Genomic DNA, 71,491 nt, shown 5'->3' with positions numbered 1-71,491 from the left:
GTGATTAGAATACTTTCCACCTCTGTTCAATAATGTCAATAATTACATTTTGGTCATAAATAGACTTACAAATCATGTCACACACTAACAGTTTGTTCATTATGTTACTCCTACTTCATACTTATTTCATACAATCCTAAAAAAGAAAGTTTTTGTAAGCTAAAATCGTCCAATAATTGGACATTAATTTACTGTATTACAGTCATCCATCTCAGAAATCATCGACTATCGGTCTGACGACGGATAAGCTTCTGAGCTATATTTCTGGGGTTCATCTACATAACTGCCATTGTTTACAGTACGATTAACAACTTGAGGTGTTAGAGTTGAGAGATGATGTGTCTGACCGTTTGTTACACAATTTTGCAAGCAAATGTTGAACCAATAAAAAGCGTAAACATTGTCAGACGATAGCCAGTGGGTTCCGCCTCGTTTGCTCAAAGATCTGTTTGCCTGCATTTAACAAAGCCTGCTGGAACATGATTGATCATACTCCTACAAACAGAATACAGAACTCTTCCAATTCCAAAATCTTATTCCATTGCTGACAGTTTGTAGAGATTAGGTCGTGATTGATAATTGTTTTGATGATTTTTATTAGTTAGAGTTATTCTATTTAGAAATTGGGAAATTAGTGGTTCGATAAGGGAGCATAGGAGCCCAAGAATATCATTTTTGAGGCCAATAATTCTAAATTAAAAACCGTGATATTGTCCGTTGTGTTTACATGCATGTTTGTGTAATAATGTAAACAGCATTTTAGACAAATCTAAATCTTAATCTTTTATTAATTTAGAGTATTTTAATATTGTTTCACCTTCTCATATCAATGTCTGAATATTCTTCATAATTTAAAGTGCATTGCTCTTTGAAAGGGTGTACTTGCATTAGTATGCTATTATATTCATCATTAGGTCAGTCGCAAAAATGGTCTCTAAATGACAATAATATTGCTTTTGTAATTATTTCTGCAACAATAAATCATTCAGCAAAAGTAGTTATTGTGACAGGCCTAGTTCATAACGAACAAATAATTTAACGATTCAAAACCCCTACAGAAGTACCCGGTTAAGCATCACTGATTTGGTGTAGATGTGTGGTTTTTGTAGAATACGCACATCACCGCTCCGATACAAATCTATGTAAGCATAGGACATTGTTTCAATTCATGTTAGATCAGTTTGTCTTGTAGATCCATCAGGGATGCAAAATTAAATCAATGTAGGTAAACACAGAGTTGGAGCTTGTGTGATCCACTTCTTTAGATGAGTGTGTGTGCCCAGCTTTACCTGTGCCTTTGAGATTTGAACCCTCTCGTTGAACAGCGTCCACATTACACTCTGGTAGCAGGGCGGCGTTGTCAGGGAGCCGTTGTAGCGGTAGTAGCGTCCCAGATCCTTCGGGAGCAGAGACTGGATGTCAAAGGCTGGAATGAACACCTTCTGATCTGCCAGTGGGTGGAAGGATGTGGAAATTAGTATGTGAGGTCTCATACATACAATATAAATTATAGGCAGCTATGTTTGACAACAAAATGTGTAAATAATTTACAATGTGATTCATTTGTCATAAAAAGGGAAAATGGAAACTGCAAAAGTAGTGAGAGAAAATGCAAAGTAATCAAGTAGACGTACCAGCATGTCTGATGCGGCTCAGGTAGTTGAGGATGTTGTTAAATGCTGGGTTGGTCTCCTCACCCGTCTGCGAAACCAAAACTCAGGCTTCAATGTTTATTGCTTTGTTCAAAATACAATTAATGCTACTGTTAATTGCAATTGTTTGTATTACCACAATGAGAATTCCTAAAACAGCCAAGCCGTCACTCTGCGTCATTGCTGTGGACATGTTGGGGTAGAGCTCAGAGTTGTAGTGCACCACATGGAGCTGGAGAGAGGAGGAACACTGTTAGTTTGTCCATTCACACTCGAGAGAAAGAGAGAGACGTCCTAGTTTATCCTACTGACAGCTGAGGGTTAAAAGAAGAGTGAGGGGGAGGAACTGGGAGAGGGAGAGCTGCGTGCAAACTCAGTTGTCCTTCTGAGAGAATGACCGAAGAAGAATAAAGAGTGACGAGGAGACTGATGTGAATGAGAAAGAGCTTAATTGTCTCATTATATAATAAGACCACTCATGCAAGACATGGTGCATTTAAAAAAAAAATAAATGTTTGCCCTCTCTTTTGTTATGTTTGTGATATATTCTTTTCTCCACCAACTCATGATTTCTGACTTTTTAATCTGTTTAAATTCTCTCATGCTGGGCGCCCCAGTAGCTCACCTGTAGAGCTGGGGCCCATAAGACTCCTTACCGAAGTGGCCTGGGCTCTCTTCCCCTTTCCTGTTGCTTCAGCTGCACTCCCAAATAAAAGCCCAAAAGATCCTTCATGCCTTCAACCTGTTTAAACAGTTCATGTTTGTTTAGTTTTTGTTGGGTTCATTGGTCCTGTTTTTGTGGCTTATTTTCTGTTAGGTTTAGGTTAGTGGTGGTTTAGGATAGTTGGGGGAGCCCAGATCCTAAAGGACCCATCGGGGATTGCCTGGATGTCTTCAGCCCATCAGTCGTCCGGGATGGGTTGACTCATTTATCTTATTTATCAATATATTGAGTGTTATTTTCTGCAGCTCTTGATAATGTTGGACCTCTTGAGAAAACGTTTGAAGTTGTCAATGTGTTATTTTGGCATCTAGTTTTGGAGCGTGCTTGTAGCCAGTTGTACTGTGTGTTGCATGTATTTATTGTTTTGCCGAACTTTGTGGGAAAGTTTTTTTTTCCGGAATTTGTGAGTCAAGAGTTTTGAGGTGGTTTGCAGCATTTTGGGCTGTGGCTGCATTGTGTTGGCCACCTGAACATGTGGTTTAAAATCAGTTTGTTGACTATCCGACCAAGGAGGGGTTTCATGGACTAAAGATATTCTGCTATTAATTGCAGAAAGTCAGTAAAACGATGATCATACTTCAGGAATACTATCAAATTTGATTTTGAAGCAAAATTATTAAAACAACAGTTACATTCACGTGTGCAAAATTAAACTTTTGCTTTACAACAGCAACCTGTGGGGACCAGTCTGGGACCAGTTTGAATGGAGTTTTCTAATGCATATGCATCCGTCGCATGGATAATGTTCTGACTAAAGCTTTACGGTCAATTTTACTCTAAATGGGACCATAATTTACTAAATGAACATCATGTTGTATTGAAAAAGATGGGAAACTAGCAACTAGCAAACTAGCAACACAAGACCATAAACTCGTGTTTACGATGTTTGCTGAGGCAATAATTCACGTGAGTAGGATGATTTTTTCCCCCCCTGATGGCATTAAGAATGCAGGTTTGAGGCACTACACTGGTAGATGTGTGTGTCCCGTAGAAATGTATTCATACACTTTTAAATCTGCAGTAATCCATGTTAATCTGCTGTGTTTGTATAATTGTATAGGCTCAGTTACATCACTATGTTCTTAATATTGAAAGTTAATTATGTAAACACACAATTGGCATCCTGGTATATCCTAATTATTTTACCTGCACTAATGTCACTTTATTAGCAGCGAACTTTTTCATGCTCTTGTTTGTAACAATTAACAGAAATTAGTTTGCTCTTTGGATTTTTAACATTGTAAATCAGAGTCAAAGCTTTATAAACAGACTCTATTTTGCCTTTGATGGTGTGGTAAATCAGTTTGTGTTTCTTTCTACCATTTAAATAATATCAGAATAGTCATAATCCTAATAATAAATAACATTTATTTTTACAATCAACACTTGAAATGACGAAGAGACTTGCAAATGACACGGTAGTATAAAATGTAAACCATACTTTGGGTTTTAATTTTTACCTCTTTACATTAAGATCATTTACACTCACGGTTCATAGTTTTTTTTTATCATAAAAATTACTAATATGACACTATTTGACCTCCACCGCCCCCTTACTCTGGTCATAACTGGATTGTTACACAGTGAGCCGTGTTTAAACGTACCTCTGCATCTGCACTCAGTCCGTTGATGGTGTGTTCACTGCCCCCGTGACTCGGGCCGCCGCTGCCCCAGTGGAGGTGCATTTGCACCGCTGTGAAGAGCCAGGGCAGCCCCCCTATTCCCATCCAATCAGGTAGCTCAATGACCGCTGGTGGAGAGAGGAGCAAAGCAAGAGCTGATGCTCTAATTCAACTGACGGGGAAAGACAGCTGAACAAGAAAATACTAGATACTAGACTACATTTTTATCTTAAAAATTCATTTAAAAAAATCTTAACATTTGAAGCATCTCCTGAATTTAAAAGTAAAAGATTTGCTGCCAGGTTACAATTGAGGATGGTGCAATATAAACAGATCAAGCATGAGGTTGCTTGGATACCGAGGAGTGGGTCATGTTCGGAGCTGGCTGCCATAGTTACCTGTGTGTCCGTTGTTGTACATCGAGAAGGGCTTGTTGCCGTGCTGGCTGTAGCCCAGTGGGGTCAGGGGGATCAAACTGGGGTCATATTTAGTCAAGGTGGTAACCACATCGACAGGGGACTGAGAGGTGCCACCACAGTCGGGGAAATACTGCGACCACTCGGACTGACCCACCAAGCCTTTGACAAGAGAAAAGACGGAAAACAATGATGTCACCAAATCACACAGCCGACTGGCTTCCAGTCCCCCAGTGAAAAGTCTCCATTGATCGGTCTCTAATTATATCAGACAATTAATCAGGTACAAAAGCCTCATGGTGCTAAATTGGATGAAACGTATAGTAAGAAAATAAACCAAAACTAGATTTTTTTTAATTGGATCTCTGACTCCACAAAGCTTTTTTTCATGTTTGGGCCATTTGGGTTATACAAGATCAACAATGCTCTATTTGCTATTTATAGTTTGACATCCTTTCACTGGAGCTGCATTGAAAACAAGAACAAAAAATAAAAATTCATTAAATTCCACATTGGTTACAATTGTTCTGCCAACATGGAGCCAGTGTTTTCTTCAGTGATGCATTTTGCCAGTCTTCATTGGTATAAATAACAACACATGATGGGGTGTGTGTATCCATAACCACAAATATCCTCGTCTCAATAATCATTTCTGACCACAGCTGAAATCTCTTGTTGAACTATAATGAACGCTGCTCTGGATCAGACTATCAAGACTAAAATGTAAATCAATTAAAATGCAGGTGACGTGCAGCTCCATTAGAACAAAGACACTCACACCCACATGAAGCAGTAGCAGGTGATCGAGGCACCTCATTAAATAACCGGGTCAACTGATAACCACAACTTAATCAATATGACTCGGGCCTTATATTACCTTTTCCAAACCTGGTCCTTCACTATTATCCAGATGCCCTGACATCTTTAGTGTAATTGCAGTTAAATTACAGAAATAAATGAGCCTCTTAAGATATAGATCCTAAAGGTATCACAAATAACACAAACATAATAGATTTTTTAAAAATACTAAATTGATTTAATATTGCATTAAATAATATGAATCATGTTTACCTAGCCTGGCATTGAGATCAGAAAATACTAATTATTTTCTTTAATAAATAAGATTTTTCTTTAATTAAGTGTCTCTTTCCTGTATTGAAAACAGATGGAATTAGTATATCCCATAGCCAGATATTAAAGATGTACAATTGACTATTGACTTATTAGAATGTATACCTTGTAATGGCAGGCAACCCCCAAAAAGTATTGAATCACAGGGAATGAAATGTAAACAACTGATTGGCGACAAATCCAACTTCAGATTTTTACAAAAACCTGATAAATAATACAATTATAATAATATATTTTTTGAAACTTCCTCTCAGAAAGATTACGACCTACATTTTTGTATTTTTTTACATCATTATAGAGATTGAATGTTTACAGGTCGGTTATTGTAAGAATCTACAGCTAATGTACGCATGTGTATACTGTATTGATGTCATAAAATATATTTCAAATTTAACAATTAATTGGAATGTGAAACATAAAGAATAATTGAATTATAGAAAGGACAGCTAAATATTGAGAAAGTAATCGAGGGAGAGGAGAGTGATTCAGGCTCTGGTTCACTGAGTAAAAAAGGAATATTGTCTCCCCAATTGCATAATAATAGAAAGTTGGAAAAAAGGGTGAGAGAAAAAGAGAGTGACATGTGAATCAAAGAATCTGAATTTCAATTGCAAGGAGAGGAATGCTTTAGAAAATCAAACCAGGAATGTGCCAGTAGTTAAAAAAGAAAATACAGTATGAATTATATATTTTCAATTGCTGATTTTGCAAATGTTAAAGTTGTTAATAACAAGCGTGTGTGTTTATGTAAAAGGGATTAAGAAAAAAGTAAAGCCCAATCAACCCCACAATGCATATGAGCACTGTACCATGTTTGTAATACAATTATCTCTCTCTCTCTCTCTCTCTCTCTCTCTCTCTCTCTCTCTCTCTCTCTCTCTCTCTCTCTCTCTCTCTCTCTCTCTTGCACACACACACACAATGTGGAGGGGACTTTACATTCGTGATGTAAACACATACCGATTCTCCTCTCCCACTGCTTTCCCAGTGCCTGCATCCCCCTTGCACCTCTAATCTGTTTTCTGCCCCCTACCCTTCTACCCTCCACAGCAAAGCCCCTCACCATGACCCAACATCAAAAGTGAGTCCCAAGGCACCGCCGCTGGTCGCCATGGAGGTCTCCATGGTAACCGTAGGGTGAAAATTCTGACCCTCTCCGAGCATGCCATCCCCGTCCAGAATACAGGTCGGATCAAAGACACACACACATCCATTTACTCACTTGGATCATGGTGAGAAAATGATGAAGAGTGAGACCGACTCTCTCTCGTTTACTTTATAAAAAGGTCCGTTTCTCGTGGAGAATAAAACGTGTAATACTGCGCTTTCGTGTGACAAAATGTTGTGCATAACAACAATGACTTTCCACTTCAGCTAACAGCTCAGCAGCAGCCACATCATGCAATGCTGCGTCGCACAACATGCCTCTCTTTCTCTCTCACACACACACACACAACCTCACTAATTCATATGGAATGTGGATGGATCTCTGTGACTGTAATTTGAAGAAAAAAATGACAATAAAGACAAATAAAACACATTTGAACCCAAGACACATGTCACTAAACATACTGGCTAATCTAAAATTCCACCACAAATGTCTAAACAATGCACTTGCCTCCATGTATTAAAGCATAAATGGCCTATGTATAGGTACCAGTTTGCTCCAGTCACGGCCTCTTTGGGTTGCTGTGTGTTCTGTATGTACTGTACACCGGCGCTGCTCTCCTGAATACATGCAGATTGGTGGTCTGTGTGCCCCATTCATTCCCACAATGTCATTGTCCACGGCATAGGCAGCCAGTGTGCGTCCACAACACAATCAACACATACGTTATTGTGCGCTGCAACAATACAGGGCACGATTTGGTATGCTTTTGCTTCATCCCGTCCCATCGCCCTCTCTCTGTACAGCACCCTCATCCTCCTGCACCTGCCTCCCTCCGCCTATCTCTCTCTATCTGCCTTTTTCTTGCTTTCTTCCTCTCTATCTCCCTCCACCCCTTCATCATCTCTGCGTGACTGCTGTGCTCATGCCAGCTTGTTGAACTGTTACTAATACACACAGAGAGAGAAGAAGAGGGAAACGGAGAGAGAGCGGTTGGGAGATATGAGGGTAAAATCTTCCACAACGTACAGAAGCTTTAATGAATGTTTTAGAGATACAGGTTTAACATGTGAAAAGTCTGAAATACGAGTAGTTTCATTCTGATAGTTGCACTTATTTTCAGTAAACTTTAAGATGTCTTTGTTATTAGTAGACAAGATTACTCCAAATGAATACTTGATTTCTGGATTTTGCTCCTGGTCTATAAAGCTCTTAATAATAAAGCCCCAGATCACACACTATATCTGACATGTCAAATGTATCCAGATTATCATCCACCCTCTTTGTATGTTGTGTTTTAATCAGACTCTGCTACAGATTGATTTTGCATGAGATTATATGCGTTACAAATAAACTTGAACTCACCAGCGTAGGTCCAGGTAACTTCTTCTGAAAAAATCAAAGTAGAAAACTTCTAAAACTCTCATGTTTAGCCTCTTCCTTTAGTTCACAATGGTTCTAGATTTAATTTTCATTCAAAACTGACCATGTCAAATGTATTAAATCTGTGATTGATTAAATATTATATACTTAACATACCTCTATCATATGTTGTGTTTTCCTCACTTCTTATCAGTTATTATTAATATCATTAAAGTGCAAATTTAAACAAGTGCTCAAATACTACTGAACTCCAATTGTTATTTCTGGCAAAACAATCTCACATGATGCTGATTATTTTGTTGATAAAGACCTTACCAGGAGCAGGGGCAGTTGTCCACTGGAAAAACTGAAGCATGAGAAGGATAAAAAGACCCAAACAGTCCATGTTAGCCTTCCTTGCCCATACACAGCAATGAATAAAAGTGAACATAGAGATGAGGAGCGAGGGAGAGAGAAAGAGAGAGGGAGAAGGAGAGAGAAAGGGAAGGGGTGGGGGGCGACTGGGTCCAGCGATCCCACCTGCCACAGCTCTGTTTAGCAGCCAGAGTGTGGATGCTACATGCTGGCTCCACTCTGGTAAGCAGGGCACCAGAACAGGTCTCAGCAAGAGAGAGATGGAGGGAAGGTATGAAGAGAAGAGAGAGAAAGAGTGAGGGCACAGATGGAGAGAAATCAGGGACGCAAAGAGGGACCAGTGGGTGAGAAGTAATTCAGTGTTACATAGTTGCTGGATAAAGGAGGTTGAGACGACGGAGAGAGGGACAGAATGGAGCGCTGGGAAGATATGAAGCCATATATGACTCAAAGAAATGCACCGATCACATGGGAGAAATGTGTGAATCTGAGAAGAGGCGTCTGAATGCTAAACGTTTTTAAAAGGGTTTCTGAGTTCTTAGGTGAGAGAAAGTTGTTTCAGTTTGACAGTTTATCTAATCTGACCTCAATTTTCTCAATTTATGTTCTTTTTTTTTAATTGAAGACTTGACAGAGAAGAGAGGATGAGGATGTATTACATTGTGGTTCCCATACATCGCTGGATACAAAGCAATAAACATATGTGAGCAATCCGTTTTTGGCTCATGCACACTCTTGTACTTCAGCCTGTGTGGCTGAATTTGTGTACATGACTTTTCTATGGAAGGACATATTTTATATACTGTATATATTATATTTTTATTTTCATAATATTTTGTACAGTGCTATAATTTAATTGTATAGAATATTAATTCTAGATGACAATGAACTTGCATACCTTGTAGAGGTCTAAAGAAGTACAACTATATAGTATTTTTCTGAAAGTAAGTAGATTTGTTGGGCAAAATGCCATTTTAAGCCAATTACTTTATAATGATGTATGTATGTATGTGTAGGTACGTGTACTCGTTGCTTTTTTCATATATGTATTACGTTAATTGTAAATGAACAAGCCTGGTGGAAGGTTGGTAGGTTTAATGACTTCAACTCAGATAGAGATTTGTTTTCATCAAGATGGCAGCTTCATAGTACTCTCACATATAGTTATAGATAATAAAAAATGATGTAAAAATGTAAACAAGATTTTGATTTTGATCTTGGTTTGATATATTTTTTTACATAAAACATTTTGTAAATAATAAAATTAGCAACGACTGAATAGATTATTATATTAGCAACATCTGTGCCGATGACGAGTCAACATGTCTAATGTGAAAAAGGTTTGGGTTTTTTTCATCTTACATTCTCTGTTAGGATTGCATACACTTGCAACATTCCGTGTAGGAACATTTTTTATGCAGTTTATGTACAAATACTGGCAGTGAGTTCAGTTTTAAAATGCTATGTTTCGGATTTTCAGTATGTCTCTATTAAAAAGATAATATACACTGAACATAATACAGGACGCTTTGTTCAGGTTTGAACAGCAGAGGGAGCCCGCGACACGTGACACGTTTTAGGCTGATTCCTTATACAGACAATCCACCCTAAAACTGAATTTACATTGTTTCATTCCTTCCTATAACGTTGTAAAACCATGTTAAACCCCTGGTACTGCTCCACATACAACAAATACTGGAACAACGGTTGTAATTATGATTGGAAATGGTGGCATTAAAAAATATAAACCTGTGATCCCAATCAATTGTGAAAAATAAATATATGAAGGCAATGTGGTCATATTTTTATTTGAAATGTTTATTTTTTATATTTATGATACTTAACTTTTGTATTCTTCTTTTTTCTTTTTCTCTTACTATGTTTTGTTCTGCACCAAAATGCCATATGAAAACCTACTCAAACTGATTCTGATTCAAATTGTGTTTTTAAGGTGGATTCTCCCTTTAATATCTCAAAGGAAATCCAGCAGAGAGTCTTTTGATCTCGATTACATCACATTCAGGAGTCATGGACACATTTAAAACATTAAAATAAAACTGCAAACGGTTGCATCACTTACTGCATTGAGCATGGCAATTCTGGAAGATGGATGGATGGACTTTGACTTATTTCATTGTCTTTATTTTATTGTCTAAATTCTAATTAGTGGCCTAGTCTGCTGAATTAAGTAAGCCTATTAAATAGCTATTGATTAGCCTATGAACACTAGTTGCTGTTGAACTCTTGTATTATTCTATTCTTGGGATGACTAGAACTTCTCACATGATCTCAAATCACTGTCACTATAAATGCAGTTTTATTTATTCTCCATTTCCTCACACTGTGCACCGACCAACGTAAGCACTTTAGCCAAATTATGCAACAACAGTCACCTTTGCCAGCCTCCCATTGGTCGCGCAGCGTTCCAGTGCAGGGCGTGGCTAGAGCATTTTCACATACACCATTGGCTGCGTCTTCACAGTGGGGGGTGTCATCTGATTTCATTCACAAATCTTGCTGCGGAGCGTCTCTCTGACATGTGAAGCTCTCTCTCTGTTTATACTGATGAACACATGCCCCGGTTCCGCAACTGTGAACGGGCGGAAAAGGCTGCAGCTTTGGCAGAAGAAGGAATGTGAATAGTTTAGAAAAGACGTTGATGCTTGTAGTGGTTTACGCTCAAATTATAACCTAATACAAACATGACATTATTTATGATAACAAAATGAGTCTAATGCTTTAAATTTGAAAAACAATAATTTCATAGTAGTCTACTGTTCCTGCTTGTAACAGTAGTAAATAGAAGCTGTGGGCTACTATCCAGACACCGCGGTGTATACAACCATACAGCCACTGTACATACCTAGCTGTATACTTAGTCACTGTATACTTCAATTGCACTGTATATACTTGTATACACTGCTTATGCACTGCATATACGTTGCATTTCTGCACCTTCATTATTGTTTAATTTTCTTAAATGTAATACACTCTGCTGTTTTGTTGTATATATTGAGTATTTTTCATACCTAACATTGTTGTGTCTTCTATGTAACTTTGCTAAATTTCCCCTTGGGGATGAATAAAGTATCTATCTATCTATCTATCTATCTATCTATCTATCTATCTATCTATCTATCTATCTATCTATCTATCTAAACAGTAAACATGGACAATATTATTCATCTTGTTTCATTATATGCTGGTATTGATAACATTTCTGTAATTTAGTTGAAGAATTAGAAGACAGAGAGACAAATGCAGTGCAGAGAGGACACAGCAATGTGTCACTGTTTCCCTGTTGAAACATGATATGCTGCTTGGCCTCTGCGACCAGTTTACGATTTAGTCTCTCTTTAGGCCTCTGTCTTCCCAGGGGCGGATCACATTTCTGTTGTGGTGTCTTGCTCTGACCACACCTGCTTGTGCGTTTGGCCTTACAGGAACTCCTCCGTGCTTTCACTGCGTGAATGCTAGCATTCTTTCACAATGAGTAAGACTTCAAGCTTGCTGCACGTCCCCTGGGTTAAGTTATAGATCATTCATCTATACACCTGAATCCAATCCCCTTCATTCAGTCTTGTCCTGAGATAAACCATATGGATAATTTACACGCTCTACATGTCACGTAAGGACACAGCCTCAGCAGTAAACAAATATACTGTAACTTAATCTGCAAGATATCTGGATTTATTCCAGATGTACATACATTACCGTCTTGAGTAAGCCAACTGAAGCAGGCTGTGTTTTCCATTTTGGTGACCAGTTTGGCACATTGCTCTTTGACCCACTTCATTGACAAAAGCACCATCCATGGGCTTAGGCTTCACGTGTTCACTCTTATTGCATTCTCAAGCATGTCAATACAAGGGGCTGATAATGAGAAGAGGATTGAGACACAAAACACAGAAACCAGGTGGGGGGATGGGACGGAAGGGAGATGGAAGGATGGAAATGATGGGGGTAGTTTTCAACACCCATGAACTCTGAGTAGGTTCAGTGAGTTCACGTGCTGCATAGGAATGCTGTGGGGGTTGGAGAGCCTTTTCTATCGACCTGGTCCCAGTAACGTATACACAAACAGAAACCTCTCCCTTGGTTTACTATTACTAAAGGTTAACCTTTATTGTGTTTGACAAAAAGAGGGGCTGGTGTGCTCACCTGGTGTTGAGGTAAGTGACGGTACATAGTTACAAGGCTCAAAGACCGCCAATGTCAATCAAACAAGGACACAGCTTGTTGTGTGTACGTGCGTGTGGGTTGAGGGGCGGGTTTAGTGGGTTCATGTGTATGTTGTATGTATGGTGGGGGATGGGAAGCCCCTTCATCCCTGACTCTAACATGCAAGGCGCTTAGAGGCATCCACCACTCCTCATGCTTTAAACTGGTATTTCCCGTCTAAAAATACCAGTAAAAGCCAGCATAATAGCTGACCTGCAATTAAGGCCTTATGAGGAGTGAAAAAAACAATATGATTATGGGACAGAATGTTTGTGTGTGTGTGTGTGTGTGTGTGTGTGTGTGTGTGTGTGTGTGTGTGTGTGTGTCTTTGGTCTGTTAATGTATGGTGGTGGTATACCACACTGCATGTTTCAAGTGAGGTTCACTGAGTTCACTCTAGTAACCTTAAGTGGAAGGATAAGCTGCTACGTGGCCATAAATCATGGACCAGTAAACATGCTTGCTGCATGATGGTCACTATACATTTTCCTGTTTTAGTGATCTTACTTTACCAATAGAGCCACAGTGACCCACATTGGAATACAAATATTAATTTTCAAACAAAATAAAATATATCTTTTATAATTTTTCTCACCGTTTAGCCCTTTTTTTCTTTACTTTTCCAGTTGTGAAACCTGTACAATGACATCACTTGTTGTAAGAGGATCATTCAGTGATGTTTGTGTCACAAAGCCTGGGAGTCAGTTTAACATACATACAAAATACAGCAAATTCACATCTGTTAATACAAATAAATATATAAAAATATAAAATGTGACAATAATAGATTTTGAATCTTCGTTATATTTGCCAAAATATCCCAAATAGGGTTCAAGAATTATGTTGTCATAATCGGTCGACCTATTCCAGGCAATGTTATGTATCCCCCGCCTATGTGACCGCCTGCTCTTGAAAATGTCACATCTTATAAGTATTTTCTCCTATAGGATCTTCATTGGTATAGGCTTATTGATGACTGGCCTATATATATTATACCGTTACTGTGTGATTACACATTTATTATAGTTGTTTTGATATTAATTTTCTACTTGTACCTTGTTTGTTAATTTGCACTATCCACTATAATGTTGTAATCCTGAGGTAATAAAGGATTCTTTCATGTTATCTTATCTGACCTCTACTGACCGTCTTTGAGCATTTGGAAAAGCACTATATAAATTTAAAAAATGATATCACTGAGGAGGGATGTATTAGCATTACTTAAATAGTAAAGTTGAATTGTTACATTGAATCAAATGGGGGTTATGGATGTTGGAGATTGAGTCTATTCACTGTAATTGACGTTAGAGTGCTCTATTTCCCATATGGTGTCAATGGCATGTCTGTGTGGTGAAGCCGGACTCTCCCTCTTGCATTGACACAAAGGCAATTCCTCGTTAAGTCTGTTTTTCAGTATAAGAACACTACAGATGAGATGAGATTTGAGTGACTCCTATGATTATAGGTCCGGCAGGCTCGACGGAGAGGAGAGACGTCATCTCTGCTTCCTTATTGTCGATGTGCATTTATTATAGGCACATCGGTATGCTCCCTAAACTAGGTTGCCTGAGGTTTTCTTATTTTCTGGCACGTTCGTGGTTGTAATCTTTTGGTTGTGAGTTGTGAGGGGGCGGGGTGATACCTATTGTGCATATTCTTTGCAATATTCATGCATCGAACATATTGTGCATCTCTCGGGCCAACGCCATAGTGCGTGCCCGTGTTTACACCCGCTTGCTGTAGTAGAAAAACAGGCCTGCCCCGACACCATGCGCACGGGCGACCCATGAGTGGGCAGGACCGTGAGTGCCCGGGTCGCTGTCCAATCAGCGGCGAGTAGAGCGATCACTGGCTGGTAGCGTCGGCCAATAGCGTGCGACTCCGCCGGGCCGGCAGCCAATAGAATGCGCGGAAAACGTGGGCACGTGGATCCGCGCACATGTTAACGCTCGTAAACTGCCGAGAAAAAGAGCGAGCAATACACAAACCGATGAACTGGCGGCCGGGCGGTGTGTAGAGAGAGAGAGAGAGACTCAGAGAGATAGAGAGATAGATAGATAGAGAGAGAGAGAGAGATAGAGAGAGAGAGAGAGAGAGAGAGAGAGCTGAGGCTGGACGCCCCGATGCTGCTCCAGCTACGTGTGTATTGACGGATCTGTCGTATCAAAGTAGGAGATAGAGCCCTTAACGATTGTTTCTGGCAGCTGCTGTTTTTATCCTACATTACTAAAGGTGAGCATTTCCTCTAACATAACGTTTTTTTTGTTTTGTTTCATGGCTTCGTTTCACAAAGTTGTCGGCTAGCCTAGAGGAATTTCCTGTCTCGCTGTATCCTGTATGTGCCGCCGGTAATATTTGTTAATAATAGCCAAAAGCTTATGTTTTTCCTCACGCGGCGTTGTTCCATCTATTTTATATTTTAGGTTGTTCAACGTAATGCTCACCGGGGCTTTACACTACATTGATATAACATGTTTTGGTATATATTTTATATTTACTTTAATGTCATGTCACGTATTCTGATATTTTATATGTTGTATCTTTGTGAGATATAGATGTTTATTTAGTTTGTTTTAAACAACATGCATGAACATTGGTTCCTGTTGTGGGCATCGTGCCGCGAAGACGCACAGACAGGCAGCCAACACCTGAGACGCAACCTCATGGTCCATGCATACCTGTGCAGACTGTACCGACAAAATGCACCATCACCACCAGCACCACCCCATCACACCCACTCTACCTCCATCCCCTCCCCATCCGCTATGAACTGGAACACATAGGGCGTGGAAAAATAGGAATAAGAACCACATTTTTGCAGTTTACTCGTTGAGATGCATGTAAACAGGTTTTAAGAGGACGCAGCTTGCCTGAAGGAAAGCCAGCCACCAGACACTGATAACATGTACATAGAATGTTGGTGTTGTTGTAAAAACAGACCAGGCTTGTTTTAACATTTTATATTCCTGAAATTAAGACATTTCTGGACTCAATAAGTAGTTTGTTCCCTTTTCTCGTCAGTGTGGCTACACTGCAAAACAATTGTGTCAGTTTCCTTTGTCTGAGAGTGATTTTGACTTAATTTATCCTATTGATAAACGATGTGTTGGTTTGTGTGTACCAGTGTATTCATGTGACCCCTCTAATTTCCCCCTCTGTGTTGGGGGGATCAAAGACCAGCAGGCTCACAGAGATTACACAGAGAGAGAAAAGAAAAGAGAAGGACCGATGAAAGAGAGAGAGAGGCACATGGCTACAGAGATACAGAGTGTAAAATGTGAGTAAGAAAGGAGGAGGAAGAGGGTTTGGTCTGTGGAAGACGAGAGCACCAGGCGTGTGTGCATAACGAACAGGATGAGCTGAAGGGAGAGCAGGGAGCGATGAGAGGCATACAGAAATACAGCCGTAGAGGAAGAGGTTTGTGTGTGTGCGTGTGTGTGTGTGAGAGAATCCAAGGGGGGATGGAGAGCAAGCCTGAGACAGAGGGGAGGGGCTAGAGAGAGCACCGGAGGCAGAGAGAGAGAGAGAGAGAGAGAGAGAGAGAGGGAGGGAGAGAGAGAGAGACTATTCTGATTTCACTACTCTACAAGCTCCCATCCCCCTCACAGTTTACTCTCCTTTCCAGTCTCCGATCTCCTCAATGGGAGCCAGACATGCACTACCATTGTGTGCCCACTGCCTACCCCCAGTCCCACTCTGCAACATGTTAAACTAGGGCACTGGTATACCCACCATTTTGAGCAATTGGGGTTGGTATTTTTGGGAGCGAGAGAGGGGGAAAATAGAGTATTGCCAAATGGAAAGCAGTTCTTCGCTATTATTTAGTTTCCCAGGTCATCACTTCTTGTCTGTCTCCATTTACCCGGCCTCTCATTCTTGTAACAAGCTGCTGATTTGGGGTGTTTAGCCAAGTCTTTTCTTTTTCTTTATAAGCTTAGTTGACTGTTATAATAACCCCAACCCTCTGCTTCTGCCCCAACAGCAATGCAGTCCAAGGGCAGCACTTCCTCCCAGCCCTCCTTCGATTCCCTGAGCTCAAGTGACAGCCTCTTGTTCAGCGACTCGGAGCAGGCGGAGGACGACACAGACGTCTTCCTGACAGACAGCTCTTCCTCTGTCATCATCAGCGGGGTGGTTGGGGCTGCGGCCAATAGAGACAGAGGGTCGGAGAGTCCCGGGTCCCAGTGGACGTGCGATGACTTCACAGATAAAGAGGAAGAAGAGTCCTACAGGTCGGAGAGCGGCAGCAAGGCAGCGCACATCAGTTTGGACAAGAAAGAGCCTACGAGCCAGATCCCCAAATCACAGGGAGATCTGCTGTTTGCTCAAAAGGTAAGCGACTGATGAAAAGAAGGACGGCAGAGCAATGTGTGCAGAGGAAAGCCCAGCAGACTGATTCAGACAGCAAGGCCTAACCCAAACTCAGTAGTAATCTATCTTCCTCTTGCTCTGTCAGTGTGCTGAGCTACAGGGTTTTGTCAGGCCCATGCTGGAGCTGCTGAATGGACTGAAGAGGGGCCGATTCGATCGAGGTAAGCTTCCTTACATCACTGCTTACAGTAAAGCCCGTGTGCAGACTGGCAGCCAAAGTTGTAGATGCTGAACATAGGTTTATATGAGCTGTGTGGCCTCAGTCCATTTCAATAGAGAGTGTTCCTTTGTGCAGCAGTCTGTATTGACGCAGCCTATTGATGTAGTCCAAAGTGCAGTGTGTGTGAAGCGACAGTCTTGTGGCTGACTCATCAGCTCACGAGAGTTCGCTGATATCACAAGTGAAAGTGGTGTGTGTGTGTGTGTGTGTGTGTGTGTGTGTGTGTGTGTGTGTGTGTGTGTGTGTGTGTGTGTGTGTGTCAGAGAGGAAAGAGAGTGTGTGCATGTTTACATGTGATTGCATTTTTCTCGTGACTATGGAGTCTTGCTGTGTAAATGCTGACTGCGGGATTACGGTATTTGATTGACAGGTTTGAGTAGTTTCCAGCAGAGCGTTGCCATGGATCGAATCCAGAGGATTGTGGGTGTTTTACAGAGACCCAACAGCGGGTAAGATGTCGTCCACATTGTCCCACCATCCACCCTCTGTGTTTGTGACACTCATTCTTGTCTTGCCTCTGCATCACTAGACACTACATCCTAGTTAGAATTTAGCATGTAAATAATAATAACATTTGAGTTATAACAAGAAAGGATCAGTGAAGTAGTTTTCCATTTCAAGCCTCATCTCCTGGTCCATGTTTTATTGAACAGTCTTTGTAGGTAAAGTTAGACCTAAAATCAGACTTCAGAAGAAGCTGTATCTAGATTAATATGCAGGACTATAAACTTCCAGAATTCTTCCAATGTTATAACAAAATAGCGTTGACAACGTCTCCTCAATTCCAATGTTTATTGTCTTTTTTTTTTTTTTTTCTTTTCTTGTGTTTTGTAGGGAGAAGTACCTGAACACTCTGCTCCAGGTGGAGGTAATGCTGAAGCTTTGGTTTCCTCAGATCCACACTCAAGTGGTCTCTGCAGCCTCCAGCACCGCCGCATCCCCCGCTACCTCCCTCCATAACACGACTCGCTCCACCCCGCCTCACAAGCACAAGGATCAGTCACACATTCCCGTCAAGGTGAGAGCACATGCATTCCTGTGTGTGCAAGAGCCTACCTGTGCACACGCATACACACACACACCATCATTATCTCCACAAATTGTATTCTATACTCACTTGCAAACTATTCTCCTGCAAATTTTTCAGAAGCGCAGACTCAGCTGGACAGGTACGGACTCTCCTACGCCTTCCCCCGTGCTTCTCATGTGCGCTCGTATTAGTGCAGAAGAGAAGAGAGTGAAGACAGATTGTGATGAAAGGGACGGCACTCCTTCTCCATCATTGGCGCCTGATGCAAACCAAAAGTCAGCAGATAAGACCGGCAACAAGCAGCTAATTGAGGACACAAAGGGAAAAGACGGCGACAGCGAGGAACTTAGCAAGCAATCAAAATACAAAGCCGGTCAAAGCTCTGAGCCGAGCCTGACGTGGGTTCACGTCGCCCCCATCCTGTCCCCGCGAAAGGCTTGCCCTTCACTTGAGAGCACAGCAGTGGCCGGTAACAATGAAAAGCAGCCCGCCTCTCCGGTCCTCCCACTCAGAAGGAGGGGCAGTCCAGAGACACAAGACAGCTCCATCTCTTCTACCACACACTACAAGCACCCCAAAAATCTGAAGAAGCCAATCCGGTGCCAAAGCCAGCCCATTACGGGACAACAGAGTGAGAACAACGAGACATGTCAGGGTCCAAATCGAGCTCCTCAAGTCCCGCTTGAGCCTTTGCCAGAGGTGTGCCCCCCCTGCCCCGTAGACCTGATGCATTGAACAAGCAAAGAGCCGGCAGCCTTGCTTCTTTTTTTAACACTACTGGGCTTAAAGTTGCTGCCTGGGGAAGAAGAGGAGAGGCTGAATGCCTGCGACTATAAATGCATTAAAGGGAGGAAGGGGAGGAAAGACTTGTAGGTGATAAATGATGGATCTTACAAAACTCCTCATCAAAACCACAATTGCAACCAGTATTTTGAACATCAGGTGTTGAAATGAATCAAAACCAATAGAGTTGATCATCACAATTACATAATAATCTAAACCTGCACAAAAGCAGTTGTGGTTGAGGGGATAGCAAAGAACACCTAAAGCTGAGAGGCTATTTGCAGTTTATTGAGCAATGATCATGGGAGAGATTTTGAAGAACTATGAGGAGCAACTAATAGTTTCTCCTCCGCATGAAAGCAATCACTGTATTCAGAGATGACTGTTTCTGCAGACATCTAACTTGAGGGACACACTCAATCCAAAATTAGAAAAGCTGATGTCAACATTCAGAATGAAAGCTTCCAAGGTTTATTTTGATGAGGTAACTTCAGAGTGAGTAACACAGTTTGAAGTTACCTTCACTTGTAGATAGAATCGAGGCATCTTCTCATTGAGAATCTTGTAGCTAAAAATGTGAGAAATAGAGTGTACAGAATGCAGCATTATACTGTACGTGTGGTGTGTTAGAGTCATCTGAGACTGTGGAAAAAAATGATCAACTCACGAATGTAATCCAACAACTGTTTGGGCGCTCGGCATCGGGAGGTGTGTCACTACAGCAATCAGAGATAAACTTTTCTCGTCATGCTGAGGATCAGATGTTTCTGCCTGGTCTGCAACTTAAACTGACCAGCAATCAGTGTCACGAAAATACCAAGAAAGACTTTGAAAAGACCGACCAGGAGAAGGAACACGGATCACTCAAAGACGTATGACTCTCGAGTCCCACAGTTAATTTATTCATGTGTTGACCGGACTGTATTTATTTATTGGGCAGCTGAATATTGCCTGCTGTGCGCTTGCATAGTTTGGCCTACACTTGTTTGAGGGGATTTGGAAGATGCTGTTGACAGTTTGTGGTTTTTATTGCTATCATAAGGGGGATGAAAACGAAGGAAGTGAAGCGTTATGATTGGACTACTGTGCCTTTTTACCAAATAGGATGTGTTCAGAAAAGCATTTGGTGCTTTCAGTGCACTCATACTGCATTTTGATTGTTTGCTTGAATTTCACAAAACCAGTGCACATTCAATCATGAGAGCCTACATGTAGTCATTGTCCTTTTGCTTCTTAAGTTATACACACGGCAAACAAACCAACAGTATCATCAGCAATCTATTTATTGCTTAAAAACCCGGCTGCCTACATGTCCCACATTAACACACACACCAACAGCAGTGGCAACTATTTGTCACATCGTACTGAAGTGTGGCCTCCCTTTGGAGCTTTTTTTCTTCCCTCCTTCTGATCAATAGAGGAACAGACTGGACCGCACGTGAAGCTGGTGCCCTTGAAAACTTGAAAAAAATATAATTGTAAGGGAGGAAATCTTTATTTGCACCACCCTCTACTGCTGCTATTGTTATTTTGATTCCAGTTCTAATTTATATGTTTGAGAGGAGAAATCTGCTCACAATATTCTTCTAAATGTAGGAGGGGTTTTAGCAATGTGACTATTGCAAAAGTATTGTAAATATTTACACTAAAATATTTTTAAAATTGGTATGAGTGATTCATACACTATTTACATAAATGGAGAGGGGGAATATCCACATTCCTGTCTCCTCCAAATCAGTGAACACCACATTTGAACACAGAGCCACTGGCAGCCTCCATTTTACTGCCTATGTTTGTGGCGTACGGAGAGTAACGACCCTCAGTCACAGACCCAGAGTCAGACCGTCTTACCTCATCCCATCTTCAAACATGAGGGTACGATGTGCCAGACGCTGATTCTGGATCAGATGCTGGGGGAGTCCTCCACCCCACTCCTGTTTTTATATGGTTGTGGAATGACAGAGAAACCAATTGCACTTCTTTTACATTGTTTATGTCCTATTTACATGTATGTTTTCTACTGCAACAACCAATGCTGATTGGTCTGGAATATTATCTTTTGTTTATTTTAGCTGCTTCAACTGTAAAAGCTGACTTTAGTTCCCTCCTCGCCTCCCCTCCCCCAACTCTGCTGCATTTGTCTGCCCTTGCCCTCTCTCCTTCATCTCCCTCAATCCTGTTAGGATCTTTTCTATTGAAACTAAACTCTTGTCTCTCTTTTGCCCAACTCATCTTTACATGATATTACTCTTCTGGATACTTTTTCAATAATGATGAACAGAAAACAAATAAACTTTTAATAAATGACACATTTTCGAAAGCTGAAACGTCTGTAATGTTGTACTCGTTTGGTAAACTTTTATACATTTATTTGTGCTCCAACATTGGATTTTTTTGTTTTCTTCTTAATTTAATATGCAACGATGTGAGTAAGACTCGTGTTTTGGATAGCAGCTCATATTAAACAGATGTGTGACTCAGTGGGGTGCAGATTTACAGACTATACATTTTGAAGTGTGGGTGGGAGGACAGGGGGGCGATGAGAAGGAGGGGCGGCAGGGTGTGAGACTACAGTCTCGGTAATCTCACCGTAGTGGGGGAGCTGGCTGATCCTGCAACCAGCTGCCTCTACAGAGCGAAACATAGCTTATATGTGTTGTTTATTTCATGCGATTACAAAGAGGAAATACCTCCTATAAGAGAAGAGCCCGGCCGGGTTGGGTTGGTAATGGATTCTTATACTTTAACAGAGCAGTCAGACAGGCTGAAGTCGGGTCCCAGGTGTGGTGGTTTTAGTCCCTCTAAATAAAAAATCAAAGGGGTAGAGTCAAAAGTGAACCTCACCACAGCGCCCTGTGCTCCTGTTACAGTCCAGAAAATGTCTGTGTTGCCAGGGATGTGTTTGTAAACCACAATAGATCATTTTTATATATCTTTTAAAAAAACACATTGCTCAAAACTTAAACACACAGTGAGTACCAGTTAATTGTAATATAATGTAAAATAGCTGTCATAAGTAAAACCACCAACGCTCTGGATGCAAAGCTGAGGACAATTACTGATAATAATAATACAAAAATTCTGCAACTATTTTTTAAGTAATTGTATAAATATTTTTTTAAGCAAAAACATTAACAACAAAAATTCTGAGTTTTTTTCTGTTTTTTGTTTGTTTTATATCTTCTGGTTCTGGATTTACAGTCTGACAAAACAACATGTTTGGACTGGATGGATGGAAAATATTCCCTATATTACTACATTTTATAGACGAAGAATTAATCATTTAATTGAGACAATAATTGGAAGATGGCTCAATCATGAAAGTAATTGTTAGTTTTAGCTGTGATTTCATATATTTAATCAGATATTAAATATAATTTAATCAGATATTAAATATAATTTAAGTTAGATTCCAAATAAAAATATTATGAAACATTCACCATTTTCTCTCCACTCCAACATCACATCCATGGACACACGAGCACATGGGCACGACATTGGCACATTTTAGGAGGGTGTGGTTTGACTTCTCCCTGCTCAAATGGGACGCGCGCACACACACACACACACACACACACACACACACACACACACACACACACACACACACACACACACACACAGACACACACACACACAAACATACAAACATACCCAGAGTCGTAAACGTGCCACTCCCCACTGCACGCTCTGACACACTGACTGGCTGATTTTGTGATGGGCCTGTCTCTGACACACTGACTGTGTGCTACGTTACAACAACAGAGACCGCCCTCCCTCCCTCCTCCTCCTCCTCCCCGCTCTCTCCCTTCCTCCCACTCGGCCCCCCCTTGTATCCATGCAGTTTTTAGCAGAGAAGCCCTTGCCCTCCATCTCCTTCCCCCCCCTCTTCTTCCTCTGGAGGATGTAAACGAGGGGCAATAGGAAAAGTACGGGAAGAGGATGTGTGGAGGACACCGAGAGGAGACATGACCTCACTCTGTTTTTTGGGGAGCATGAAGGACATTTTTTTGTTTTTCCTCCATTTTTATTTCAGGTGCTGCACCCATTTGTTTTGATTTGATATGTTTTTCAGTTTTTGCTTCCTGCAATATTTTTTTAATGTTTAGATAAAAAGTGTAATTCTCCCACTACATTACAGCTAAGTTATCAAGCTGTATTCGTAGCAGTATTACACCACATAGTCAGCAGCAGGTTGACTGAATCAGTGATTGTTATTGCATCATAAATGTGCTCAGTTGTTTTCACTTCTCTGAGTATTTAAACAGCATGCGTTGGATTAACTGAGCGTGTTAGTGCGAGCATCAATAGGATTGCACAGAGTGAACTTACTGCCCCTTTTATCCCTTGTGTGTAGGTTTTAAATTCTGGTTCCAAGTCTTGTTATTGGTTTTAACAAGTTGATGGTTTAAGGGTGTCAGTCCAGTTCTGCTGCCTGTGCTACGTGCATAATGACGGGAATGACACAATGAGGCTCTTATTCACTTAGTCTAAACTCCCCTCCCCCACTATACCCTCCCTGCACTCCAGTAAAACTCACGTGAGGTGTAGCCACACTGTGACTTTACAACTACCCACATTTGTGCTCACACACACGCAAAGACACAGTTGGAGCACGCTCACACACTTGCTTTTACTCACCCAAAGTCCTCAGGGGGTTTTTAGTGCAAACTGGTCCCAAAACAGCCTTGATGCTCATTAAAATTGCAGAGTGGGCAGTGGATGGAAATCGGAGATAGTTCGAAGTCATATCTGCCCTGCTGGAGCTCAGAGCGATGACGGGCCTTGACGTGTGCGGTAAGACGGCGCTCTGGCCGCCATCTGTGGCCCCCATCACTGTGATGCCACCAACAGGGGACACGGTAAAGACAAGGGATACCATGACTACATTTTCAAGGACGCACGTGTACCTCATGACATTGTGTGTGATAGTTGGGGCACGGCCGAGCTACAGGCAAATAACATCCTCATCAGTTTCTTTGGCCTGAATGTGTTCTCGGGTAGCCCGCTGGTTTTGACGCCATCGTACACGACTGCTCAATTATTCAAGTACAGTGAGTGCGAGGGAAACACCGGCTAGAATATACTGCATAAAGAAGGCAGACTTGGCAAACAGAGGGGGTTATGAATCAGACAAAAGTAAGAGGTTAAAGCGCGCACTCTTAGTCGACGACTTGGGCTTTAGTGCAAGCACTTGCGCTCCCACTGACACACACACACGCTGAGGTCCTAGCAGCCCACTTGTGTGAAGTAAAGACAGCAGAGTCCCATGAGATTATATATTCCAAGATGATTTACAGCCCCTGTCAGATACAATGAAATAAAACTGGGTCATTATGATGAAATGTACCATAACTACACACTTGATGAATCAAAAAAATGTGTAAAGGAACATAGGGAATATCTTAAATGAAGTCATAAATGATGCAATTTTGTAATATCCATTGGGTGGTGGCAATAATGAACATTAATACATCTGACATCACATCGTGATTTACTAGGTTGAGGAGGAAATTGTTCAGCCAATGAAAGGAAACACTTATGTGAGACTCAACAATTAGTGCCAATAGTAGACTTGGAGAAACTGCAGACTTAATGCCTGCCAGTTATCTAATAGATTAATTCTTACAGCTCTGACCACACGCTGTGATGCTGTATAACATTTGTTTTAGCTGCACAGACAAGTGGTGCAAGAGTATGTGTGTGTCTGCGTGTGTGTGTGCTTTGTGTTGTGTGTGTACTGTATAGAAATATCCGTGGTATTGTCATATTATGTGCTGAGGTGTCATTCCATAATAGAGTTTGCTGGAGAGAGCGGCAGACAGCACGTGAGGTGCCAACGAGGAATTCAGGTGGTGATGGTGGTGGTGGAGGGTGTGTTGTTTACTGGCCCGCTATTGTTTTGATTACAAATTGAATAAGGCATTACTCTCAAATGTAAATATTTAACAAGGTTGTTTTAACAGAATTAAGGTAAAAAAAAATTGGAGCGAGAATTACAGCCCAGCTTCATATTTTAATCTTGCAATTACTGTCTCATGAAGTGCTGAAATTACTAAATCAACAAATTTACCGCCAGCAACTTTTGCTAAATGTGAAAAAACACCAAAAGAGTTTTAAATGTGAGGCGTTGTGGTATTACTCTATTATATATACTTGTAAATTCCATGTTTCTGCCTTTTAGATGCTAATACAACATCAAAATGTATTTGAAGACGTCATTAACGTAATTAACGTGCTTTTTTATGAATGAATCCACCAATAATTTTCTTGACTAATTTATTAAGTCAAGAAGTCCCAGAGCACATAGTGACGTCTTAAAATGTCTTGTTCTGTCCAACCAACAGTTACAAAACTAAAGATATTCAGTTGTCATATGACAAACAAGCAGCACATATTCACATTTGCTAAATTGAAACCATTTTCTTCATTTTTGCCAACAAAGTTACTTTAAAGTTAGAAACAAAATAGTTTCAGCTTAAAAGTCACCTAAAAAATATAACAAAAATGTTAGATGCAGCCTCGTTTTGATTCTGCAAATGCACCTGAAAGGTCACAAAGTGAACTGGGTCCAAAGTTGTGTTTTTTACACAAAGAGGCTTGAGGTGGTGGAAAAACTCATATTTCATCATAAAAAAAGAAGTATCAAATGTCCTCCGGGTACCAGTCTGGTTATTCACATAAATCTGTCTGGAGTGTGCATGTATTTACGAATCAGCATGACGAGGTTGATGATGGCCGTGGGCTGTTCAGAAGGAGTAATTGAATGTAGCTATAATGAATAGCTGACACCTTGATGACTGTTATGACTCTGCAGAAAGAACGTGTCTGGCAAACTGTAATATGCTGTGTATCTATTCAGTTTATCCCGGCGGATACACACAATTAGTGAGTGCAGCAAGGATGTGGATTGTTGTAGAGGGAGTGGTGGGGTTGATCGGCAGACTGGTTTAGCCTCAGGCTCTTGACTGCATTCATGCTCACACTGCACTCAGTTGACCCACATCATGCAAAGACAGAAACAAAATAAGGGGTTGGGCCTACAGAGGAAGGAAACCGAGATCACCTGATTATGCTATGTTTTCAGAGGAGTATTCTTATAACTAGTCTGTGGTTAGTTAGGCAATAGCTAGGCAATGTTTTACTTCTGAGTAGTGATAAAAGGAGTTTATTGATAGGTTGGACTTTTACCATGTTTTTAGTCTTGAGTCATAACTTTAAGGTGGGCAAGTGGAAATGTAAAGTAATCAAACCCACTTTGTTGATAGTTTGATTCAGTTCATTTTCAGGTTAATACGCAACTAACCTGCGTATTAAGGTGTAGGATCACAACTTTGGAGATGGACCAAACATATTTGATAATCATGTTTGCTGACAACTTTTACAGAAGAGGCATGATAATTAGACATCATCGATAAATAATAGCTATTGGTCCATGTTGACTCTTTATCTAAATATGGTCATCTAACATGACTGACTACCTCTGGCTGGCTCAACAAAATTCAACATGTTAGTAAATTAACCAAAGCTGCTGCAATAGTGGAAGATCAAGTAATAACCAATTACAAATACACACATTTGTAATATGATGCATGGAAGTTATAGTATGAAATAAACATTTACATTTTAACTTAGTTTATCTTTTAAGGGCTACTGTGCATATCTGGTGCTTTAAACTTGAGTAGTGAAGTTCCTCCCTCTTGACCTTGAACAGTGTGTGTGACAATTTTTCTTTATATACATATTTGTTGTTGTGCGATTACAGTGCAGTTGCAGTTATCACCTGCAGTGATACTTACTAAGTGTACCCATAGTTAGTGATTAAATACCATTTTGAGGTAATTGTACTCTCAAGGACTTTCATTTTTATGCTTACTTAAATTGATATAGTGACTACACTACACTTCAGAAGGAACTAAAATAGAACATAAATAATAATTAATTAATAAGGTACTTGATTAAAGTAACGTATTGTGTTGTGTTGAGAAAATTGAAAAAAACAACCGTTTTACCCAGGTTATAATGTGCAACAATACCACTGTTTAACATCCTCTTTTAACCTTTCATATTTTTCAACATACAAACTTTACTTCACTAGAAACCTGACTCTTCATCACAATTTAGTTAGTTTTTACCATTACTTTGGAGGAAACCCCTTCCCTCGTGTGCCGCTAGGTGGAAGCAGCGAGCATTTGACCGAAACGACTGCGCGGAAACGGTCACGAGGAAGAAGCCGCAGCGTCCATTTCCTCTTCCGGGTCCAGGACCACAAACGTCGCGTGAACGGCGCCACAAAACAGAAACTTTTACAGAAAACTTACCAGGTCTGAGTGTTTCACGCGTTTTCAGCGTGATACTTTGTGTTCGACGTAAACAACGTAAGTGCGACAAAGGATAACGGCACAATTTAAATGTTTGTTGGTTAAATCCAGCTCATATTCTCAGGCAGCAGCGTGCTAACGAGGTAGCTCGGGAGTTTTGGCGGATGTAACGTAAGTGGGTTCTGGTTGTGTGTTGATCCTGGTTAGCACGTTTGTTCAGCAAGTCTAGCATTATATAATTGTGTGCTCGTGTGAATGGGATTGTTTTGAGTACCATCAACTAATTGAAAGTATGCCTGTGTAACGCTACGTAGTTATGTGTGTTTATGCTCATGTTACAAGGCCATAACTTATTTAAAGGTCCTTCAAGCTATAAGCACGGTGCTATTATATGCAACTTTTGTGACATCGCAGAACTGAATGTGGAGGTCCTTTTAGCTTGGTGCTGTAATTTTTGAATGAAATATTTGTTGCCCTTGTTTACTTTTATCTGTTCCCACTTGGCTTTGTGTTGATGTTGTTTCTTGTGTCATATACATTATATATTATATTGTCTTGAAGAAAATGATATACATGCATATACTTAGCCCAGTTCAGGATTGTATATACGATGTTACATTAATGCCGCTGATGTTTTACATTGTGCGATGTTCTGCAGGTTTGGAAGATGTCTCTTCCTAAACGGGAGGTGGAGGAGATGAGGCCATGGGTGGAGCGGACTGTGAAGAAGGTCCTGGGTTTCTCAGAGCCCACAGTGGTTACTGCTGCTTTGCACTGTGTTGGAAAAGGACTGGACAAAAGGAAGACCGCAGGTAACTAATGACAATTGTCTGTTGTATTTTTTATCCAGATAGTCAAGATTCAGCTATGACAAAATACCCTTTTCACTGGACGCCATTTGTGATAAGTACACTTCCTAACCATAATTCATTGAATCTACATGCAAGATGCAGCCATAGTTAAACAGAAGGAGAAGAAAAACAATGGTTTAACCATGCTGCAGTGTTGATTTAAGTAGCCTTTCAATTAGATCAAGGACAGTGATGATTAAATCATTACATCCCATACAACCTTTATTGTGATTGAAACTGTCAGCAGTCAAAGAAAATTCATATCAGGTCAAAGGTCGGAGTTTTCTTTCATATTCTCTGTATATTAATCCAGGTGAAAAATGCTAATCATCAAAAGGTCCTGATTTCCCTTGTTAATTTAAGGGGGATGATTGACTGTAGTGTGCTGCACATCCTTCTGGACTCAACTGTCAAGCTCTTATGTTAAACTACTGGATTTGTGCTAATTATTTTTCACTCATTTCCACTTCAGACCAGCTACGTCCCTTCCTTGATGACTCTGCTGGAGGTTTTGTGGAGTGTCTTTTTGAAGCTTTGGAGGAAAGCCGCAGTTCACGTGGCAACAAAGGAGCAGGAGAAAAGCACCGCAAGAGAGACCTCAAGGTAAGCAAACAATCACAAACTTCAACAGGCCACCTCTGTATTGCCCTACATACTAAGTCTGCAGCTATCGATTATTTTAGTAATTAAGTATTTCATAACTATCGTAAATAATAAGACCATAAACTAATCTCAGTAACCACATTTAAAATGTGGTATTACACACGTGTGGAAGTCAGGTAATCAGACATTGCCTTGCTCAGTGTGACTACTTTCAAAAAACCAGTTGTCTCAACGTTTTGATATTATTGACACTAGCAGAAAATCATATGGGATAATTATGTCTAAACAGATTCATGTTTGGCTAAAAGGTGACGTGATATTGGTGTTTCTGTTTTGCCTGTTTGGTCTCAGGATGTATTTGGTGATGAGGCTGAAATTGGTGTCGTGCAACAAACTCCAGAGATAGGAGATATCCCGGCACCAAAGAGAAAACGGGTTCCTCGCTTCGAGGAGGTAGAGGAACCTGAGGTCATACCTGCTCCTCCAGCTGAGAGCCCTAGCATGCTCACCAAACTGCAGGTATGAGATATTTTTCTTCTTCTGACTGTTAAGATTGTAACTAAATATCATTTTTATGATGCATTGACTAACCTTTTCTTTGTATTTAATAGATAAAACAGATGATGGAAGCAGCTACAAAACAGATAGAAGAGAGGAAGAAACAACTCAGCTTTTCGTCTTCAGTCCCTGCAACACCAGTAACAAATCCCTTTTTTTGTTTTTACTTCAAGTATCATGCATTCAGTATAACGCCAAATTATTTCTCACTAACTTTAGTGGTTGCCCTTTCTCACACCACAGTCACAGATGGAAATGCCTCCAATCTCACGGCTTCTCGGCACATCCACTGCTGCAGGGGGAGGTGGTGCCTCATCTATCGCTCCGTCCCAGGCTGCCAGCTTTATGAATGATGCAATTGAGAAGGCCCGCAAGGCTGCTGAACTTCAGGCCCGCATCCAGTCCCAGTTAGCCCTGAAACCTGGTATCCTCGGAGCCCTGGGACAGACTGGGCCCCACAACCTAGTGGCACTAGCTAATCTACATGCTATGGGAATTGCACCACCGTGAGTAATATCGCATTAGTAAGCATTTTATAATTGGTGGGGTAAAGGAGGATGTGTATTTCTTGATATGTCATTTTAAAAATACACTACTTTCTCTGTGTCCCCTTATAGAAAAGTTGAAATCAAGGAGGTGAACAAGCCAACTCCTCTTATTCTGGACGACAAGGGAAGAACTGTGGATGCTAGTGGCAAAGAGATTGAACTCACACACCGCATGCCGACACTGAAAGGTATGTGTACAGTGGTCTAATACCTGTTTACACACACACTGTCATGTTTTTTACCATGGTTTTCCTCAATTCATTCCCCTCCATATTTGTAGCTAACATTCGAGCGGTAAAGAGGGAGCAGTTCCGTCAGCAGCTGAAGGAGAAGCCTGGAGAGGACTTGGAGTCCACATCCTACTTCGACCAACGTGTGACTATTACACCGGCTCAGCGCCCTCGCAGGGGCTTCAAATTCCATGACCAAGGGCGCTTCGAGAAGATTGCTCAGAGAATACGAACTAAGGTTGGATTCAGCTCCTAAGCGTTCACATATCAGCAATTGTCTCATTCTGATTATATGGAATAGACATTCAATTGAATAATGGTGTCTTGTCCCTCCTGCATTGATCTTAACCTCAATCAGGCCCAGTTGGAAAGGTTGCAGAATGAGATAGCCCAGGCAGCAAAGAAGACAGGAATCCAGGCATCCACCAAGCTGGCACTGATTGCCCCTAAGAAAGATATTGGCGACGGCATGGTGCCCCACATTGAGTGGTGGGACTCCTACATCCTGCCCTACAACGTAGACATGTAAGAAAGTACAACTAACCCAGAAGCATCTAGATTTATGTTAAGTTAAATGTTAAACTGCCCTTTGTCTCATTCTCACTGCCATGGCAGAGCTGCATAATAATGCAGTCTGTACAATCGACTTACTGTAGTTAACTGGCATGCTTTCCCCACTTATCTAATGAAGATCAACCGACACAACATTTGAAAAGTTGGATCTCTTTGGTGTGACCAATCTGGTAGAACATCCCGCCCAAATCAACGCTCCAGGTATGTGTTTGAAAGTTAAAATGTCTGCACACTGCTAAATGTGCTCCCAACGTATGTTTGTTTAAACGGTGAACATTTCTGTCCCATAAAGATTTCATGAGGTAGAAGTTAGATAGATACCATTTTGTATTGAAATGAACATGAACCTGGTGAGCTAATTAGTATGAAATAGTATAGGTAATTACATAAACATTTTAAATTAAGTCAAACTACATAAAGAATAGAAATTATAAACATGAAAAAATACAATTTATCCTCAATGTGTAAAAGGAAAAAAAAATAACTGTTGCCAGCAAAATAAAAATGCCTATATTGGTTGTCCCTTTCACTGATGTGTATGGGATTATTAATGATGATACATTTACATTCAAATTTGTTTTTGTCACTCAGACCTTGATCCCAGGCTTTGCACTCTGGAGGACAACATGTAGTATTTAACATTTGTGCAGTGGGTTTTAACAATGTGCAGACATAACATACTTGCTGTTGTTTTTTTGATTCTGTCTGTTCTGTATGTGCATGCTCTAATTCTTTTCAATTTGCTGTGCCTACCACCCATTACACAAATTATAAATGATCTTAATTAAAATGATTTCAACAATACCACAATTAACTGGAATTATTTTCTCAGTTGACACAGATAAGGCGGTAACGCTGGGCGTTTACCTGACAAAGAAAGAACAGAAGAAACTAAGAAGACAGACACGTAGGGAGGGACAAAAAGAAGTCCAAGAGAAGGTTCGTCTGGGATTGATGCCTCCACCAGAACCTAAAGGTACACACACACACACACACACACACACACACACACACAGATTACTAGTATTACAAACTACTACAATAATGATTAAACATAACTTATTATAACTGGTCTGCTTTCATTTCTCAGTACGCATCTCTAACCTGATGAGAGTGCTGGGAACGGAGGCCGTTCAGGACCCCACGAAGGTAGAGGCCCACGTCAGAGCGCAGATGGCCAAGAGACAGAAGTTAGTAACGCAGTTAACCGACAACTGCTACACTCTCGTCATTTAGAAATTTCCATTTAACTTTATATGATAATTAATTATTTATTTATGTTTTCTAATCGTGTTCCCTTCTTTGCAGGGCTCATGAGGATGCCAATTCAGCCCGCAAGCTCACAGCAGAGCAGAGGAAAGAGAAGAAGGTCAAGAGGTTAAAAGAAGACCTCACGGATGGTGTTCACATTGCAGTGTACAGGTGTGCATTATAGCAAGAGGGCACATAGTGTAGTTCAAATATATAGTGTAGTGTGTGTCTGTCTGCAATGTAGAAGTGTGTCTAATTTAAGCGCCTTCCCTACCCTGTCCAGGATCCGTAACCTGCACAACCCAGCTAAGAAGTTTAAAGTGGAGGCCAATGCCAACCAGCTGTACCTGACGGGCACAGTAGTTCTGCACAGAGATGTCAACCTTGTTGTGGTGGAGGGAGGTACGGAACGACACTGAGAAGTGCCAAATCAAACCGGACAATGCTCTGTCTCTTTCAAAAATCAAGCTAGTGCTTTTAATATCGTCCTTTGTAATATTCTGTACATTGCTGTTGGAGGGGAAAAATACCTGTGGTGTGCAGTGGTTTTAGATTTCAGTAAGATTTCTGATAATCAACTATACATCATTTTGTGTCTTTCAGTCACTAGGTGGATCCATTTCACCATTCATGTTGTATTTAATAATAAACAGATGGTACAATTTCCCCCCCAAACTTCATACTGTACATAAAATCATGAAGTGTTAAAATCCAATGCGGTTTGGTTTATCATCCCAAATGTTTTTTTGTAGTGTCTTGCATTCGCAATTTGAGTTCCCTCTGCTTTGTCATTATGTGACAGTGTGAAGGTATTGGCTTTTGGGTGTATATTGTGTAGCCCAGTGTATACATGTGCATATGTAATTCTACTACTGACATCATCATGATGGACTACTTCTCATCTGAAAAAAATGAAAAGCTTACTTCTGAAGTTTGATTATTTCAAGTGGCTGAGGTTCTGCAAGGTTTTATTTGATCTGCTAGCCCATGACAAATTAAAGCAGTGGGATAATCAAAGTCATACTTAAAACCTAAATGTCTCCCTCTTTTGTTTCAGGCCCTAAATCCCAGAAAAAGTTCAGGAAGCTGATGTTGCATAGAATCAAATGGGAGGAACACAACAGTAAAAGAGATGGTGAGGGTGGCTTGACTTGAGTATTTTGTGTATCATTTCTTTGTGCTAATTTCAGGGATACTAAACTCTTAATTTACATTTTTTAATTAGATCCAGATGCTGATGATGATACGAAGAGGAACAACAAGTGCTGGTTAATTTGGAACGTGAGTGTTCACACATCCTGTCTGACTTAAATAAATTGACATGATTTTGTGTGTGCTCTCATTCAAGTCTAATGGTTCCTCTTGTTTCTCCAGGGCACAGCCAAAGAGCGTAGTTTTGGGGAGATGAAGTTCAAGCAGTGCCCGACAGAGAACATGGCCAGAGAACACTTCAAGAAACACGGCACAGAACACTACTGGGATCTAGCTCTCAGCAAGAGTGTGTTGGACAACCCAGATGACTGAAACCTCAAATAACTCCCCCGTCTCCAAGATTCACAGCCTCAGAGCCAGGTGGCCCTCACTACTGACTGGCTGCCTTTAACTGAGGACAGACCGACATAATCAAGAGACTTGAACATAGAACAGGAAGAACAATAAACCTGTGTGGATGCTTTTGTAAGAATGGGTGTGTGTATGCGTGTGTGTATGCCTGTATCAGTGTTCATTATTTTGTTGGTAGGCTATTCTGTCATATTACAATATGACAGATTGCACTGTGATTTAAATCACTTCCCCCAAAGCTTTTTGTGTTGACTAGACTCTTATGATGAAATCCACATGATAATAAACCATTTATGAGTAAAAGTAGTGAATAAAAAACGTCCCATCAGTGAATGACCACATGTTTAGTGTAAACCCAGAATTATTTGTGGGTCATGTTTCAACATTGTCCCCAGACTAATTGTAATTACTAGTACGTACATTTCACTGAATTTAAAGTTCCCAATTACATTTTTCTTTTTGAGAAACGAGCAAATATGTAACTCGCCTGTAGATAGCGTTACATTTATCTCTAACGTTACAGTCACAGCCTTAAATAAATTGCATTCAACTGACTTCTGTCTGTTTTTCCCCGTCATTTGGAAACGACTCGGTTCTTGTTCAATAATGTTTATCATTAGACAACTTTTTTTATTCTGTGTTGAGTGACATCCACTCGTGAATACAGTTATACCCTCATGATAAAGTGGCATAAACATGTGGGCGTGTTTTCTCTCGTGCTCATTTCGGTCGCTCCTTCACGCACATCAGCAGCGCGAGCCTCCAGCAGACATAGCAGGAAAGATGGCGGCCGGTTCAGGGGCTGCAAGCGGGCACGGAGCCCGTGGCTCCAACGCTGGCCTGGAAGCGTCTTTAGACCGAAGGTTTCAAGGAGTGTCCAACACCATGGAGTCGATACAAGGACTATCCAACTGGTGCATTGAAAACAAAAAGCACCACAGCCTCGTCGTGCGCCACTGGATGAAGTGGCTCAAGAAATGTGAGTGGCTCTCCGACCCCGTTAGCGAACATTGGCGAACGTTCGCCCGCGACCGAGTCGAAAGTTCAGCCTCGTGTGGCTTCGCGGGAAGCGCGAGGCAACTACGTGCAGAAGTAAACAATTATTTGAGATGCAAATCATATTTTTTTTTAATTATTTGACTGCGTTTTTGAGGAGGCTGGCGTTGCAATCGACACTTAAAATGAGCCGTTAACGGAAGCTAAGCTAACGTCTCGCTGCGAGCTAGCACTGTTTACAGTTGGGCCTCCCGGGTTCAGGTCTGGATTAGACTGATCCCGGTCGCTCACGAGGAGGGCTGCCATGCACTACACAGCAGGTGTCTAAGAATGAGCACCTTAAGTAGAGGTGGTTACAAGGTGTTTAGTTAGTTTATGATACATATCGTGTTTTGCAATTTGAATCTGTGTCGTCTTGCATACATGGGTGTTGTGATGCGGTGGCTTGTATATAAAGTACACAGTTCAAATAGTTGGGGGGAAAGTAAAGTACACTATAACCGAATGATAGTCAATTTTGTATAAACAATCCCCATTTAAATGTCAGGTTGCAATTTATTGATGCACTTGACAGCAGCACCCTCAAATATTTCCTCCAACTCTAAATTGCTTCATATTGGTTTCTTACCAACCTACTGTAAATTCTTAATTTATACCTAACTGGTTGCAGTTAAACTTCATAAGATAATTGTGTGTGTGTGTGTGTGTGTGTGTGTGTGTGTGTGTGTGTGTGTGTGTGTGTGTGTGTGTGTTTATAGTAAGAAATAATAGCCCATGTTGACCAAGCAGGCACATTCAAGCTATTTAACCTGTTTGGTGTTATTGTTTGGTCATGTACAACTTGTCAGGCAAACATCACAAGTACACGATGTGTCACCAGATATTCATTCATCACCTCATGTTCAAAGTTATCTAGCTATATTATTCAGAATTATGATTTGCAATCCCAGTTGTTCTTCATACTATTGACAGGCAGCAACATTGCACCTGTCTAGTATTATCACTGTTATGTTTTATAGACTTTACAACACAGCACTCGGGGCCCATCTTACAGCAGTGTCAGAAAATGTCCTCCATATAGCTCTCCTTTTAGGTTTTATGACTCTGGCATACAGCATTTAAAATTCTCCAATGGTGAAAAAAGGGTTAAACTTTACTCTTATGATTTAGATCGTATCCCAAAAATATTTTCCAATAACTACACAATATTTATACAGCATTTAACTTAATTAATATTAAATCATCCATAGTTGTCATAGTCAAATATGTGGTCTGTGGAAGGGTTAATTAAATTGAGGTAACACAGTGAACTGCTCTCACTTATTTGCTTTGGCCTCAGACAGACTGCAGTATGATCAGTTTATCGGTTCGTCTTCACATGGTGGTGTTGTGTGTTGCTTTGGTCTCCATTCGTGCTAAGTTCCTGTCCTCTCATAATATTTTTGATGTTGCTACTTTGAAGTTAAAACTACACAATACTTTTAGCTGTTTGATAGACGTTTCTAACAACAGTTTGTGGAAAATATTAATCCTAAACATTTGTGGCGAAATTATTGTGTTATATGCGGACTGGTTTTACAAACATTGGAGTGAATGACTGTAGATTTCATCAGCTTCTTAGCTGCGTGTGGGCAGAATAAAAAGGCAGCGTAGTACCCCACATATTTTGGGCTTCGGCTGTTGAATGCAGGAGTAAATGTAATTGATGTTGGAACTGTTTGATGGAGGCATTATTTATCATTTGAGCTTTCATATTGCATCTACTGATCACTGGGTTTTTGGAAAGAAGTGGCAGGTAGTATTTAATTTGTGAAGTTTGATGGCCTATTATGAAGTTAATTTCTCAATGCTGTTATACCATTTCATGTTTACCTAATGTCACTTAGTTTGTTTGGAGCACAACTAAAACAAGATATTGGATCGCATTTGCCGTTCTTACATGATGCTAGTTTAGTTGTTTAGATGGATGGAAGCCGATAAAGTGTGTGGAAAAACATGAATGCTCATAAAATCTTGAAGGGACATTGACATGAAAGCTAGATGTAAAAGTACAGTTCCCACAGTCACCATGAAAATGTTTATTTAAAAAAAATATTCTCCAAACCTGAGTTGAACATGTGAAGAAAAAAATGAGTACAAACTTTAAAAGCCAAAGAAATAATCCACATTATGGACTCATCTTAAATGAGGAGTTTCTAAAACAGTTTCTTGCCAATTTGACCGCTGAAACAACATAAATAAAACATTGTGTTTGCATTTGTAATGGAGTTTTATTTTGCCCTGAAAAACTTTATTGTCTCATTAAATTATCATGTCGAGCAGTGTTTCTCAAAGTTTAGTTTTGGGGATAGATTTTAAAAAATATATTTTACTTTATGTTCTAAATCCATTTTAGATGGAGTTAACAGGCTTTAGTTTTTTTCCTTGCATCACCAAAACAAAATGATTGTACGCTAGACCTTCATATTAGTTTCAATGTCATAAGTTGATTACAATTATCAGAACAATACGAACATTCAGGCTCCCTCCCTGGGCTCAAAGGTTGCAGATATGAATTACAAATGAAAGAAATTCTGCAAATATATATTTGGGAACGACTGACGTAGACATTACTTATCCTTGCCCGTCATTGCCCACAAAGCAACACCTGATAAAAGCTTGTGCTGACAGCACACTGCAAACTGCTCTGCACTGGCTCAGCCATTGTTTCCTGATGGAGAGCAGCGCCAACTAACCAAGAGTCTACTGATCATCATTTATTGCTGGCTGTCGGCTGCAACATGTGCTTTTCCACCATCAAGCGGATGCATTTTGAGTAAACACAATCCATGCCAACCAGTTTCCAAAGCAGACAACAAGCTTTTTTTTCTTTTCTTACACTGCAGAAATCCATTAGTTTGCCTGAATTTTACAATGATATGTCATGTCATTTTTTTTATAAAATTTCAAAGTTGGCCTTTATTACTTGTGAATGGTAATGCGGATGATGAAAAGACATCAAAAGCCCTTTCTGTAATCAAAAAGAGCTGCAGATGTGTTGAAGATGATTAATACCTGCAGTATATCTTCGAACACCACTGCAAACATAATGAGGATAATGATAATCCTTTATTGGTCCCACAGAGGGGAAATATGCAGGATTACAGCAGCAGAGTGCAAACGAACAAACAAGAGACATAAAAAAAAAAAAAAGATATAAACGTAAATGCGTAATCGTACTGTAACGGTATAATACACAAGTAAAAAATGTGATGTTGGTCTGAATTGATGAATAGTTAAGACTCTTCAGTTTCAGACGATGATAAAAAAATGCAGAATTAATTAATTGATTATTAAATGTGTTTAATAGTATTATTATAGTATATTGGGAAACGTACATAAAATATAATCTCATTCTTGTGTATTAAATAAAGCCCCCCTCAGTTTCTGCTCAAAAAGGCACTTGGCATGACATTCACAAACTACAGTGAGAAAGCCAGGGATGCTGGCGAGCTGTTTCGGCATTGAATGGTGGAATAAAAGTACAGATAATGTTATTTGACCAAATGTACCATTTGGGTGTCATAACTGTATGTTTTCAAGTGATAAATGCAGTGTGTTTGGGTGTGCATGAGAGTGTGTTGACCATGAATAGGGTTCAGTCATCTGTTCTCCATAGATACTCAAGGGGCGGTATGTACAACTCATGTCACCATATTTGTAAAAATGTAATATCAGCCTCAGCCGGTACTACTGATGAATACCCCTTATTGTGACTTTATAGAAATATGTGTTTAAAATAGAAGAAAAAGAATGTATTTGTTTTAAAAGTCTCAAATTTTGAGAACAAAAAAAAGAATATTTTCGAAAACTATTTTTGTAAGAATCTGTGTTGTCAACAGTAAAGAGCATACATAATGGCAGTATATGCTGATTTGATATATTTTATCTATGTTAATATTTACTCCCTTAGATAATTCATTAAATAGTTTTTTACTGCAAATTGTCTTTTTCTCCCATTTCATATACTTCCCTTTTTAGTTTTTCTTTTTTAGCTTGTGGAGTTGGTCATTTCGTTAAGTTAATAAATAAATATATATACACGTTTCTTTGCATATACAATAGTAATGTATTTATGATGAAACTAATGGATCTTGTGTCTTTTAGACTAACAAACCAAGATGCCACCCTCTGCTAAAATGTAACAGAATGTGATATAGGAGAGATTTAGACCTTTTTTTTAGCCCAAAATCCTGCTTACTGACTGTAATTGAATCCTCCCTGGTACAGTCAGGGTGCTGAATCTATTTTAGGAAGCAGTAGGACTCATTGGATTCTTGCCAATATTGTATTTCATTTGGACATGGAAATGTATGACTGATACTTAAGTTAGGTTACTAACTTAATCGTACCAACAAAACAGGCACGTCTTCAACCTTTTGTTTAATCGTATCAGTTTCTTTTCACTGACGGTTGTTTATTAGATTAGGATGCCATTAAGGCTTTTGAATGCAGCACAGGTGACATTTCAGAGCTGATATTATTGGTTTATATTGACTGACGGATGTATTTGCATCAGTGTTGTCATTCTTACATGGTTTTGGCCAATGTTAATGTACACTTTTTTTTTTACTAGTTTTTTTTAATATGTACTGACCACAGTTGGACACATATGATGGCATCACTGGTTCTAAATTAGCTCAAACTTCCCTCTCTGTCTTCTTTTTCAGCTGACAACACTCACCGCTTGAATCTCTTTTACCTTGCTAACGATGTGATACAGAACTGCAAGAGAAAGAATGCCATTGTCTTTCGTTCAGCCTTCGCAGAAGTCCTTCCTAATGCTGCCCAGTTCATCAGGTGAGTACACAGCCATACAGCTGAATAAAAATAAGTCTGTTTCCCCGTTCTTCTTGTATTGAGATGTGCCATGTTGTTTCTCTTTTTGTCGTCAGAGATGGGAAAGTCCGCAAGGCGGTGGAAAGGATTTTTAAAATTTGGGAGGAGAGGAGCATTTACCCCGAAGAGGTAATTGCTCAGTTTAAAGCTGGTGTCAACAAAAAGGAAAAGGAGCGAGAGAAGCAGAAGATAAAGGAGAGGGAGAAGGAACGGGAGAAGGAAAAGGAGAAGGAGAAGGAAAAGGAAAAGGAAAAGGAGAAGGAGAAAGAAAAGGAAAAACAAAAGGAGACTCCACCAGCAACTGGTAAGTTTGGTTGTGGTACAGTTTTTTTGCTTGTTAATCAAATATAAAAGAGAAATAACTTCCTAAAACGTAAGCCACATCATTGTTTATTTCAAACTATTTACAGTTGCTGTTCTACGTGCGAGTTATTTAGTTAATATTTTTCTTTCACTCTCTAGCCCCAGCCAACACCAAAGCTGCCCTCAAGTCCAAGATTGTAGCCGAGTTCACAGTAAGTCTTGTGTTACTTTGTCTGACATGCCTTGTCATGTTGGGAAATATCTAAAGCATTATAACTTCTGTAACTTATTTCTTTCTTATTCTTTTCTAGCCCCACTCTCTCATTGAGCAATTGTCGAGGTATAAGCAAGCAGTCGCAGAAGAGGAGTTCAGGGAGAAGCAGCTGGCAGCTCTCAGGGTAGATGTCTGCAGCACGGAGGCTCTGAAGAGGCTTAAAGGTCAGATGTCACTGAGCTTTTTCTGCAACATTACACACTTATTATACTCATCCTGTGTACTGAGAAAGCAGTATATTGTTACTGGGAAGAGTTTTGTCTTTTTCTGATGCGTTGAGCACAAGTACTGACTAATTAACTGTTGCTGTTGGTTCAAACGTGTTAAAATATGTCTGGCTTTGTAGTGAAATGGATGTTGTATATCACATTTCGCATGCATTTAAAATTGTGAAAAGTGATCTGTATTTAGGGCTGCAACAATGGATCGATAAAATTCAATTTATTAAAAGAGTTGACAACGAATTTCATTATCGATTCGTTGTGTCGCGCGATTATTACGCCACTCAATAAGTCGCGGAGATGTTTGAGGGAGGAAGGCACACGGCTACCGGTACCGGCGATCATAACGGGGAACGTGAGGTCTTTTGCAAAGACGCGCTGGTAAAGACAGAGAGGGTCTTCCGTGAGTGCAGCCTCATGTGTTTCACGAAGACATGGCTGCATGCAGATGTTCCGGACCACAGCGCGTAGGTGCCCGGCTTCAGGACTGTTCGGGCGGACAGAGACGTTATACTGAGCGATGAAAAGAGAGGTAGCGGGACTGCAGTGTATGTGAACGAGAGGTGGTGCAATTCCCGACCGTGTGTGTGTGAAGGAGCTTTTCTGAAGCCCAAACATTGAACTGTTAGTCGTGGGGATGCGTCCGTATTATTTGCCGAGGGAGTTCACCTCCGCCATTGTTGTCGCCTTTTACGTGCCACCATCAGCTGACGCTTGTAATGTTATGTGTAGAATAGGTTTGGGAGACCGTTGTATCTTCGGCTAACTTTATTAGCTCAACATTAGCATAACACAGAGACTGTGATTACATTACAACGCTGAGGAAGCAGTGAACACCATCCACTCCACTGTGTCTGGACTGCTGAGTCAACAGCCTGGTGCTTTTCTGACTATCACTGGTGACTTTAACCACAGCACACTGGATAAAGCTCTGCCAACTTTTCAACAATATGTCAACTGCCCCACAAGGAACAATAAAACTTTGAACCTACTGTATGCAAATGCTAAGGATGCATACAGGTCTGATCACGACCTGGTCCTGCTGACACCCAAGTATGTTCCTCTGGTGCAGAGGCTGCCTGTGACCACCAGGACTGTGAGGAGGTGGTCTCAGGACCAGGATTGTGAGGAGGTGGTCTCAGGACCAGGACTGTGAGGAGGTGGTCTCAGGACCAAGACTGTGAGGAGGTGGTCTCAGGACCAAGACTGTGAGGAGGTGGTCTCAGGACCAGGACTGTGAGGAGGTGGTCTCAGGACCAAGACTGTGAGGAGGTGGTCTCAGGACCAAGACTGTGAGGAGGTGGTCTCAGGACCAGGACTGAGGAGGTGGTCTAAGGAGGTTAATGACGCCCTGCAGGACTGCTTTGAGTCAACGGACTGGGATGTGGAGGACATCAACAGCATGACGGACTGCATCACATCAATGCTTTAAAAAATAAATAAAAAATTATCCAATTCATCGATTAATTAAAAAAAATTATCAACAGATTAATCGATTCTTAAAATAATCGTTAGTTGCAGCCCTATCTGTATTTTATTTTTGTCAATGAATATCTTTTATTGAACCATATGAATTGTGTATAAACTATGTATCTAATTTTTGGCTTGTTCATCAATTGTATCCAATCCCAGACAAGGCAGGAGGGAACAAGTTTGCAAAGGACTTTGAGGATGGCAGTCTGAAGCTGCAGGAGTTTGTCGTCTTCATGGAGAACGAGTTGAAAACGGGGCCTCCTCTGCTGGAAGCTTTGGGAAATGCTGACATTTTCTACGAGATGCAGTACAAGGAGGTTAAAATTGTGGCCAATGTGAGTGTTCAGTTTGTGGATTAAAATTTAAAAGGGTTCAGCAGAATTATTTGGTATTTATTGATCTATGTTACATTACACTGTTTCTCTATTTAATAAAATAATAATAATAATAATTAACAAAATGGTGACACAGATATTTATTGTTGTTCCTACGTTGCTTTGTAACAATGGCCGTTAACAAACGGATTCCAGAGATCAATATAAATGTTACAACATATGGCTTGAACATCCTTTTTATCTTCCTCATATCTCCCTTTTAATTCTGTTTCCTCTCTTCTCTTTTTGCCAATCGGCTCAGGCGTACAATGCCTTTGCCAACCGTGTGGCCAGCCTTAAAAGAAAATTGGATTCCCTCAAGTCGACTCTACCTGGACCTGAGGACTCTCCCATCCCCTCACCCTCCGAAGACGCCCCCTCTCCCACCGGCTCCGACTCACCCTACCTAGTACTAGGGTCGAGCAGAGCCCAGGTGGATCCGGAGCTGGATGGCAAGGCCATGGATGAAGGAGATATGCCCAGTGACAACAGACACATGGAGGACATGGATATGTCTGATGAAGAGGCTGGAGCTTCCACAGCAGGGGGTTAGTGGCTACAGTGTGTTGTAGTGGGGTGATAATTGTCCTAATCATTTAGATCCATATTGGGCTGCCCTGTTGTAGCGTCGTGCTTCAGCTTTGAAAATGTATCAACTCTTTGGTTGTTTTTACTAGCAGATGACAAGAAGGACAAGACGTCCACCGCTGTTGCCAAGTCGGATGCAGCATCAAAGGTTCCCACCACACCTACGAAAGCTTCTAAGACCAACGCCACTGCTGCTTGCACGGCGTCGACGGTGACCCCCACCCCTGCTGTAGCTCAAAGCGCCGCAACAACCCCAATGGGAGTGAATCTGGAGAAGGTTGACCTGGGAAAGATCAGCTCAATTCTCAGCTCACTCACATCTGCAATGAAGAATACAGGTGTGTTCAAGGGTTTGCTGAATAAAGATCTGAACCTGCAGCTAAAAACTCCCTGACTAATGTCACACAAGTTATGAAAAATGATGAAATTCTTGCTGTCACTTTGTTTGACACGCAAGGAGCGTTGACTTTTTGAGACGTTTAAGATTGGCCGTGTCAGATGTGCAGAATCACAAAAAAAATAATTTAAAAGAATCAGAAACAAGAGTTAAGTAATCCCAATTAGGGCTGGGTGGTATGGCCAAAAATTCATATAACGGTATTTTGTAAGATTCTGGCAGTTTCACGGTATATAATTTTTTTTTCACGATATATCATTTTTTTATTTATTTTTTTACGAGTAAACGCATTCATTCATTGAAGCCGAAAAGCTACATTCCTACATTCCCCTGGGTCCTAAGTAGGGATGGGTATCGTTTGTTTTTTTCGATACCGGTGCTAAACCGATACTTTTAAAACGATACCGGTGCCTGAACCGATACTTTTTTACTGCCAAGGCAATTTTTTTTCTTCAAATTGAACAGTATTATTAACGGTTTTAAGTATTATTTTTATATATATATATATATATATATATATATATATATATATATATATATATATATATATATATATATATATATGCGCATGCCATATTGGCACCGGTTCTTGGTACCCTAGTCCTAAGTCCCTCCATGTTCAGCTTCGTCACTGCCATGACTGGTTGACTGTCTCGAATCCGAGGACCGTAATAGCATACACTCTTCGTATTCCAACCCATGCTTTCTGCTGAGGTGATGGAGTAAATTGCTAGTATTGCCGCCAGAGGCAATAACAGCGGTTCGACAAACTTTGCAAGAAATCGTTTTCTGATCTACGTCGGATTTTTCAAAAACTAAAAACCTCCAAACAGCAGACACAGCTCCTCTCTTGGGCACAAGTTGTATTTGTGCATCTCTGGTCTCTCGTTGTTCCTCCTGCAACGCTCTTTTCCGTTTTTTAATGTAGCGACAGAGTTTCTTCTTGTTGTCATAGTTGGCGAGCTGTACTCAGCATGCAGTTCAGCGGTATAATTTTATAAATGTACAATTATTAGTGTTACAAATTGTCTGTGTCATACACTGTTGTGTCGTGGTGTTTTCCCTGTTAAAGAGCGTTAGTTGGGGGTTATTAATTGTTGGTATAAAGTTATAACCATGACTCCATCTAAATACACGTAATACAAGTAGCTCCGACCGCTGCGCCCTCAGCGGTTAGCGGTAAACAATATATTTTGCTGCCTACCGAAGAGCGACAACAGTTGTTACAGTATATGAAACATGTATACCGTATAGAAATTTGAAACCGGTATACCCAGTCCTAATCCCAATATTAGTCCTTCCATAAAAACATCTCATTATAGTTCCCACAATTTTAGAACTATAACTTTTAGTAAATTCAACTTTTTAAGTATTGTTTAGGAACAGACTTGGATTAAAAACAACTGTTGCCATAAACGTATTCTTTGCATAGATCGTCACTGTGAAAAAAGGTGTTTCACGCATTCGTAGGAATAAGACTGTCTGGAGTAGATCTACTCCGCCATGTCACAGATATAAATTGTCTGCATCCCTCTGTGTCTTTTTGAATTTTCCCAGCAGCTAGCCCGTCACCTCGGCCATCTCCAGGAACCCCCACCACTCCTTCTGGCCAAGCAGCAGCCTCCAAAGCGACCTCTTCGAGCCCTCACTTGGCCAACTTCCTGTCACGTGTTGATATCACACCTGAAGGCATCCTCAATGCTTTGTCGAAAACAAACACACCAGGTAAGACACACATACTCAAAATTTTACATGGATTTTTAATAAAATTTCTTTAAGTTTTACTAATCATTTATTTGTTTCTTATGTCATCATGTCTGACTCCCCTGCCCCCACCCTTTTTGTGTCTTGGTGCAGTTTTGTCCTCTCTCCTGCAAAGTGTGACAAACGCCACCTCTGCTCCTTCCACCCGAACCTCCCCAGAAACCTCAGCAGTTAAAACCCTGCTCACCCCAACCACCCCAAAAACAAAACCCACTCTGGGGAACAGCCTTAAACGAGACACACCTGGGAGAACCAGAGACTGGGAGAAAGGGAGACAGCTGTCCCCTCCTCCTCCTCCGCCGCCCCCTCCTCGCCTCTCGGCTCCTTCTGTTTCTCCCCCCAGCCTAGAATCAAAAATCAACAGCTTCCTGCAGGGTAATCCAGGTTTCAGTCTCGCTCTGGGTGATGTCAGTCCCGATGGGGTGGATGGGACCCCAGTGAGAGACGAAGCTGCTGGCACGCCTACCCAGGACGAGATCATGGACACACCCGGGAGTGTGCCAGAATCTTCAGGGTCATCTGGAGGTCATAACCTCTCACCCACAGCCTACCGCAGTGAACCCTGGGATGCGGTGATCACCCCGTCGGGAAACAGCAGCAATGGAGACTTGCTGAGCTCTTCCTCCTCTTCACGGTATGGAGCTGGAAAAAAGAGTGGCACAAAATTAAAGGAAGATGAAGTGATGAGGAAGCAGGTATCCTCTTCCTCCAGTAACGACATGAAGGGTAAGAAAGATGGACAACACGGCCAGTTAAGAATGATGGGAAACAACAGAGGGATTGGAGAAAGAAGACAGTCTGCAGGCTCTCGTAAGGCCAGCAGTGGCTCAGATGACGGAGGTCTGAGTGGAAAAAGAGAGGGGAAAGCTGAACAGTCTCCAGGTGGAGATGGGAGGGAGGGACAGTACCATCGTATTGAGACACTAGTGTCTCCTTGCACTGAAGGGGCACCCATCCAAACTCTAGGCTACTCAAACCGCCCACTCGCTGGAGAGCGCATCAAGACGGTAGAGAGCATCCGCATGATTAGCCGAGATTCTCGGCGAGGCGGAGGGGCTGGTGGTCGGCCTGGGGGAGCAATGTGGTATGAAGAGGAGGAATACATGGAAGCTCAGCCTCCCTCAACCCATGCTATCCGCTCTCCTCTTAACATTGGCAGTGAGGACATGACACCCTCCATGCCTCTGCCTCCCCCACATCTCCTCCACCCACATCTCCACCCTCCTCCGTCCCATCCTCACGCACATCCACCACCCCAAGCTCCGTTCCAAATGCCCTACCACACGGATAACATCCAAACTCCTCCCCCGTCACTCCTCCACCAGCATCCTCCCCCATCCCATTTCTTTGGCCCCCCTCCACCGATCCCTCGACCCCCTCCACCTCCCCTGTCCCAGCGCCCTTCCCCTCCACCCACCCACCATGCTGTGCCCTCTGCTGTCATGGTTGGGGGGGTGTTGGTCCCTGTTGATCGCCCCCTTTCTCTTCCTCTCTCAGTCAGACCTGACGGTGGAGACCGCTGCGGAGTAGGTCCCAGAGGAAGCAAAATGGGTCCTCCACCCCTCATGGCATCGTTGCTAGGCGAGCCCCCTAAACTGCCCCGCCCTGGCACGGTCAAAGAGACGTTTGTCCCCCGTCATGCACCCCTTCTCCACCGCCCAGGTACCCCTGGTGTTCCCCTCCCCTTACTGGGCAGAGTGAAGGAGCCTCTGAATCTACCTCTTCCGCCCCCCTCTCCCACATCCTCCACACCCTCTCCCTCCACGCCTAACTCCCCTGCAGTCGACACGCTCCCTGCTCGCCTCCCTGCTCAGTCTGCTTCTCTCCAGAAGCCCCCCACTAGTCCTCCTGCTCAGCCCCGCAACCAAACCTCTAACCCCGTTCCCCTCCTCAACTTGCCCAGTCCTCGACACCCAATTTTCTCGGGCCCCATCGCACAGAGACCTCTGCTGCGGGGCCGAAACCCCTCTCAGCAGTTTAACCAAGATCGCCACATGGGGGGATTTCGTGGGGGCAAGCGGTCCGGTGCTCCATTCACAGGTGGTCCCTTCCATTCGCAGAAGAGACCCTTCCTACCCCCACGCTACTGAAGTGGTCATCTAACACGTGCTGAATGAGAAGTGCAAGCGCCCTACACTGAAGTGCAGAGTGTGTTAGCCCTGCTGGTATGAGCCCAGACATCTTTTCTCTGTTAATTAGCTTGAATTAAAACTACCATAGGTTGTGTGTAAATAGTGGATTAAATCGTCATGCTTCAGCTCGGTAGCCAACCAATCCTCTTACACTGTGCAGTGCAGCTAGGAGGTTATCGGTTACATAATGCAGAGTGTTGTGTAACGACCCTCAATCTATCCCATCTATTCCATTTCTCAAACCTCGTCTCAAACCATAGGAATACGATGCAGATAGTTCAATTAGAAATGAAACTGTTCTTTATTTAGAGCTTGACCATTTGTGTGAATGTTGGGTTACTTAACTGAGAGAGAGAGAGAGCAGGAGAGTGAAAGAGGTATGGGTCTCATAGGATACACAGGAAAGAAATAAAAAGCAATAGTTCGACATCTTGGGAAATAAGCTTATTTGTGAGTGTTTGATGAGAAGATCAATATAAGTCTTGTATATGTGCTAAATATGAAGCCAGAGCCGCTTAGCTTAGTATAAAGAATGGAAACAGCTGCCTCCGATCTGTCTTAAAAAAAAAAAAAAAAAAAAAAAAAACATTAACACCTCTAAAGTTCACTTATTAATATGTAGTATGTTGTTTGTTTAATCCATATAAACACGCAAGTGTAAAACGTATACGTTGTTGTTATACAGATTCCATGCAGTCAACAGTCGTTCTAATAAGCTAAGCAAATGGTCTCCTGTCCACCGCTTCATATTTAACAGACGGATATTTCATCCAACTTTTTAAGAAATCCAATAACCGCATTCCCCAAAATGTCAAATTATTCCTTTTAAAATTGTTAAGATTCCAAAGTAATCTCTTCTTCTATGAGTGTCTGGGTGTGTGTCCTTACTTGGTGTTTCTCATTTAAAGTGATGAGATCTGTGTTGCAGCCGAGGTCAACACTCGTTCATATCTCCGGAGTCTCACCTGCTGTAAATAATATTCTTCCCTTGCTCGACCTTTTTCATCCTCCCATCTCTCCCACTGTATATATTTCTAAGCGTGTAAATATAAAAACTGAGAGGAAACAGCTTTTTTTTTTCTTCTTCATGCTCTTGTTTCTGTTAATGAGGACATTGATCGTCAGTCTAGCACCCCGTCTTTACTGTGAGGCCTTGGATAAGCTTTAGCTCCAGAAGATGTTCTCTGCAGTGTCTGTCGCACCTTTCTGTCCTCCTTTTGAAACCACCACGCAGAAGAGGAGGGTGAAGATAATAATTATGTATTTTTATTTCCAACACAAAGGTCTGCCTGTGGGCGCTTCAAGTTAGACTCAATTATGAAGATTCTCTGTAGTGGACAGCGGGTGGGGGAGGCATTTCAGTTTTGAACTGCACTCTTGCTAGACTTCAACATGTACTGACTTGAATAAAAATCCAGTTTCAATTCAACTGGGGAGGGGGGAGGCATTTTATTTGGTCACTATATATCACTTGAATTGCGCTGTTGTAATTAATTTGCGCTGTTCAGCTGATTTTTCTGCCTGGTTTCAGAGGAATTGTTTTCATATATTTACATAGCTGCTGCCATTTTCATAATGCATTAACATTTAATGCCTTTTTTATTTTTTTGCGCTGTATTTTTTTTGTGCTGTATTTTTATGCGAGACAAAATTGGCAATTTCACGTTTGCGGCAGCGCCCACAAATGCTATCGGGGGAGCGAAAACGATTGAGCTAATGAGGAGTTTTGAAAATGGTTTATTTAAATACTCAAGTTGTATTTGGCCCCTTCCTCATTATTATTTTATTTTTTGCTTACTTCATGCTTTCCCCCTCGAGCCCCTGTGCTGACCTTGTGCTCACATGGCTTCGTCCGGAAACACTTGTGCACCTCTAAACACTTGAGGGTAAAAAAAAAAAAGGGTCAGCACAATGGCAGCAATCCCCATCTTGTGCAGGGATTCTTGCCATAATGCTTCCCTCAGTTCTACACTGATGTAGTTGGCCCACACAGTGAGAGGTGCATGCTGGGTGTTGCTGCTCAAAGCGTCATGTTTCTTTCTTGTGTTTGTTGTCTCCTGTGCTCATTTACAGTCACATCAAGATGCACTGAGCGCCTGCAAACGTTTCCACATAAAGTTTGATACATTGTTAAAATGTAACCACAAAGGGTGTATTTGTCACGACAGTGTTAGCGGTTCATCAGCGCTCTGATGTTTTACTGAATGTTATACAAGTCTGTTACCACCTTCTGTAAACTGTGTGTCTTTTATCTGATTACTCACTGAACCAGCTAAATTTCAACCCAAATCAGTTTGGTGTGTTCACGTTTCTCAGAGTGAAAGCTAGATTAACTGTTATAAAGATCTTTCTGCTTACGAAGCTCCTACCAAGTTCAACATTTCAATTGTCCCTATAAATAACCTCTTTCCATTTCCTCTCTGACAACTTGAGTTTGAAATTGACTGAAGATGTGACAAAGCTGATGGTCTGTGTATATTTGATAAGTTTAATTGCTCCTCCTGCTGTTCTCATCAATGATGCTATATCCCCGGTCTTTGAGTGTCCAATCCTTTCTGCTGTGATAAACATGCACTCATTCTATAATTGTCATAGTGAATATATGCATTATTTAAGAGCCCAGTATAGCTTCATATTTTTTATCTTTTTTTTTGTTGTTGTTTTTACACAAAGCATATTACAGATCACAAGACGACAATTTTTAGTGCAAATGATTGACTTTCAGCCATTTTCCTCACATACTTAGTATATCTGACATTTTGTTTGTGGGTGCACCATGACTGTAAGCAGTCGGTGCTGTGATTGAATAACGGAGGAGATATGCTGTTTTCCATGACTTTTTTTTTCGCTTGCAAAGACCTCTACTCAAACTTTTCTCTCATTACCTCCTTGAGAAGACTGATTTGTTTCTTTCTCTTTTTCTTTTGATTGTTGCTAAACATTTGCACTCTACGATGCACACTGTTGTTGGAAAGCCACATTTTAGAAATGCCATTTAATAACTTTGTGACACTAGTGATGTCAGCTTCACACAGAGGTATTGACCATCACAGTACATGGAACGCAGTTACTGCATTCACTGAATACATTGTGACAGACTGTTTGATGACCAGCCATAACCTCAGTCACAACATTAACAGAATAACACTAAGCATCAACTGTACACTTATTAGTACATGTATATAGTTGATGTGTAAGGATGAAATAACTAAATGCATTACACCAGGATCTTTTTAGTGACCAGACATTCAAAGTGAAATTGGTCATTATGGCCTCTTTGCCATTATTCTACAGTTAACAGTGAAATATTGCGTTATGTTCAGGTATTACTATGTTAATTTAACAGCTGAGTTAGGTCCTTAATGTTAAATACAGACGCGTTAGACAAAACCACCAACTCCATCTGGAGAAGAGCAGATTTCTCTCGCTTTCCAGTATATTTCATGATAGTGAAATAATAGCAAATCCTTAAGGTGGTCCCATATTTCAAAATCTCTCACTCTCTGTATATATATATATCTATATCTCAGAGTGTTTGGGTTCTAGGGGGGGAAGTTTGTCACGTTTAGAGACTTATTTAGAGCCGTCTGACTGCACAGTATTTATACAATTCAACATATTGTAAAACGAATACCACTTTGTATTTCTCTAGTATGTAGATGAAGAGCTCGCGTTCGTTTCTAAAGTGCTGCAGCTCCCCCAAGTGGCAGTTCAACGGTACTTCAGCTCCGACCTCGAAGTGTTCATGTACTGCTGTAACTACAGTACTGACAGTTATGACTTGTTAAAATATCCAAGGCATTCAGATGTAAAGTTTAATATCTCAAAACTGTGTTGCAATAGTTTACCCAGGGAAGTCTTTAACATATGGAAATAATTTGAACAGTAGCTACTGTGAAGATTATTCTCACTTAATATATTACATATTTAAGGGACCCTCAAATATATTAAGTTATATTTTCTCAATTGATTTACTAATCTCAAAGAAACCAACAGGCTGTAATGCAGCACATTGACTGCGGTTCGTCCTTGTCGCCTTACGTCATGCAGTGTGTGTGTGTCTGTGTGTGTGTGTGTGTGTGTGTGTGTGTGTGAGAGAGAGAGAGTGAGTGAGCACACTTTGGGGTGCAGACTAGTGGATCACTGAATTACAGGCGCAGTTTAGCTGATGTCCTGTGGTTGTTGGTGTTATGCTTCAACTGGAGATAACTCCAAGAGTAGGCCGTGTTTCGTTTAAAAATCAGCATAATTTATTCATGTCAGAAGTACCTGATCTAAATGTGTATGACTTTAGGTGTTAACGTCGATTATTTGCCCTCAAACGAATGCAGATGCCCCGCATGTGCAAACTCCTTGTGTTGGCGCGCGCTCTGGTGTGGATGCCTGTGTGCGCGCACGCTGCTTTCATAATAGCGTCATGTGTGTACGTCGGTGACGTCACCGCTGCCTTCCTTAATCTGTGCTTCCGGTGTTATGGCGGCTCGCAGAGAAGGGTGACAGTAATGTGGGATATATGGAAATGAGCGCGTGGGTTTAGGCAGGTGTGTCAAGGATGGCGGTGACGCAGCTTTTTCGGCTGGTTACCTGTCGGTCGGCCGCTCGTGCGACACTTCGCGCGCACAGGAGGTACAGCAAGGTGCGCGCGGCTTGTTATTACTGCAGTACAGCAACCACAGCTAGCGTTAGCTACACGGACGGTCTGCTCTGTCAGTGTTGAGAGAGTCTTGTTGCTTGACAGTTGGGTGGAGCTTATTTGTGCTTTTGATAAACGTATTCATCTCCAGGTTTACTGTCATTATCAGATACATAGGACATGGTTTGGTACTTGTTTTTGATATACCTCTGATGTAGTTTATAAGCAGTGCAGTGTTTTTTTTATGGGTGTCATGGACCCCACTCAACCCTCTACTGCCTCTCCTGGCTCTCCCTCTCATGTGGTTCCCTAAAAAGGAAAGAAAGTGAAACCGTAACAATATTCTGTTGGTTGTAAAATTTCTGTAAAGACATTTACCAAACTATTGTTTGTTAAAGGCATTTTATTTTGTCATCACTTGTCATCCACCTCATTATAATGCTGAGAAGATAACACTGAAGCTTAATCACAGTTTTATCCCAATATTGTTTCATGTATCAATACACACTCTGTTACCAGTTTATTAGGTACACCTAGATAAAACTACTGCAGTCTACTGTAACCGCCCAGCAGTAAACCCGACCCTCATGAAGGTCATAATGTTCGGTTTCTATTGCAACTTGTTTAGAGAGGTGTTTATTTACTTCATGGTTATTTTGGAGGCTGTAGTGGGTTTGGTGCTGTAGGATTGTATTGCATTTGGTATCCTCTCATCCTTTCACCTCTTTTAATTCAGATTTCCCTCTTTCCTACCCTCTGTAGGTGTGCCCAGCTTTATCTGAGCGAGTGCAAATCTTTGAGTCCCTCTGGGATAAACAAGGCTACAAGAGGAGAGTTGAAGCAACAGAAACTCTGCTCAGCATCCAGCTGGCTGACGGCCGGACAGTGAAGGGAACAGCTGGCGTCACCACACCTCTCTTTGTCGCTCAGAGTGTCCGGTAAATGCATTTTAAAGAACTGTCTTCTCTTGTTGTTTGTTTTTAGTGAAGTGATATATCAGGGTTATTGCATCTTTGCTTGCAGTGTGAAAGGAGCGCTGGTCAGTAAGGTGAATGGGGAGTTGTGGGAGCTTGGACGGCCCCTAGAGGCTGACTGCGAACTACGACTTCTGGGGTTTGACACAGACGAGGGAAGACAGGTAATCCCTTTTTTATATTTTTTCATATATATATATATATATATACAAACAATGCTTTTGTGTTCCTTCAATTTGTTTGTAATACACCGTGGTTGCGTGTACTTTTTTTATGTCACATTACCTTTTTTAAGGTGGATCTTAAGATTTAAAAAAGTGTGTTGTCTTGACTAATGGAAAACATCCTGAGGTCAGGAAAGAACAAAACATTTCACCAAGAGATTATAATTAAACTTAGAACAGAAAGTGAAAGACACATAAAATAGGTATTGTTAATCTGTGTTTTTCAATATTGCTTGAATGAGTGATTAAAGAATGGTTATGTGTTTCCCAAGCTAACTGACGATTATAAATTCAAGATGAAATCATTGCTAATATCAATCTAATCATGTTCACATCACGCATATACTAGGGGTGGGAATCACCAGAGGTCCCACGATTCGATTCTATCACGATACTTGGGTCCCGATTCGATATGATCATTTTTATTGCAGCAAAATGTGATTGTCAAGCAGACAAACTGACCAACACTTTCATAAATGTTGCACCTGACAAACTGAACTGCTTGTGTTACAGTCTGCATCCGAGAGGGGGCGGGGCTTATCTCTGTGGTTTATCTCCGTGCAAAGAATTTTCATTTCTGCCATCCACCATGAAAACAACTACTATTTCTGCGTTATACTTGTTGTGGAAATCCTAAAGAGGTCGGAGCACCAAACGCCGCCGTGTCTGGGTTCATAATATTACTTCTCCAGGAACTGCGTCCGGATGACGGTGTTACGGATTAACAGGCAGCCGTGTTAACTGGCGACTTTCGGCCGGAAGTCACCAGTTAACACGGTCGCCTGTTAATCCATAACACCGCTTCCAGCGCTACGAGAGTACCAGCAGCCAGTTTGATTTATGCTTGAGTTAACGTCTTTGACCAGCGCCGTGTCGCGGATGTTGTCCTGTGCACCGTGCAACAGCTGTGCAGCAGCGCTGCTACGAGTGACAGGAAGTCCAGACGTTTGATTTACACACGGACGACGCATTTCTCATTTCTTTCTCCTATGCCTCCCATAATTAATTACATAAAAAAAAGATCAATACTTGGCTTCCGTGTATCGATACAATATCGCCACGCAAACTATCGCGATACTATGCGGAATCGATTTCCCCCCCCCCACCCATAGCATATACACAAACACCCAATGTATCTTAATGTTGTGGAAACTTGGTGTTGCTGCTGATGTTCTTGTATAGTTATGATGTACTTCCTTGTTTTTATACTACAGTATTCATTTTCTGAACGGTATTATTATTCGTTCTCCTGCTCAGGAACAAAAGTTGACTATCAGCTTTTAGCTAACTGATCCAGCTAAGAAGCTGTGCACGATCCGTGTTTAAATAAATCAATGAATCCACCTACTCTGTCCCTCCCTGTCTCAGGTAGCATGGAGGACAGGAGCGTGCGTCCTCAGTGGAGTGCTGGAGAAGGCATTTGGTGCCGAGGTTTGCAGAGAAGGAGCGTCGGAGCTCGGGCTTTACTGTGACCATCTACTACACAACAGGTGAGATGTTCATTTAATATATAAACACAGACCTCCAGGTGCAAGCTGTTCTGTAATCTGTTTTTTAGTTTGTGTAATCTGTCAAAATGTCATCTGTCCTGGTTTGGAATATGAAAGAATTACTGAGTATTTCTGTATTAATGGTTGGCTTCCCTCCCTCTCCACACACACGCAGTGCCTTGTCTCTGAGTGATGTGGAGGAGAGATGTAAACAGGCTGCAGCCCTCAAGCTTCCTCTGTCTAGACTGGAGCTAAATACAGAAGAGGTCCGAGAGCTCTTCCAGGTCAGATATACCAGTGTTTGATAACAATACATTGTTTTTACAGAAGACAGTTTGGCTTGTTGTAACTAACCCTGTTATAGACTGCATGCGTATCAGACGCGTTTTTCCACTCGCACGTCTGACGCAACGGATCCGCTCAAACGTTGATCTTTACAGCCGTCGACATCGGCTGCTGGTTTGCGTCTCAGCTGTGTCTCTCGGGCGAAACCACTTCAAGTAAAAAAAATTATAATAAAATGTATTGCCCAATTAAACACAACTACTTTGCTACATTATAATCGTTTACTACATATTTTAGGGTTTGGTCATTGTTTAAATATTTTGATTATTAAACTTTTTAGAACTTATTATATTATCTTAATTTTTTTATTATCTGACTTTTTGATTTTATTGTTTCCAGTTGCATGTTTTCTCATTTATTTCTCAAACTTAATCAGAGACACAAATTGCTTTTGTAAGCAGTAACGTCATCCTATCTATGGTTATGTAATGTTGGCTAAATATGAAAATAAGCATGTTTATGGATGAATCCTATGCATCAGTGTTGCTGGAAAAATAGGTCAAAAATATTTGCACATATCACAGGGCAGCCACGCACTCCACAGAAAGTTTGGCTGCTCTGTTGCTGATCGATCCTTTGACATTTTAGGATTGAAACCGGTATAGTCACTCAGTTTTGTGCGGTTGTGACGCTTGCAGTCTAGACACAGGGTATGGCCTAGAACGGGTCCATGGAACTGGCAAAATAATGTATCTCATTGAAAGATCTTTGTCAGGGTGGTCTGGTGCCATATGTAATTGCAGCTCATCATACTTCCACGCTAAACTGCTCTGTACCTGTTACAGGTTGTGTAACTGAGTGTTTATACATGTTGCCTTTGATCAAATGTGAGTATAGCTGTGATATTACTCACTGTGTAGGAGTTGCTGTTGATATTTTCTCATGTCCCAGTGTTCACTTTATGAGGCCGAGCCCCTTCCTATTGTCCGACTGTCCATATTAAACTGTGATATGTGATAAACTGTGATTTGTGGGTTGTACTTCTTATAGAACAATAAGCTGAGACTGCAGCTCGTTGAGGAGCAGATGAACGGCCCCACCATCACAGTGTACAGGTACACACACACACACACCTGATGTGGACTTGCCTGCAGTGTCTTATAAAAGTTTTACCAAAAATGAAGCGTGTTTCATCCTTTCTGTGACTCAGGTGTGGAGACAGCATCGCGGTCTGCGACGGCCCCCTCCTCCCGCACACTGGCTTCCTCAAAGTCTTCAAGACACTCCAGGTTTGTGTAACTGTCCTTTCCTCTGCTTGCCTCTTTGCGATTTTTAAGTACTCGTACTCGAACCTCGTCTAATCTGTAAATTTGTTTATAATACAATTAATAATAAAATCTGTTTATTTGAACGTATTGAGCACAGTTCGTTCTGAGGGACACATGCTGGGTCAATGGAATTTTCCTCGTCTTAATTTATTGGTGAAGAGGGAGGAGTTTCCATGGGGCTGCCACTGGGCAGACTGGGATTCCATGGCAGCCAGGCTGGAAATGTCAGCAGCAGGATGTTGTGTTTGTCAAAGGCCAGTTTCCTGTTCTTGACCTTTACAAACACATCGCTATCCATCAGACTTGCTGTCACTCTCATTGGTTCACCCTTCCTCTTCTGACTGACCTGCATTCTCCCTTTCTCTTTTACCACCTCTTTGTTGGCTGATTTTTATCTCTCTTCCTCTTCTCCCCAACCTCTTTTCACCGCGCATCCATAACATCCCAGCTGTCGCCCGTGACCCTGGCCAATCAGACAGAGTCCTCAGGTTTGATGCGTCTTTTAGGTGTGGCTTTTCCAGGAGAGAAGGACAAAGAGGCGTGGGACAAGGAACAGGCGGAGGCGAGGAGGAGGGACCACCGACGCATCGGGACAGTAAGACGAACTCTAGATCAGGAGAGGTGCATTAAATGAGATGCAAATGGTTTGAGTTGTTTGCTGATTGTAAATGCCATCTGTTCATGTTTTTGCACAGGACCAGGAGCTTTTCTTCTTTAATGACGTTAGTCCAGGAAGCTGCTTTTTCTTGCCTAAAGGAGCCTACATCTACAACACCCTCACTGACTTCATTAAGGTGAACACACCCACTCTTCACTGACTGTGTAAATGACCAACAATAATCTGACTGGATCATTTATTTCTATACATTTAATAAGATAACTATAAGCAGAATTGCTTTAAAAAAAATCTGATTTGCAACTTTTCCATTCATATTCACATGCTACAGTTCACAGCCTGATTAGTGACTGAAGACACGCCCAAGTTTCATTACAATGTCAGGGAACACTCAAACTCACCACCTTATCTTTCTGTCTTGTGGCTAGTGTGGTAAACTTTTTGTGGTGTTTAAATTTAGCAAGGATCCTGGATAAACCTGCATATGATGTCGGTCTGAATGAATCAACATGTGTTATCTAATCTAGCTTCTAACTTCAGTTTTTACTCGCGGTTGCCATTAGCAGCGGCCTTAGCTTTGGTGTGAAAAGATGAACCCAGATTTCGGTCCTATAAAGTTACAATATAATTACTTTGATATTCTGTGGAACACTATTGTCTGTATTTGACCTCAGCCACTTTGAATTTGCAGCCACTTAAATTTAAGTGAAACTTTACAACCCTGTTCAGCACTGCTTGTGCAACTAAAACAGAAATACCTTAATTAGATTACGCATACCAAAACGATGACTTAGTTTGGTTAAAGTAATCAGAAAATCCTGATTTAATTTAGCATGGTTCCTTCATTGGGTTAAACATTTAATATTGTCCAACATCTCCCACACATACACACACACATGTGCACATACATTAACATAAACAAATGATGCTGTGTGATTGTATCCCGGGGACACGCATGTTCATATCACTCATCAGGATATTGCTCTTATTAGCCTTCAATTACTGCACTGTCGGGACAGTCTGCCCCCGTTCTGCACTCATTGTCACACACATCCTTCCTTCCTGACGTCTTGCAGAGTGAATACCGAAAGCGAGGATTCAACGAGGTCGTGACTCCGAGTTTGTACAGCACTGCATTATGGGAGCGCTCGGGTCACTGGGAGCATTACAGCGAGAACATGTTCACTGTGACATCAGAGGGCTCTCAGACCTACGCTCTCAAACCCATGAACTGTCCTGCACACTGGTGAACACACACACAACCTTGTACTTGCCTTTTGAATGCGTTATGTAAACTAATTTACATAACGTATTCCAAAAATGTCATCACTCGAAGGTCTGAAACACAAACTGGTTTAAAAAAAAAAGAAAGCTGTCCATGCAGACTAAGCCTCGCTCTCCTCTTTTGTGTTTAGTCTCATGTTTGAGCAGCGCGTCCGCTCGTGGAGAGAGCTTCCTCTGCGATGGGCCGACTTCGGGGCGCTGCATCGCAATGAGCTCTCCGGAGCGCTGGGAGGTCTCACCCGTGTTCGAAAGTTCTGCCAGGACGACGCTCACATCTTTTGCACACCTGAGCAGGTACAGAGAACACATGTGAACTTGGAGTGGGAGACTGACACATGTGGGACCATATTACAGTGATTAGATGGGCTGTACAAATAACCCCCGAGACATTCCAGGAGGCCACCGTCTGGATGAATGAGGGTCTTTGTCCTGTTCAAACATTACACCTCCACATGTGCATCACTGTGACTCTACAGCCGGTGTAATCCTGGTCCCCTACATAGTGCTCTGGAACGTTCCCATGATGCTCATTGCGCTCCTGCAGACTTTCTGTTGCCATCCTGTGTATTCTCCGAGATCATAGTCAAAGGATAATCATCAGACTGTTATCATCTAAAATACTGATTCAGTATATGGAGGCTTTACACTAAATACATTGTCAGATATCTTTTTCTTTCCTGACCCTGGTTGTAATTTTAAACTCCCCCTTATTATTATTATGTTCTCTTGTTGCCCTTGTCTTCAACTTTTTTTCATTCTGTCTTCCCAGCTGGAAGCAGAGATTGGGGCATGTTTGGACTTTGTAAGGAGTGTGTATCAAGTGTTTGGGTTTTCCTTCCACTGCCTCCTGTCTACACGCCCTGCACCGTTCCTCGGGGAGCCTGAACAGTGGGATAATGCTGAGCAGGTAAACGCACACACATTCAAACACACTTAAGTGTAGTCTTAGTCTTTAAACTCAAGGGTATGGTATAATGATATCCACAATCAGTTATACGAGTGGTGCTTTTCAGTTTGAGATCTGCTACGTGCCGGGCTGCTGGGTAAATGTTTATCTCTAAATCCCCAAGGACACCTTTTTTAAATAGGCGACAGTTTAAGCTGATTTAATTGACTGTAATTGAATATTATGGTAGACAGACAGTGCATTAATGTACTTCCATTATCTACCACGCCTACCTACTTACTTACTTATTGTGTGTGTGTGTGTGTGTGTGTGTGTGTGTGTGTGTGTGTGTGTGTGTGTGTGTGTGTGTGTGTGTGTGAGAGAGCAGCAGTTGGAGAAGAGTCTGCAGCACTTTGGTGAACGTTGGGAGTTGAATCCAGGTGATGGCGCCTTCTACGGACCAAAGGTCAGTGGGAGGGACAACATGCAGGAAACAGATGTTCACACACGAGTGTAAATATAGTTTATCATGGGTGCGTTCATAAATACTCTGAGCACTCTGCCACAAGCTGGACTGTTTCTAAAATCAGAGAGCTGTTCAATTTTATTGTTCGGTTATTTAGAGCACAACACTTGTAGCGCTGTCTGAGAAGACGGAGCAGCAGAGTGTGAAGTGAGTGGTTACTTTTTTGCCATAATATTTAATAAAACATTTAGCTGAGATAACTGGGTTACATTTTCACTCCTAGCTAGCTTTATACAATGTTTATAACTTTGTTTTTATTGGCCTGTTGTAACTGGCTACTATTGTTATAGTTTCATAAAAATCTTTCTCATCCTCACTGGCAGCTTTTCATTTTGTATAAATATTGATTGGAAAGTTTCTCTTTTACGGAAGAACTTCAGATTGGATAGTATCTGCTAACATCCAGAACAGTGAATAACCCTTTTGGAGACACAAACTAATGTGTATCAAGACTCTGTGAAACCTTTTCTTGTGGTTAGACCTCTAAACCATCTGTGGTGAAAGAGCTTTATCTATTCAATTGAATTATTCCAAGTATCTTTTTATAAATGCTTGAAGACATTTGAGTGTTTCACATCACGGAAATTAAAAAGGTTGATTTCCACCACATGTTTATTTATCAATATTTTCCCTTAACTCTCGGAAAGAAAATACATATTTGTATTTCCGAATGAACCTTTTAAAAATAGTGTGTAGATGTATCTGCAGGATTCTTTTGGAATCGGTGTATTGGTGTTCCTGCACAGATTAGAGAGCAACACAGACCTCTTTGTTGTCCTTCTGGCTCTGCAGAGAATTAAATGTTACAGTGCACGCTGTCCTCGACCACAGAAAGACCAAACCAAACCAAACCAAAAATGTGTGTCAGTTGTTCATGTGCAGCTACTTGTCTTTTATGAAAAAAAGAACGTGGCTTAACTTAAGAATTTCATTTTTACTTTTACTTGTGCAAGAAGTCAGTAAGCATAGAGAGGAAGTCGGCTTCAGGCAAACGTTGCATGACCGAGCTCATGTGGAGGCACAGACAGTGGAGGTAGGTCAAGTCAGGGTGGGATTAGATGCACACTAACACTCTACATGTAACAAACATTCCTCGTCACCATCTAGCTACGGCGTGTTTGCCGTAATTAGCCAGATCAGCTTCTCTTGGAATCGCATTAGTTAACATTTTTGTCCCCTGCAACGTCAGACTAGAAAAGTGAAGCCTGATGCCAACACACTCCTTCATGTTTCTCCATAGATTGACATTCAAATCAAAGATGCTATTGGCAGACAACACCAGTGTGCCACAATCCAGTTGGACTTCCAGCTGCCGATCAGATTTGACCTTCAATATGTCGGGTGAGTCGTACATGTCTGCAATTGGCTCGCAATCTACTAAACATTCCTACATCTGTGGTGATTTAAATCTGCTCACTGGCATTCTTTTAGTATATTGTCCTCTGTTGATGAACCCACATGCTTGCTGTATATGATGTCCTGTAAGTGATCAAGTTAAAGTGACACAAGTCTAACTTAATGTGACCTAATTTGATCATGAAAGATGAGTCCTTTTATTTAATTTATCACTTCAGGCCAACATTCTGCCTTTTTGCCTCTTATTAGTGTGCCCCACTTCTCTCACATGGTTTTTAATAGTATTTATCACAGTATATTTAATTTAAAATTGCAACATCAATGTTTCCCATGATATAGTTACTTTTATAGTAAACCATTTATGCAGAAAATAACATACTTTATCACATTGATGCAAAAAAATCACACACAAAAACAATATTGCTAAGTGATTTGCAACATTTCATTGTGGCCTAATAATCAGAGATATTAGAGGAGAGCTGCTACAGTCAATCTTTGATGGGAGTTACAGTTTTTTTAAATGTGATTTTGACCTACTTGGTTGTTGTTTGCTAAGTGGCAGGTGTGTGTGTGTGTTTGTCAATTGGGGACACTTTGAGGAAAAGCCTTGAGATTGTGCTGCAAACCAATACTAATAAAGTATCCCTCTATCTATGATAGATTGCCTGTCACCCAACACTCACTCTAATAAGCTTTTGTCTTCTGTCTTTCTCAGTCGGGACGGACAGTTGCACAGGCCAGTGATGATCCACAGAGCAGTGCTGGGTTCACTGGAGAGAATGATCGCTATACTGGCTGAAAACTTTGGAGGGAAATGGTGAGAAGATATAAATAATCACGTTGTAGTCGGATGTATTTAGTCAGGCTGCTACGATCCAAACGCATCACCTCTCTTTTCACCTCTCTTTTCACCTCTCCCAGGCCCCTGTGGTTGTCCCCAGCGCAGGTCATGGTGATTCCTGTAGGAGGCAACAGTGAGTCATACAGCAAACAGGTCAGTCTGTGATGAAGATTTCCTTCTGGTACATCAGCAGACCAAGTCTTTCTGACTCGTGTTCTTTCTGTCATTATTGATTTGCGTGTTACTGTAAGAAGCACAGTACAGATGCAATCTCAATACAAGTGCTTCTCTTCTCTTAAGGTGGTCCAGCAGTTCTGTGAAGCTGGCTTCATGGCTGATTTGAATGATGATCAGGGAGCCACCTTAAATAAGAAGATTCGCTCTGCTCAGCTCGCCCAGTACAACTACATATTTGGTAAAGATAAATACTAGGACGAGAACTGTGGCTACTTAATGTACTCAAGCCTGAAACGCCCTATTTATTGCTCCTTATGTTACCATATCTGATAATGACAACATTTTTCTTTTTGTCCAGTGGTGGGGGACAAGGAGAGTGAAAGTGGAACAGTGAATGTGAGGTGCAGATGGGGCAAACAGCTGGGGAGGAGGCCGACAGAGGAGGTGCTGACGTCCCTCACACAGCTACGAGACACCAGGAGCAACTTAGATGAGTTCTGATGAAAAAGACCTTGGAAAAAATGAGTCACTGATGTATAAGTGTTTGTTTTACATGTTCAAGCTGTTATACTTTGACCCAAATTTGTAATAAAAGTATATAAAAGATTCCTGACTTGTTGATTTGTCCATTAATGGCATCCACTGTTAGATCTGGGTCCTAAAAAGTACAGAAGAGGTTTCAGGCCATTATCAGATCTCTATCAGTCTAATATCAGCATTACACCATTACAGCTGCAATTTGTTTGCCAAAACTATTAAATATGCGAACCTCCCGCTTACGTATGTCTGTGTCATGATGTCAGAATAGAAACCAGGCATACCTTTTTAAAAGACTGGAAGAAAGTGAGGATACGGAGGGGGTTTTGACTAAAATAGGAGAGACAGCAGCCGTGTCAGGACTGTGTGTTTTCATGTGTGTTTAGTGGAAACAGCCAAGTCAAGGTGAGGGTCAAAAAGATTGGAAGTTTTTTCCTTTTTAATTGAGAGAGGGCAGCAGGATGGAAAAGACATCAGTCACAACAGTGACACGGGGGCAAGAGGGAGGTGTGTGCTCGGAGAGAATAAACCGAGATGACTGGACAAAAGCGTCCGCTTCAACAAAGCGTTGCGAAACCGGTGGAGTGGATTGTGTGTTTAGTTCTTCCGGGGATCATTTAGTCGGCCTAAGAGGAAAGGTGAGGCAGGTTCATGAAGACGCCTCCGCTGTGAATCAGACCCAGGTCACCTAAGATTGAAAGAGGGTCTTAAATGAGTGCAGATTAGACTGAAACTCAGGGATGTCCATGTTTAAAACCCACAGAGGTTATGGTCATAACATGTTTGTACTTTCAAGAGGAGAGCTTGTGTATGTATTTAGAAATGCTACTAAATCCTCTATTTCTTTACTGACTGTAGCTGCTATTTGTGCTCAATGGGAGTACCACAGGGGCCCATCTGAAGACCTGAGATTCAACAGTATGGGTTTAAAGGGACAGTTCACCCTTAAAAATCCTTTTGTAGCTGAATGAGGCGTGCAGATATTTTGGGTTTTATGAGGTTTTGAGATGGCCATTTGAGATTTCTGTCAATATCCTAATTTAATGGATGTGAATGAAATGTTTGAGGTCAGAGTTGTTACAATTCATACTGAGGGTACATGAATGCCTGGGCCAAATGTAATGGTAATCCATCCAGATATTTCACTCAAAAATTCACTCAAAACACAAACACATATACAGGCAAAACCAAATATGGCTGGATACCACAAGGGGTAATAAAGTAAATGTTTAGGAATGTGGGTGAATTGACCCTTTGAGTTCTTTCTCACTGATTTATTCTTGATATGATATTATATGTCGTACTATGTCAAGATGTGTTTTGATAGTACTCCTGCCATTGGCTTTGTGTTAAATGGGAAGATACAATGCAGTACAGCTACAGCCAGCATTGCACAGTAGTTGCGTAGTGATGATACAGACCATTAGCTCCAGTACTGAAATTTTTACTTTATAGATAACAAAATCAGGTTTTTTTCGCCCATTTCACTGCTCCCACCCTCTACCCGTACTATCTGTACTTTGTGTACACACACACACACACACACACACACACACACACACACACACACACACAAAGCAATCCTTCATTCAACTGGTGGAGTCGCTCAGAGTTCATAGGAAATTATATTTAGCCAAAGGGGTTTACCAAGAAAGAAAGCTGCTGGGGGGGCTCTAAAGAAAAAAAAGCTTTTTGTATATTGTGAGATAATAACGATAATTAATTCAGGGAGGCAGAGATGGATATCTACAGAAGTTTAATATAAGAGCAAAGTCTTCATGGGAAAACCATAAAGAACTGTCCATCTCTAAAAAGTTGAAAGCCCTGAAAATGTATTTTCACTTTTAGCTTCTTTCTGTGAGTGATGTCACATATTTGCGTGCCCCAATCAAGATTTGACAACATTTTAATCAGAGTTTGATGGCATTTGGTTGGTTATTTGTTCGTTGTCAATCAGGGCTGCAACTAACGATTATTTTCATCACCGACTTATCTTTTCTCGATTCATTGTTTTTCCTATAAAATGTCAGAAAATCCGTGCTGTGTATAATTTCCCACAGCCCAAGTTGGCATCATTAAATGTCTTGTTTTGTCCGAACAATAGTCAACCAAAACATATTCAGTGTACAATCATTTATGGAGAAGAAACATTTGAGAATTTGAAACTAGCAAATGTTTGGGATCTGTGCTTAATTAAAGAAATGACTAAAACAATTATTTGATCATCAAAATAGTTGCTGACTGATGATCTGTTGATGGAACTCTTTACAAAACGATGTCTGAAGATGTTTTTAATGTTTTGTTTCTGCATATTTAGTCATGAATATCTGTGTCAGAGAGACACTTAAGATTTGAAGCAAAGTTTTCAGGAGCTTTACGTGTTCGCTACAATGACAATGGGTTGAGAAAGTATTTCCTGATTGAGAAGCATTTTGGGAGCCTCACAGTGAGATGTGTAGTGACGGATTTTGAGATGATTGTTGTCCTGGAAGTCCAGTTATCCTGGTGGGAGGCAGGGTGACGGTGACCCAGGCCGGGAGGCAGAGCCTCACAGGCGGGCCAGAGGAAGATAAACAGGCAGCTCTGTATTGTTCTCCTGGTATCACTGAGAACTGTCAGCCTGACTGATTGAAGGCTGAACCTCCCAAAATAGGCTCTGTGAGGCCGGACTGCCTTCCCTTTCCACCCCGTTATAAATAACCCCCCTGTGTGTGTGTGTGTGTGTGTGTGTGTGTGTGTGTGTGTGTGTGTGTGCTCATGCATTGTGTGTGTGTGTGTTTTAGAATAGGGACAAGAAAGAGAGTGTGTGGGCAGAGAGTGAGAAATGTGATGCCAAGGCGGCCTTAAAAGTGAAGCCACTGAAAACAATAACAGGAGGTCTGTGGGACTCAGAGCCAAACAGTGACAGCGACCCAGCGGTCAAGACCCTCCGCTGACCTCTTCTCAACACACACTGATTTGGATGTACAGTATAGTTCACCTCCAATATTCAGGCGCCATGCCTTTGTGTGTGGGTATGTGTGTTTAAGTCAGTATTGTTTGGATAAGGGCTTGTAAATTACCACCTGAGGGGATATCACTTGATTATTTGAACTGTTTACTCGGTTCAACAGGTGTGCCGGGGGTAAATGTTCTTCATGCAAATACATGACAGCAGTGCAGCACTAGCACACACACATGAAACCACAGTTCAATGCAGCTGGGAGGGGACTCATTTGCTTGTCCACAGCGCCAAGCAACAATCAAGCAAAAAATGTCTTTTTAATGTAAAATAGCGGAATAAAGTTGTTAGAAACATTTCTTCTGAAACCCCAAAACCTCAGGCCACCCACACTGCCTGGCAGACAGGCTGAGCTCTCATTCCAGCCACTGATCTGGGTCCAGTAACTCTGCCTCAACTCACAATTTATACAAAAGAGTTTTTGGGGTATGTTGCTTCTTATTTGATCTGGCTGCTCTCTCAACCCGTCAGACGGTCTCCACTTTAATCCCCCCCGCTGTGCAGTTCACACTTTAGAGTTAGGTGTGTGCTTGCACTTGGCTTCAGATACATTTAAAGGTAATAGATGCTCCTGCATGCACGCACCCACACTGAGCTGGGGACCGAGCCAGGCCGTGGAAGTCACACTCACAAAGACACACAGATAGCTCACAACCAAGCACAGTAGGGTACAGTCTGTGTACAGTCTCAGCCTGGCCTCCGTCTGCTCCCAAGTATGTCTGCTATGCTCAACACACTGCTGACCAGCGTTCCTCGATACCTCGAGAGAAGAGGGAGCAGACAGAGGTGAGAGAAAGAAAGTCTATCTCTGCAAAAAAAGGCTTTTGGTTTATTGTTCTAGCGAACCTGCTGAATCGCTCTCAGGAGGGAGGAGTTTATGGGTTCAGGGGAAGGTCAGAGGTCATGTTGACGCTCAGGCCAGTTTAGTAAGCAAGAAGAATAAATCAACCCCTCTGTAAATTCCCAAATATTTACAGTTGCCATTCTGCAGCAACTCACTGTAAATTCTTACATTTTGCATGAGGAGACAAAGGGAAGTATTGGGAGGCAAGCATCAGTTTTTAATTTGCATGCATGACTTTGTGCCAACCCATGTGGAAGACGCCCATGATCTGCTGTCCCACACTGCTGCTTGCGTTGTTTAAAACTCGCATGACACAAAAGAACCACGGCAGACTCAAGGAATCATGGGGCTGACAGAAAACCTGAGTGTGGGACGTACATCCAGATGCAAGTTAACTACTTAAATTGAAAACTGATAGCTGGAAGAGAACATTTAGGATTAGAGGGAAATCAAAATGATGTGATTTTTACTGGAAAGTCATTAATCACTGCACAATAAACAAAAAAAAAGAAGGTTCAATTAGATTATTTGCCAACCAGAAGTAATTAAGGATAACATTTATGGTAGGAAGTTGATTAATTGATCCTTTTCCAACTATGCTATAGCTGTAATCGAAGCCACAGTAGAAGGCGTTAATTCAGACTGTTAATTCTGCCCCACATGATCTGCTACGCATGCAGTATCCAGTTGAATAAACGTTCAATCCCATTCCTCATCTCAGTATGTTGAGCAGAGACTAGTGAAGCCTTTGGGGAGTAAGAGGAGGAGAGGCTGACCTCAGACGTTGACCTCAGGTTGTTTTCAGGATTCCTGCTTGTGGAGGGTACTGAAACTTAAACCGGCCGAGAGAAGGAGAGACCGACCAGTCAGATCACAGAAGACTAAAGGAGGGGAGGAGGTGCTGCAGTACACGGCCAAGTCATTGACGTAGATGTTCCAAATGTTGCAGGGGTTTGTCATAAAACGCAACTAATTCATGGCGGTTTCTGTGTATTCCTATGTAATTATTTATTTTATTTTATTTCCAATATCTTTCAACTTAATGTGGGACAGAGAGTTAATTTGTAGTTTACTATTTTAACTAACTATTTGGCAGAAAACCAGCTCAACCAACCGTGTGTGTGTGTGTGTGTGTGTGTGTGTGTGTGTGTCCATGCATTTGTTTTTGTGAGTAGTTGTATTGTGTGTCAGTTGATGAACAAGTTCTTATTTTAGAGGGTATGTAAATAAATCTAAAGCCGTAGTAAATTAAAGGAATAGTCCAACATTTTGGATTGCTGATTCGCTTTCTTGTCCAGATTGAGATGTTGATGTGTAGAGTGTTAGTACCACTCTCATATCTCTCCATTAAATTTACAGCAAGCAGCTGGTTAGCTTAGCTTAGCATATAGACTGGAAACAGGGGGAAACAGCTAGCCTGGCTCTGTCCAAAAGTGAAAAACCTGCTTACCTGCACCTCTAATGCTCACTCGACATATCTCCTTTGATTAACTCATCCAAAAACCAAAGCGTCAAAATGACAAGATGAGAGTCTTCTCAACTGACTTTCGTCAAGAAAGCCCGAAATGATTAAAGATCCCTTTAAACAATATTTGTATGTATACACTTTGAGTTTTGTGTTCTTTTGTAATCTTCTATGTTTCCCCGAGTATCAGACCTCAGATAATATTTAGGGAGAATTGTTTCTATTGAGGTTGGATTACAATTCCAGCAGGTCAGTCCACTGCCGCAGGGCCCCAATACAGAGGCTCCCTTAAATCCCCAAATTCACCTTGTTTCAGTTGTCATTTGATCATTTGATTAAATGCTAATTTGTGTGGGAATATGCAACATTCAGACTCAGTATCAACTGGACTGACAGGGGCCTCTCTCAGAGTCCTGCATTATTATCCACTCTTGCGTCTCTGTTGTGAAGCGATTCGGCCCCTTCACACAACAATTGGGGCGGATGGTACATTTCTGCTCTGTAGCTGCCACAGTGGCTTAATCTGGAAAGGTTTTATATACATAAATAAGTAGGTGGGAAAGAACCTTTTTGAGTATTTTTTTAGGCTTTGGTAGTTTGTCCTTTTAAATGAATGAAAATGAAAACATATAATAGCATCTTTAGATGTTTAACAGCCCCTTAAAACATGTTTTGCTCATGCTAAGACTTTTTAAACCATACTAGTAGCATATCTCTGGAGATGATAATGTATGTCGGTTCAACACTGAAATATCTCTACAACTATGAGCTATATTGCTATGACATTTGGTCGAGATGTTTATGCCCCCCTCTGGATGAATTGCAATAACATTTTAGCTGAGTTTGGTGAGTACAGCCTACAGAGCCCTTAGCGTGACTGCAGAGTATTGACTCTTAGATGGACGATGGCGTCTTGTCTCAACAGATCAGCGTAGCTTTTCCCATATCACAAATTGTTCTGATTATTGTGATTATTACTGTTAGTGGTAGTAGCAGTATTAAAAGCAAGAAATATATATTTTAATTCCTTATTTGTGATAAAAGCCTGCTGCTCTCGTTCCATTTGCCCATTTTTAAACTTTAATCCGTCAACTATGGCACAGCAATCTAAAAGTAATAACAATACATTCCTGATGGCTGTCAGATCTGTCATCATCGACCAGGATCTCATGAATGACAGGAATTTACTATCAGCAGCAGTTCATTTTAAATGCAGGCTGTGATACAACACACAGTCGTCTTAAACCAATCAGCCATAAACATACCGAAGCATGTATTACCCAGCTGCGTCGTTCCACTTTTAAGATCTCTTGTGGGCTGGTGTGTCTGGTGCCAAACATGGCTGCACTGTGCCAAGCCATATCTTATATGCCCGTTCACACACACATAGACAATGTTGTTTATTGCTGTGTATGTGTACATAAGTGGCCCAGTAGCTTCTCTGAATGGGCAACAATTGTTCTTTGTCTGAATAATTGGAACACGGTTATTTCAGCAGTTTGTCAGCCAATTAGGGTCCTGACCTCTCCCTCTCCCTCTCATGTCCCAGTCTCGCCAGGGACAACTGTAACTCCTCATTAGAGGGCTTTACCCGCCAATCCCCATATCTCCGTCTTTTACCACTTTTTAACTTTTGTTTTGTATTATCATCAAAAATGATCTTCTTACCTGAGCTCCATCAACAGCCCGTTTTTTTAGAGTTTCACAGAAATAAACGGCTTTTAGTGGAAAAATATCTCTCTGGTTCTCTCTCGGACTGTAAAGATGTTTGCCGTTTTCTTCTCTGGCCTTTTCAGAGCACACATGCTCTGCTTTGATCCGGACCCTGGCACAGGATCGGTGGAATGGAGCAAATATTGACTCCATCTGAGCCAGACAAATCGCACCCCCTTCCTGCGTTCTTTCTCTTTCACTCTCCTTTACTCTTGCTCAGTTCCCGTCTAATCTGCCATTACCTCTTTCTCTCACATTCCCTTTCAACCCCTTTCTGCTGCTGCCTTTCTTTTCACTCCCTTTGTGTCCCCGTCTGTCAGTCTCTCTCTCGTCTCTACTCGAGGCTTCTGAGGCTGTCTGTGCTGTTAGGTCGGGACTCTCTGCTTAGTCAGCAGCCTTCACAGATACAGTATCAATTCATGACGTTCTCTATCTCAATGTTTAGATTTCACACTGTCCAAATTAAAGTCTGTCAACTTCATGTGTTATATGTTGAACTATATGCTACTGCCTTAAGCCTGGAACATACTTTTGCATCTGAGAGTCTTATGACATGCACAGGCAAAGTGTGAAGACATTCATGAAGGCAACATATTTTCATGTAATGTTCATATGTGCTGCAGACGGCTGCCACATTTCCAAACCAGACAAAAACAAGGAAAAGGAAAAGAAAAAACAATAATCAAAAAATAATCCTTCTTGTGTTTTCCCCTTTGTGGTTCTTTGTTTTGCTTCCATGCTGACCTAACCCCGTTGCTACTGGATAACCAGTTAGTCAATGCACGTTTGATGCACTGGTCTGAAGATGAGGATTGTGTGATACCGCTCTACGAAAAGCCTAAAGTCAGGGGCTTCCGCCTGCGTTCTCCATTTTCCGTCGTCAGGTTCTATGAGAAACAAGCTATTCTGACACCATGTAGTATTAATGTGTGTGTACTGACATGTCATTGTCTAAGTAAAACCCTCCATGCCATATAAGGTGCAGTGCGCGTCCATCTTTATTATGAACTGTCACCTGGATGACATCATCAAAAAGCGACACTTCCTTGAACCGGAAGTCAAGATACTACAGGAACCATTAATGTTTCAACCAAAATGTGTGCCAATCTTTCTTTTAGATCTTGAGCTATTTCACTGGACAAGTGACCACTTTGACCTGCTGGTAGCGCTAGAGGAAAATACAAGGAATAACTGAAAGCATCCATCCTCTAGGTGAATGTCTGAACCAAAGAGTATGACGACACATACAATGGTTGTCAGACTAACACCAACACAAAACAGGTCAATCCTGCTAGTGGCACGAGAGGAAATTCCAGGGGATCACCAAAGTAGTCTAGCTTCATCCTCTGGAGACCATGAATAGTTTGTCCAGAATGTCATCCATTAAGGCCCTGAGTCGTGTCAGACAGTCGGTGAGTGTCTGTGGCCCTAGTTATGTCACGCACCGTTGGCACTAGTCTGCCCATGTTGGGGGCTTTTCCGACAACTGAGCAGGTTGAATCAGCAGCAGAGCTCCTCTGTGAGAGAAATCCATCTAATTAACTGTTCAAATGATCAATCCATTACACTAACAACCTTACTAAGTGGTGTGAACATGGTTGGCAAATGCTGCTTTGTTTCATCATAACAACGGTATATCCACAGGGCTTCCAGTTTCCCTTTTTAAATGACGAATACAGAGTACTACTTCCAGCTGGTATGGAAAGGTATTTCCTCTCAGGCAGGTGCAGAACATACGTGCTAGTTGGTGGTTGGCGGAATGTCTAAGTGCAATTTATTGGCAAAGACACAAGCGTTGTGAAGAGACGCAACAGTCGGCCTTCGTCGATGTTCTTTGATGTCGGTTCGGTGCGTCTGGGCCAATCCATCCCAGAGTTGTTGAGATATTTCAGTCTGGACCAAAGTGGTAGACCATCAGACAAACCGATCGTCATATATCTGCATGGATGCACCTTCTCTTCCTCCTCACATGAAGACGATGTTTCAGCCACAACTCTTCTCGCTGTCTATAAGTGAGTAACAGGGCTGACTGGGGCCTGTGGTCTGGAAAGGGTTTTAATGATAACCATCAGATGGGTCTTCATACTCATCCCCTCTGTTTGATTTAAGTCACTCTGTCTCGCTGCTGTCTTCACAGCCTGCAGAGAAGCCTGGAGGCCTCATTAACTTTAACGGTAAAAGGGTTGCGGCCTTACTGGGCCCGAGGCCGGGGCGTGTGTGAGTGTGTGTGTGTGTGTGTGAGTGTGTGTGAGTGTGTGTGTGTGTGAGTGTGTGTGTGTGTGTTTTGGAGGCAGGCTGTGTGTACATGCAAGGAGTTTTTCAAGTGATGAATCAGTCCCACTGGGCCCCGCTACTCTGATCTGCAGGGCTATTACTCAAGCCAGCCGCCCGAGACGTA

At 41.4% G+C, this 71,491-nt stretch overlaps 5 protein-coding genes across 5 annotated transcripts in view; 4 read left to right on the top strand and 1 right to left on the bottom strand.

Annotated features, from left to right (window-relative positions):
* The window catches only part of ca14 (carbonic anhydrase XIV), a gene marked incomplete at its 5' end in the record, with an annotated part of 13,103 nt that extends 4,637 nt beyond the window's left edge, over nt 1-8,466 (bottom strand). Inside the window, 7 exons of the mRNA XM_079227135.1 lie at nt 1,290-1,447; nt 1,635-1,701; nt 1,789-1,884; nt 3,981-4,126; nt 4,397-4,576; nt 8,019-8,042; nt 8,352-8,466. Of these exons, the coding sequence (XP_079083261.1) occupies nt 1,290-1,447; nt 1,635-1,701; nt 1,789-1,884; nt 3,981-4,126; nt 4,397-4,576; nt 8,019-8,042; nt 8,352-8,466 (786 nt within the window). The remainder of the gene's footprint in view (nt 1-1,289; nt 1,448-1,634; nt 1,702-1,788; nt 1,885-3,980; nt 4,127-4,396; nt 4,577-8,018; nt 8,043-8,351) is intronic.
* Nucleotides 8,467-16,595: 8,129 nt separating this feature from the next.
* On the top strand, nt 16,596-18,967 carry LOC306744613 (uncharacterized protein; the record flags this gene model as incomplete). Its single annotated transcript, XM_079227293.1, has 5 exons — nt 16,596-16,943; nt 17,068-17,143; nt 17,573-17,651; nt 18,037-18,220; nt 18,350-18,967. 5 exons carry the CDS (start codon nt 16,596-16,598, stop codon nt 18,965-18,967), a joined length of 1,305 nt encoding a protein of 434 aa, XP_079083419.1.
* Nucleotides 18,968-27,271: 8,304 nt separating this feature from the next.
* On the top strand, nt 27,272-34,061 carry prpf3 (PRP3 pre-mRNA processing factor 3 homolog (yeast)). The gene is made up of 17 exons (XM_079227117.1): nt 27,272-27,393; nt 27,995-28,148; nt 28,660-28,790; nt 29,142-29,309; nt 29,402-29,488; nt 29,592-29,854; nt 29,966-30,084; nt 30,177-30,364; nt 30,485-30,651; nt 30,818-30,900; nt 31,532-31,675; nt 31,790-31,889; nt 32,008-32,121; nt 32,234-32,352; nt 33,008-33,085; nt 33,176-33,231; nt 33,325-34,061. The coding sequence occupies exons 2-17, from the start codon at nt 28,004-28,006 to the stop codon at nt 33,472-33,474; spliced, it is 2,112 nt and encodes a 703-aa protein (XP_079083243.1). The 5' UTR covers nt 27,272-27,393; nt 27,995-28,003; the 3' UTR covers nt 33,475-34,061.
* Nucleotides 34,062-34,296: 235 nt separating this feature from the next.
* rprd2b (regulation of nuclear pre-mRNA domain containing 2b) lies at nt 34,297-46,871 on the top strand (the record flags this gene model as incomplete). Its single annotated transcript, XM_079226957.1, has 10 exons — nt 34,297-34,492; nt 39,219-39,348; nt 39,444-39,691; nt 39,850-39,902; nt 40,002-40,128; nt 41,818-41,993; nt 42,295-42,580; nt 42,713-42,958; nt 44,575-44,742; nt 44,875-46,871. 10 exons carry the CDS (start codon nt 34,297-34,299, stop codon nt 46,869-46,871), a joined length of 3,627 nt encoding a protein of 1,208 aa, XP_079083083.1.
* Nucleotides 46,872-51,416: 4,545 nt separating this feature from the next.
* On the top strand, nt 51,417-62,122 carry tars2 (threonyl-tRNA synthetase 2, mitochondrial). Its single transcript, XM_079227667.1, has 18 exons — nt 51,417-51,549; nt 52,309-52,484; nt 52,570-52,684; nt 54,113-54,234; nt 54,410-54,518; nt 55,570-55,634; nt 55,730-55,808; nt 56,296-56,442; nt 56,543-56,641; nt 57,540-57,709; nt 57,879-58,041; nt 58,517-58,654; nt 59,022-59,099; nt 60,400-60,500; nt 61,231-61,332; nt 61,437-61,509; nt 61,657-61,771; nt 61,892-62,122. Exons 1-18 carry the CDS (start codon nt 51,466-51,468, stop codon nt 62,032-62,034), a joined length of 2,079 nt encoding a protein of 692 aa, XP_079083793.1. The 5' UTR covers nt 51,417-51,465; the 3' UTR covers nt 62,035-62,122.
* Nucleotides 62,123-71,491: the final 9,369 nt, after the last annotated feature.

This window comes from Taurulus bubalis (genome assembly GCF_910589615.1).
Source record: "Taurulus bubalis genome assembly, chromosome: 12".
NCBI lineage: Eukaryota > Metazoa > Chordata > Actinopteri > Perciformes > Cottidae > Taurulus > Taurulus bubalis.
The sequence above is the reverse complement of the archived record's forward strand: the minus strand, read 5'-3'. Positions and strand labels throughout refer to the sequence as shown.

Coding starts and splice junctions, on each gene's coding strand:
- prpf3 (XM_079227117.1), top strand. CDS start 28,004: ATGTCTCTTCCTAAACGGGAGGTGGAGGAGATGAGGCCATGGGTGGAG. Junction 30,365..30,484: donor CTCAGAGAATACGAACTAAG/GTTGGATTCAGC, acceptor AACCTCAATCAG/GCCCAGTTGGAAAGGTTGCA. Junction 33,232..33,324: donor AGTGCTGGTTAATTTGGAAC/GTGAGTGTTCAC, acceptor TTGTTTCTCCAG/GGCACAGCCAAAGAGCGTAG.
- tars2 (XM_079227667.1), top strand. CDS start 51,466: ATGGCGGTGACGCAGCTTTTTCGGCTGGTTACCTGTCGGTCGGCCGCT. Junction 54,519..55,569: donor AGGTCCGAGAGCTCTTCCAG/GTCAGATATACC, acceptor TACTTCTTATAG/AACAATAAGCTGAGACTGCA. Junction 56,642..57,539: donor CCCTCACTGACTTCATTAAG/GTGAACACACCC, acceptor GACGTCTTGCAG/AGTGAATACCGAAAGCGAGG.